The sequence below is a fragment of the Electrophorus electricus genome, chromosome 2 (genome assembly GCF_041902795.1).
Source record: "Electrophorus electricus isolate QZ-2024a chromosome 2, ASM4190279v1, whole genome shotgun sequence".
Taxonomy (NCBI): Eukaryota; Metazoa; Chordata; class Actinopteri; order Gymnotiformes; family Gymnotidae; genus Electrophorus; species Electrophorus electricus.
Genome location: NC_137498.1, coordinates 36,037,359 through 36,107,914, shown reverse-complemented (window position 1 = coordinate 36,107,914; position 70,556 = coordinate 36,037,359). Strand labels below are relative to the sequence as shown.

At 39.4% G+C, this 70,556-nt stretch overlaps 5 protein-coding genes and 2 long non-coding RNA genes across 8 annotated transcripts in view; 3 read left to right on the top strand and 4 right to left on the bottom strand.

Annotated features, from left to right (window-relative positions):
• The window catches only part of clxn (calaxin), a 2,138-nt gene extending 1,224 nt beyond the window's left edge, over positions 1–914 (bottom strand). Inside the window, exons 1-2 of the mRNA XM_027012101.3 lie at positions 766–914; positions 1–132 (exon numbers count right to left, since the gene is read on the bottom strand). The exon at positions 1–132 is cut by the window's left edge and continues 24 nt beyond it. Coding sequence (XP_026867902.1) covers positions 1–132; positions 766–832 — 199 coding nt within the window. The 5' untranslated portion in view covers positions 833–914. The remainder of the gene's footprint in view (positions 133–765) is intronic.
• A 672-nt stretch (positions 915–1,586) lies between these two features.
• Positions 1,587–4,275, bottom strand: grna.1 (granulin a, tandem duplicate 1). Its single transcript, XM_027012102.3, has 5 exons — positions 3,982–4,275; positions 3,540–3,674; positions 3,140–3,298; positions 1,956–2,195; positions 1,587–1,812 (listed from the first exon to the last, which is right to left on the bottom strand). The coding sequence occupies exons 2-5, from the start codon at positions 3,672–3,674 to the stop codon at positions 1,681–1,683; spliced, it is 666 nt and encodes a 221-aa protein (XP_026867903.2). The 5' UTR covers positions 3,982–4,275; the 3' UTR covers positions 1,587–1,680.
• Positions 4,276–11,830: 7,555 nt separating this feature from the next.
• Positions 11,831–20,630, bottom strand: LOC113578684 (uncharacterized). Its single transcript, XR_014118350.1, has 3 exons — positions 20,503–20,630; positions 13,661–13,925; positions 11,831–12,382 (listed from the first exon to the last, which is right to left on the bottom strand). It is a non-coding gene; the product is annotated as an uncharacterized LOC113578684 (long non-coding RNA).
• Positions 20,631–20,643: 13 nt separating this feature from the next.
• cdk6 (cyclin dependent kinase 6) lies at positions 20,644–54,676 on the top strand. The gene is made up of 7 exons (XM_027012100.3): positions 20,644–20,867; positions 23,397–23,532; positions 26,780–26,947; positions 45,032–45,141; positions 49,716–49,766; positions 49,946–50,081; positions 50,231–54,676. Exons 1-7 carry the CDS (start codon positions 20,644–20,646, stop codon positions 50,378–50,380), a joined length of 975 nt encoding a protein of 324 aa, XP_026867901.1. The 3' UTR covers positions 50,381–54,676.
• LOC145652135 (uncharacterized) lies at positions 34,551–44,950 on the bottom strand. The gene is made up of 2 exons (XR_014118351.1): positions 37,522–44,950; positions 34,551–37,330 (listed from the first exon to the last, which is right to left on the bottom strand). It is a non-coding gene; the product is annotated as an uncharacterized LOC145652135 (long non-coding RNA).
• Positions 54,677–54,920: 244 nt separating the features above from the next.
• Positions 54,921–59,561, top strand: fam133b (family with sequence similarity 133 member B). The gene is made up of 11 exons (XM_081701677.1): positions 54,921–55,068; positions 56,196–56,293; positions 57,090–57,168; positions 57,335–57,499; positions 57,604–57,636; positions 57,866–57,940; positions 58,085–58,183; positions 58,448–58,501; positions 58,619–58,699; positions 58,841–58,891; positions 59,166–59,561. The coding sequence occupies exons 1-11, from the start codon at positions 55,045–55,047 to the stop codon at positions 59,250–59,252; spliced, it is 846 nt and encodes a 281-aa protein (XP_081557803.1). The 5' UTR covers positions 54,921–55,044; the 3' UTR covers positions 59,253–59,561.
• A 135-nt stretch (positions 59,562–59,696) lies between these two features.
• hepacam2 (HEPACAM family member 2) lies at positions 59,697–69,759 on the top strand. 2 transcript variants are annotated; one of them, XM_027012128.3, is made up of 9 exons: positions 59,697–60,444; positions 63,254–63,601; positions 63,975–64,259; positions 64,730–65,026; positions 66,047–66,169; positions 66,410–66,431; positions 66,527–66,561; positions 67,738–67,811; positions 67,905–69,756. In XM_027012128.3, the coding sequence occupies exons 1-9, from the start codon at positions 60,387–60,389 to the stop codon at positions 68,013–68,015; spliced, it is 1,353 nt and encodes a 450-aa protein (XP_026867929.1). In that variant the 5' UTR covers positions 59,697–60,386; the 3' UTR covers positions 68,016–69,756. The 2 variants fall into 2 exon arrangements, with proteins under 2 accessions (XP_026867929.1, XP_081557794.1); XM_081701668.1 differs by lacking the exon at positions 66,047–66,169 and having other exon boundaries at positions 67,905–69,759.
• The last annotated feature ends 797 nt before the right edge of the window (positions 69,760–70,556 follow it).

The window sequence follows — 70,556 nt, the reverse complement described above, 5'->3', positions numbered from 1 at the left end:
TCAGTCCAAACGTATTATGCAATATATTTCTGAATTTCCCGCGGTCCAGACCATGCCCAACCTTTCTCTCGGTCTGGTCTCCCAGTAGTGCGTTGTACAACCGAATGAGACATTGTGTCTCTGTTTTATTAACTGTAGAATAAGAAGTCTTCGTGTTCAGTTTATATTTACATACAACTCGAACGTTATAATAAGGAAAGGCAAGATAGAAGGAAACGCTTCTGACACGGATATAATTAAAATAAAAGATTATGAAAACTCATACACTGCAGAATATGGCGATGGAACCTAAAGCCGGACATAGTCTGTGCAATTTCCGAAATTTTAAGTGTATCGGTTAGGATGACTCATAAATTGGTACTCGAGACCGCTGAACATACAACGGCACCTGATCACTCAGTCGCTGCTAGTTTGGGTAGTTAATCAGACCTCATTTCTTCTTCCCTCACACTGCATGTCAAACGACGGCAAATGAAGCTTCTGCCTGATCCTATAGTTTTACGCTGGGACTACTAAATTGGGGTTAAATCACACAGTGTTATGCCCGTCTTAACGCAAACTAAACCTAGTAGCGTTAACTAGTTAGCTATCTTAACTAACCTAACTAATGTAGTCAAAAAAGCTAACCGCTAAATTTGATAGGTTAACCTTTAAAAAACCTATAGGCTAATAAAGAATGCCAGACTACTTCTGTTGTGTTCCTCTATCTGCCCTAGCTATTATGTGACATCCAGACAAGCACTCTGTAATAATTTCAATACTTACAATGTTTCACTTGTTTAGACAGAGTTTCAGCCAAGTTTTGAATCATCTTCTTGCTCATTGCTGACATCGTTCACGTTTGAAAACGTACGCTCACCGCCTCTGCGGCGTGTATACTGTTGTCATAGAAACCACTTAGCTACCCGTAGGTTCCGAGAAAGTGTCAGGGACCTCTGTTTGAAACTCATTGTGTACTTGAATTTTCCACTGAAGGGCTGCCTATCCATTGTATTTGCATACTGGTGGACTAATTAAGGACCATAGAGACTTCATTTATTGAGCAAATAATTAGGTTCATTTACAATATGTTTGATTCATGTGACAAAATGTACAATATGTTAAGAAAATTAAATGTTAGCAGGTTAAGCCCAAATATTAGTGCAACAAAAGAGCTTTATTACAAATCCCCAGGGAGCCAAACTTCATGTATGGGTTGATTAATCTGGATTGAAACTCTGGTTGCAGGCATAATACCCATGATGGGTAGCAACACCACCCATTTTGTGAATCTACATACACCACTCCTTCTGGAGGTGTGAAAGAAGAATACATCAGCAATGTAAGGTGTTTACTAATGATGAACATTTACAGCATTTAGCTGACACTTTTATCCAAAGCAACTTACAATTATGACTGAGTACAACTTGAACAATTGAGGGTTAAGGGTCTTGCTCAGTGGCCCAAACGTAGCAACTTGGCAGTTGTGGGGCTTGAACTAGCAATCATTTAAAAGTCAAGCACCTTAACCACTGAGCTACCATTTCCATACAGCACATCTGTTGACAAGCATATAGTATTTTTAGGATTTAAATGAAGTACAAGGATAAATGCAATTTTTTATTCATTCGTGAATTAATGCTCACTGTATTCTTATTGCTTATTATTTTGTTGTCCAAAGACATGCATCAGCACATGGATTCACAGGAGCAAAGCCTTCCTCTTGAGTTGAGCAGGAATGCTTAAGAAGCCTTTTTTCTTGCAACTGGAAAATGTTACATCACATTCATAGCCACGTTCACAGCAGTGTTTCCCATCTTTACAGCACTGACCCTTCAAAAGAGAAAACAGTACATTAAAAGAAAATACAAATCACAAACTATATAACTCCAAATTAGTGAGGTAAATAGTATATACCATGATTATTTTTATATTGATCAGTTTATAGAGTATATGCATATTAGTCAGTAGTTTACCAGGATATATGGACAACATCCCCATTGGCCAGTTAATGTCTTGCAGCAGGTGTTTGCAGCTGGGCAGTAGAAGTAACTGCTGCAGCGTATGTTGCCAGTGTGCATTTGGCTAGCTGAAGCCTGTTTCAAGGACATCACCGGGGTGAACTGATCCATGTCACTCACACAAGCCACTGTGCTACCCTCATCACAGTGAAATCCAAAGGGACAGCAGCCTGTCTCTCTCAGACAGCACAAATCCTGCACAGATCAGCATAGGTTATTAGCATTATTGCTTGACAGTCTGATTTAGTCAGAATATCTGACTAAGTCTTATTTTGAACATTGTTTCATAATCTAAATCTGGTGGAGTGATGACTTGGTGATACTACAATCACTTATAGTTCAGTACATACAATATTTACATGTCAGCTACGTAATGCATAGTATGTAAGAAACATTCAAAGTCTCCTCATAAATATAGACATTTACTGAAATGTTGCAACTTGGGCTCTTCTGGCCATCACTAAATCAAGTTTTGTAATCTGTAATACCCAGTTTTACCTCTTTTTTTGTTGGTTTTACAGATGAAATTCTTTGGCTATATTGTAAAGCTGAAAGCAGTTTTATTAGAATGTGCAATATAATTTCCTTCCTTCAAGGCAAGGAGTTATGCCACTGGCTTTCAAAAGATCAAGTAACCACCACCTACTGGCAGTTGGGATTGAGTTAGAGTTGGCACAACTACCACCAAATGCTAGCATGGCTATGGATGCAGAGATACCAGATTCTGACACACAAAATGTAAATCATGCAAATGAAATTACTTTGTAAAAACAAGAAAATTACATGAACTGGATCACGGGGGTCGGTAGCACAGGAAAGTCTTAGACATCCTTTTGATAATATATCAGGTGTTTTAGAAGAAATTTCTTATTGATCATCTTCCTCTCTTTAGTGTATAAGTACTTATGTTATTATATGAAAAACATCCTCAGCAGTTTGATTCATGCAACATTTTCTGCTCTGCTTACACCCACTTTTTAGGGCATGTACTTTGGTAACATTTAACTGTTTTTATTACACTACAGCCATTCAACAAATTAGTCCTAAAGCATTATGTGATCTGATTTGTGTACTATGTCAGGGCAAGTATAGTTGTTGTCACAGTGCACAATAGGGGCAGAAGAGCTGCCAGACTTCACCTGATGTGAGCGAGAAATTTTGTCCAGCTTATCTGCTGATATTTGTGGGGACCATGGGAATATGAACCATTGCAGTCCCTCTTTCACACATCTCTGTGTTGGCTGGTCACAGTAGTAGTCTTGTGGACAGCAGTGGGCCTTATCCATACAACAGACAGCCTATAAGAAGATATATATTGCATTCACTTTAAAAGATATTGAAACAGTTTCAAACAGAATTTTAATTATTCATATGCCACAATATTGCAGCGTCATTGTAAAATAATGGTGTGGTTTAAACAAAGTGCTATTAATATTTTCTCTTGCAAGCAGATCTTCTCACACATTTCTGAGCATCAATTTGTTTTAAGTGATTTACTACAAACAAGAGTACTCATGAAACAGTGTAATTTCCCCTTACAGAGGGATATGGGCAGCACGCATATCCCATATTAGTTGAACAGCAGGTATTTCTGTCTTGACATTGTGTTCCATCAGGGCAGTGTACAGCACTGGTGACCAGCCCCGCCATGAGCAACACTAACACAGCAGTCATCTGGGGGAGATAAAAAATGATAATAAAAACATATATAGTCTTTATATAGTCTCTGAAGCCCTTAAAGTACTACAGAAAGTCACAGCAGTCATGTACTGTGAATCTCATTTTGATTTTAAACAGTTATACCATCAAAGACATGGGAACTGCTGATTTAGAAAACAGGACTCTGAGTGTGTAATCAAATGTTTTTAATGGTACAGTTGTATTTATATTTATATTTGCATTTATTTTCTTTGGTTCTACCTGCTTGCTATAAGACAAAGATTACTTTCTAAGATAGAATAACATTCCAAACAACACTTGCCTCGATTCTGTGGAAGATTCTTCTGGTATCAAGAGCCTTGGTGATTCAGTCCTGACTTCTCATGTGATTGTAGCTACCCATAGCTAAGAACACCCCCAAAAAAGATGTGAAACTAACATGCAAAAAAGGAGAACCTGATCCTTTCATTTCCCTGTTACTGTTAAAGAGAGAGCTAGCATAAAAGAAGGCAAACAAGTAAATTATGAGTAAAAAGAAGTACAGGACATTACATCTCATTTGAATTACACTGAGGCAAATGAAAAATACATGTTAATAAACAATCTTTAATAAACCCACAGACACTATACAGTTGAGAGGGGGAAGAAAAGCCCACTGTCATGGTGCTGCCCCCCTGGTGACACTCAGCGGCAGTTATGCACGTGGACATGTGTTTGTTATTTTTATGTTAACTGTCACTTGTTATTGTATGTTAGTCTATGCCTCCCTCGGGTGGTGTGAGTTGTCTATCAATAGTGCAATTTTATTTTTAGTTTTGTTACTTTCATTAATCGCTTCCGCTGGAGACTCACGTTTGCTTCCCTTTCTTTCTTTTTGTTGGCATTTTTTCTGCCTGTGACACCCACAACACTAGGATGTGGAGAGAGAACGTTATATAATAAAGAGGACAGTTTTAAATTTTGAAGGAACATAAGGTAGAAGTAGAGCAACTTCAGGAGACATCTAGATATTTTGCTGAAATAATAATAATAATAATAATAATAATAATAATAATAATAATAATAATACTTTACAAGTGATTTAAAGAGTAGAAATGAAATGGTTCATATTAAGATAAAAATAGAAGATAAAATTTAAAGCAAAAAACCAAAATACATCTGCAATACAGTATTCCAGTTGAGTTGACACAAAAACAATGTGTAAAAAAAAAGCGTGTGATTTTTACGCTGTAGGCTATTGCGAGAATATCATGGACATTGTGTAGGTTTCTAAGGTGACAAAATGCATTTTTGCAAATGTTGCTCATAAGGCATAAAGTTAAGGTTACTGTATAAAGTAACATTCCTGGTTTTGACATAGCCTTTAGCCTTCACAGATGGGGAATCTAACTGCACCACTGCTGCCTTGCCATTCCCAAGACATTTTTTTTTAACTTTGTATAGCTGCAGAAAATTGCAACACTTCCAGGATCTGATATCCTCTAGACAATTAATCAAGGGGCTGATAGAACTCCAAAGGCCAATAACTAGGGACATATACAGCTGTGTATTTTCTGCATACTGATGGAAGAAAAAGCTGCATTTATTAATTATCTTGGCTAATGGGATGACATGCATAGGTTAAAGAATTCTGATCTCAGGATCAAACCTTGAAGGACTTCACAAGACAAAGTAAGATGCTTGGATGAATGATTTCCAAGTGCTACATATAGACAGCCACTCAGGTAGGACTGGAACCAAGTTAGAACTGACCAGGAGAGACTAATCCAATTTTGTAGGCAATGAAGTAGTATCTTGTGGTTGACTGTACCAAAAGCAACAATAAAGATCTAAGCATTCAGTGTAGGTAGGTTACTTGCTCCTTGATTCCCTATGAATTTAAGATCATAAAGAATTTTAAGATGTGCTCTTTCTGTGATGGTGACACAATTATTATCACTACTAGACTTGGTGCCTCATAGATCCTGGGTTTGCTTTTCAGCCTGGCTGCAGCCTCTGTGGAGTTTGCACATTCACCTAGTACCTATGCGTTTCCTTTTGGTAATCTAGTTTCCTCCCAGTGTACATGCTAAGTACATTGGTGTCTTTAAATTAGCTGGGTGTGGGTGTGGGTATGCATGTGCCCTATAGACTGGACTGGATACATGTCCAGGGTTGGCTTCTGCCTGGTGCTCTGTACTACTAGAATAGACTCTGCCCCCCTGTGACCCTGAATTGAATTGGACTGAGAAAATGAATGAATAGATGCTTCTGTGCAATGAGGAGCCTGAATTCCCGATTGAAATAGCTCATTTAAACTCCTGAGACAACATTGACATAATCACATAAATTAATAAAAACCAACTTATCAGTGAGTTTTCTTAGGAATGGAGTATTTGAAAGTGGACTAAAGTTGCTGAGAATAGAGGGGTTGACATCATTTATCTTCAGGATAGACCTGATAACAGCAGTTTTAATACTCTTAAGTTCCTTGGTTAGGTGACTTACTGATTTTGCACATAATGTCTCTTGAGAGTAATCCAAACACTTGTTTTAAAAAATTGGTAAGTAGACGATGGAGAGGGAAGCTTATAGTGAAATGTTTCATGATTAATTGTTGAAAATGCTGACATTGTACTTCTGGCCTTTTAGTGGTCTAAGAGAGGGTGATCATTGTTAGCAGTCTTAAATTTTACTACTAAGGAATTGGCAAATTCATCCCATTTGACACTTAAGCGTTCTGATGGGAAAATATTTTTATTCTTTAAAAAAGGACAGGCTCATATCCCTTTTATATGGTCAGTAATATCAACCTTTATAGATTGCATATAAATTAATCTGTACTTTTATACTTTGACCTATTGAAAAACATCATTTATGTGGCTATTTAAAAATGATTGCTACCTCTGCACACCAATCTAAAACCTTTAAATTGATTCGCTGCCTCTCATTTATTTTATTTTAGGGATCGTATTTTAGGGATAATATCACCTGAAGAATCACAGCTATGAAATCAGCCTAGCCATGTGACGACTGGGAGTGAGATTCAAATATAAGAGAGATGTTCCTCCAGCAGTGAGGTGAGATTTACTGCTTTCTTTCTTCATGCACAGAGCATTCAAACAATCACTTTTTGATTTGTTTTGACGTTTTGGTTAAGTTATTTGTTCTAATAGGGAGAATCTTTGTTACTCAATTAAAGGTAAATATTTTATTATGAGTATTATGAGTAATATTCTTCAATAAGTAACTCACTAATATCTGAAAGAGTACTTTCCTGCCAAGGTCTCCTCATAATGAGATCCTTTAATGCAAAGTTCTTCATTTTTGCTCTCCAACCACAAATTGAAAACACTGTACAGTGGGTAGAAGTGCTTTAATACTAAATGTACACTGACTTTATCTTGTAGGTGCACATTGCAGGCATACCCTCTCAGTATGACACTGGCGTGAATAAAAATTACAGCAACACTGCTGTGCTTGATAAACTTACACAAGCTTAACCACCATAACCGTCCCCTACCATGACGGTGTTGATTCTGGGGCTCTATCCAAATAGTGGTCTTGTGGTTAGAAACAGAAGAGTTTTCAAATGGATAGAGGCTGTCTGATGTAACCAGATGGGCTACAGTCTGTAATTGTACACTTATAAAGTTAACCTACAAGTGTGCCTCATAAACCAGACAATGAATACTTATTATAAGGCTGGTGAGTGTATGTCATTTCCATTGTTTACAAATATGTTGGTGTAAAGCTAGTAGCTGCAGTTAAAAATTTGTTTCATATTGGTTGTATGAACAGCTGTAGTGTAAAATTCAGTGCTTTTCCCTTTCAATTCACATCCACACAGGATTTCTGCTTTATTGTAATTCCACCCTTTATGGATATCCACCATCTGTCAGGAAGAGACATTACCTTATATCAACATCATCTGTTTAAACTCTCTAGGGACCCATTTCTTACCTATCCATGACACCAATCCTAACCATAACCGTAACCCTGACCCTGACCTGTATAAAGGGTGAGGATGTTAGAGGATGGTAGGGGGTACTTCACAATTTCCTGATTTTTTTTTTTTGTCACTCTTTGTGTCTATTAACCAATAAAACTTGCACATTAACTATTTCTCTCCATTAATAAATGTGTTCCTGGTTTTTCCAAGACATTTCTAGGATAACAGAACTACAAGTGGTGGCTTGTTCACCACTTTGCTTATCTAAAATGACTGCCTACGTGTTTTCAAAATATTAATGTATTTGACTTTCATTACTTTCCACCACTGGTTATTTAATAACATGAATAACATGAATTACTTTCTTCCTATTAAAAGAGAAAAAACATTAATTTTACCAGCACCATGCTGTCTATCCCACCAGCAACTACACTATTATCCTCTAGATGGTGATATTAGATCATACTCCCTATGAACACTTTCAAACAGTGGTGTACTGTATACTGAAAAGTCAATAAGGGAAACTTAACTGGGAAAAAAACGGGTATGGGTTGAAATCATGTTCAGAACACAGGAGTGCCGTATCAAACAGGACTAATCCAATATTGTGTGTGTTTGCATGTTTGCTTGGTTGAATGTGTATGTGCTGTTCCCACACCTCCCCTGTGGTGCAGTGCACCCTGTGACACTGGCTGGGCTGCCTGTGTGGAGCAAGTCTCCTCTGGGCTGACACTGAGCAGGATGGAAAGATGTGGCCAAAGCCAGGGAAGGCTGGAAAGAATCCATGGTGACACTGCAGCAGCCAGTCCCTTAGAGCTAGCTGCAGCCCTGGCTCACTCCCCCAGTTCATCCAGGGCCATTTAGCAGAGGTTCTATATGACATTCAAAACCTTATTTCTATTTTTTAGAGGGAAGCCATATCAAACAGAATATGCTGTGCATACTTAGGCATTGATCATTTATTTTCAATAACCAAATGATTCTGTAATGAAATAAATGTTATTACTTGGCTTTCAATAAACGGCTCATGTGTCAAATTGTGAGACATAAGATATATTTATCCAGATTTACAGAATGGTCAACATTTTTGCAGGATAAGACTTGTCAGAGGAACTGCATATTTGGACCGCATGGCACTAGGAGACTTAGTGATCCCCTGCTGTTCCAACGACAACTCCTTCCCCAAACATGTGACCCTCAGATAATCTGCCTACGCATCCTCTCATCATGACACACAAGCACATATTGATTATCAGTTGTGAATTTTATGAATACTGCAACACTGTAATAAGGTTTACAATTACACTTTTTCTGATAACAAAATTTCCCACAATCAGATAGAGACTCTGTGTGTGTTTGTATGAAAAGCAACTTCCACCCAAGTTAAGGGTAGAATCCCCGATTTGCAGTGCAACTTGTTGCACTGCACTAATCTGCTCCTGTCGTGCCATGTGCAGACCACACCATTTCTCAGTCTCAAGGTGATTTCTTGCACATTTGTATAAGCATTCTCTACCTCACTACTATAAGGGCAGTCATAACAGAAGTCTGTGTGTGTGTGTGTGTGTGTGTGTGTGTGAGTGAGAGAGAGAGAGAGAGAGAGAGAGAGAGAGAGAGAGCGAGAATGTTAAGGTGCATCGCCCCTTTATCGCATTTCACTTTCACTCAGCTATCTCGCCCACGCACTCAACATGTGACCACTGTCAATGAAAGGAAATTAAGGATGTCAAATCCTGCTCAGCTCACTTTGCTATACTCTCTCCAACACAAATAGCCAGGAATAGATGTCTCTGTCACTGAGCATTAACGTGTGCATGTCTACGCATGTTCTCAAGTCAAAATATGTGTGCCTGCTTCTTCCAACTTACCCTAAAAGCTTCCATATACATTAATGGATCTAACATTTTCTACTAAATTAATTAATGTCTTCAATCCTCAACACAATTCAGAATAGTCACTACTGCTGTAAAGCCCTTTCCTCTGCAGAGTGGGTTGTTAAACCGTGGATGTGCATGATGTAAGTGCTGTGTGATTTACTGTTCTCACCCTACTGAGACTGGGAGGTGAGGCAGGATGCCCCCCAGACAGCCCCCTTCTCCCCGACTTACCTGTGCCATACTGTACCTCCCTTAACCTAAACAATGCAATGACCTTCATGGTGTAGGTGTGACATATGTAGTGACATGTTGTGAATGTCATAAGACATGCAGCAACCCAGCAATAATAATGAACAGTTTCTAATAATGAGCACAAATACTACTAGGTTCAGTATGTGGTTTGCTAATACACCCATGTGGCAAATGAACATCATAGTTAACATTTCACAGTTTAGTGCAGGTCATGTCTGAAATGAGGTGTGTGGTTGATGAACTGTGCTTCCCATGCTGGTATTGTAATAAATCAATTAACCAAGACAAGTTATTTTGCTCAGTTGGGGTGCACTCTCCTCATGCACACACCCACGCATGCTCTGTGTTGTGGGTCCCCTCACGTGTTGCCCTCCCTGTCTTCTGGCAGGCCAAGCTTAAACTCAGATGATGTAATTTAAAGAAATGTTTTTTCCAAATATGCGGTGAGCTACACAGACTCAAGCTTTAGTCGCCAGACAGACAGAGCCTGAAGTATGCTGGCTTAGGCACATTGCTCTGTCACCAAATTATTCGCTAAGACAAGTCAGATGGGATTTCTTATTACAGACACACACACACACACACACACACACACACACACACACACACACACACACACACACACACACACACACACACAAAGTAACAGTGGTGAAAAGAGCACTGAAAATCTATGCCAAATAAAAAAATACTTAAAAGAGAACTTATTTGAAATAAAAATATCCAAGACTCACTAGGCGCATAATTCTGCAATGTACTAAACTGGACTTTAGTCCAAAGGTGTCAGGGATGTTCCACAGGAAGTGATCATTGTATGGGTGTAAGCAGAGGGTGTAACCCCAACCCTTGGTAGAATGCAACTGCTATACAATATAGTTTGGAGAACAGGGAAATGCTCAATATTGTTTTTAAATAATTTCTCAAGCAAAAGTAGCAGTTTTGCTTTTTATATGTCCAAAATGCTACACTAACTTCACTAAGGTTATGGTGAGGGTTATGGTTAGTAACTGGTTTATGTAATCTGGTACTTTCTACTGCTGCTTTATGTAGACTGTTTCTTTCTACCACAAGCTAAAAGGTATAGCACCATAACTCCATAAGTGGGTTTACTTTTCTTTTGACTTCTAATGAGCAGTAAGACTTATTTTTCAAATATTATTTAATTCTCTGGTAGAACACTGGAGAGATCATTTCAGAGCAATCATTTCTGTGATCAGCTAAGTCTTTTACAAAGAAAGTGCTTGCCTGAGAACTATTGCTGTATAATAATTTCCAGATGGTCTGGAGACAGTTTCTTGATGACTGGCCAATTAAAGCGCAGATCCAAAGTGAAGGTGGCGGCTATTTAAAAGACTAAATCAAAGTCCTTGTCTTGTAAAGATAAAATGGCCCCTTAATTCCCTTAGGAGCTACAGCAAAACAAGATTTAGATATAGATTAGTGGCTGCAATATTAAGGAAGTGTGATTGAAAGACATTAAGCACACAAAGTTTCACATTATGGTCAATGAGGGTGGAACATGACAAGGTAAGTGAAACAATGAGCTGAACCAAAACAAGCAATAACAAAATGGGTTGCCAGGCAATGAAGTCAGATATATCGCAAGTTATTAAAAAATGACACCATCACATTTCCTGCTTAGCAACTTCAGAACAGACACTAGCTGCCACAGTGTCAAGGAAACCAGAAAGCTGAAAAAAAAAACTGCATCCCAAACAATGAGAAGTACTAATAAATATTCCTGCAATGAAGGGGTTGAAATATTCATCATGAAGTACAGAACTATTCTTTTGGATAGTATTATAGTGACCCCCATGAACTCCTCTGCACTAATTCCCAAAGCACAGTAAATGAAGGATGCAGTAGTTCACTTGAATGTGAGAGGCAGCTGTCAGTTGAGTGTATTAAAAGGGAGCTCTGTGCGAGCCATGGAACATGAAGGGTTCAGAGTTGGATAAACAGCAGACAGCTGGCCTGAGACAATTGCACCTCAGTTAATCATTAATACTGTTAATGAACAGAGCACAAGACCTTGTGTTGCTTTTCAGAACCCTCTGCTCTGCTCTGGTTGTGGGCAGACTCTTTGTTGGCACTTGCAGCAAGTCTGTGGGGAGGTATGGACAGAGAGAGAGAGGGAAGAATCATCAAAAATATATGGCATATTTCCTTTAGATCATCACATTATGCATTGGAGCATGTTTATACACATATACAACTATTCATTTCCACTGCACAATATGCAAAGAATCTGACTAATTATTAATATTCTGATAAACTGTCAGTAGATAACTGATCTGATTGTTCCACCATGATAGACAGTAAGAGCAAAGACATCTTCTCTTAGAGAGCTCAAGTCATGGCATTACAACTATGTGAATCCTAACAGTATATCAAATCACCAATAACTGGCAGGTAATGTAAGGAATAACAGATGTGTGAGGTCTCCTTGGGAGTGAAAGTGTGTTCTGTATGATCTGTTAATACACAGTGTGTTCTTGAGCGTCCATTTGCAGAGGTGGCAGGTGTTCCTCCTTTCTCCACAGAGCAGGTTTTTATGTCCCTCCTCAAGTTAGTTGCTTGGTTTCCATGGAAATTCCTAACAGAAAGAGTCTTGTCTTAAGGGGCCTGTTCTGGGAAAGGCTTTACTAGCTGCCTGACCTGGACTTTAGTGAAGACAGAGTGGGGGAAAAAAGAAAAGAAAAAAGAAAAATCAAGCCAGCACAGAAAACAACCTGGTATTGTCTCTTGCTTGATGCACAGACACACTGGAGAGATCTTCAGGGCAGCTGTTTCAAATGAGTTAGCTCTGCTCTTCAGTGGGTCAGCACATACAATACTCTGCTTCATTGAGTCAAAAACATTCCAATATTAATAGAAAACATACATTGAATTTTCAATGTGATGGTGATGGTAGGCAGTTATAAAGAGTTTTGAATGGTGAGCATGACAAATAAAAAATTATTTTTAAAAATTTTACCAAATATCTGTGGTAATTAAATCTGTTTTAGAATTTGATTATACCACTGAGCCAGCAAAAAAGAACATTCTCCAATAAAAACAAGAAAACAACGACATAGAAATAGCAAAATAAAAAAACAAACAAAATAATAACAATAGCAACAGTAAAATATGACATTAATAATAAATACTGTACTTAGGCAGACAAATATTAATGGTGGTACTTTGCGGCTATTTCCCATACTATTTATATTTAATGTAATTTATTTTCTATTTGAGTTTAATATATACATTATAATTATATTTCTTATGTAGCATAACAAATATAAAGATTTTTAAAAAATATTATTGTCAGTCTTAGGGTGATCTCTTCAAATTTGCTAGAAAAAGACATAACCAACAAGAAAAGAACATTTTGGGACAGAACGAAATATTTATCTTAAAAATACTATGAAAATTCATGTCCAATTTCTAATAACACAGGTTTCATAAAACTTAAATAACTGTAAACATAGCTATTATCAGGAAGACCAATATATATATATTGGTCTTCCTGATAATAGCTATGTTTACAGTGATTGGTTTTGTCCCAATATTGCTTTATTACTTTGAAAATGATACACTGATATATACATGCATCTTATTTAAAAAAACAAAACTTATATATACTTATATATATATTGTTTGTCCATTTCAAAGTATCAAAATAATTGGTCAGATAAACTTTTATTTTCTGTAAAGAAGTCATGTTTAAGTTTTTTTTTGTAACATATCCCTTGCAATACTGGTTATTCACTTAGATTTCATTTAAATTAATTAAATTTCTAGCTGTTAACAATAAAGTGTCATAAAGCCATTACAGAAATCCATGTTACTTTCCACGATGATACCACGGAGAAGCTGAACTGCAGCCACCATTACTCTTCCAGGTATGAAACATACTGTTAACTTGGTCTGTCAAAAATTTGCCATGTTTTGCTTACCAGAGACAGCAGGATATGGTTCATTGTCCATCACTGTGGTAAATAATCCAATGAATATTACTTTGAAGATTTTCCTTAACAATGTAAAGGATTGTTTGCTGTAGGTAAGCTTATCAGTACTTAGCATCATATAAAGTATGGACCAGCATTAACTGTCTCATTGATTTTGTTATCGACATTTCTTTCCTGATTTTTTATTCTCATGACAGCATCCTCGTGACAATATTTCTTGAATTGTTATCCTCTTCCATGACTTCCACTGACACTAGAAGAGAGAAGAGAGCATGAGAGCAAGAGTGATACTGAGTAATATTCTCTCATCTAATTTAGATGAGCAATAAAGTGTTTTATATAAAATTGACCACTAACGACTTTTAGTGATAAAACATGATAAAAGCACAATTTCTCAAATTTTAGCATCAGTTTGAGCCAAATAGTGATCATATAGATAGTAGAGGAAATGTCTGAGACACCTATTACATTTTGGTGCTGACTATTCTTTTTGTCTTCCAAGGTTACTTTAAAAAGCCAGAATTTCTGTAAATACTACTGAAATGTGAACTCAGCTCACACAAGCTAATAAATATCCATGGATATTTTTGCCAGTCATACAATATTTATTTACCTACATATCATACCACTAATACCAGTACAGTTTTACTTACATATCATACCCCATACAATTATTTCTCACTCACAAGAAATTGGAGCTCACTGTTTTATTTTGTCCAAGATAATCATCATTAACAAATCGTGTCAGGTGTCCTGATTCAAGATAGCCTCACTATAGCTTTCCTATTAGCTGTTGCTTTGTCTTTAATTATTGATTGCTTTTCAGTTGCATGAAGGATACCTGAAAAAAAAGCCTTTAGTATTAATATTGGCATTAATATTATCTCTGATCTCTCAGTCAGTGCATAATGAAAAACAATATTAGATCCTTCTTTAATCTACAAGAGTTAATAAATACACTAACATGGTAGAGGGGAACTATATCATCCCCTTGGCCTAATGTTGGAACAGTGTAATGCTTTCATGTTTGGATATTCCAGTATATGGATATTAAAAATATCTTCATATTAAAAATCTATGCAGCAGCCAGAGTTTTAATAAAACCATAAAGTATTAGCCACATTTTATGAATGCTGCATTAGCTGCCACTGACTACCACTGCAGATTCAAAAGGATCTGAATGATATACCCATTAAATTCATCGACTATTATAATTCACCATGCCTGCTTCACAATGTACAGGCTTATTTATCAGTACCTAGGATAAACTGCAGCATTTTCCAAGGAATTGGCCAACCCCCTCAAATAACCTGCTTCTCTGATGTTCTAACACTGTCAGGATCTCATATCTGTTTTCCTGTATATGTCAAAATAGATTCTCAATAGGAGCTCACATCATTATTCTCCTGTATATGACAATAATATATCCTTTAAAATAGGTTCCTGGATTGTCATGAGTCTCTGTATGGTCCAAGTGTTTTTGCTTTTTAATCATACTTATACAAACGTCATCCCTGATTATAATCCAGCCACTAGCTGCTACCTACATGAGGAGCTTTTATTTTAGCTCTGGCACTTTAGGAACTTTTTCCTACCCGCTTTTATGCCCCTTTAAATGCCTGAACACAGATTTCTGTAGTTACTTTGTGAAAACAGATATTGTAAAAAAAAAAAGTGCTATACAAATAATACAAATAAAATTATAATACAAAATAAAATGAAAATGATTAGAATTACACCTTATGTCCACAATTGCAAATTGGTCTTAGGCACATCTATGTGGCAGTCCAATGTTTGTTATCATTGTGCTGTTTATGTCATTATAGGAGTCTCCACACCAGCACCTCCAATCTTGATTTACGCATACCATCTGCAAATCCACCCTGCCTCCTCTTGTTCATGACATCATTAAAACAGACAAGTATACTTCTTGGTTATCTTGCCTGTATTCTCTGCATCAATACATTTTCCTAGTTTTCTGTGTTCTGACCTTGTTATCCTCTTATTAAAAATATTATGAACTTGACTGTCTCTCATAGGAATGTCACATGAAAAGAAACAAAAAATAAATAAGCCTTTGCCATGCACTTGGAAATGTTTTAATTACAATGACAAACTGCATAGTACAGAAACTGAAAAGTTAGATACCAGGTTAACAGTAATATGCCATTGATTTCATAAGCCACGTTGGGCTCCTAGATATAATAATTGATCACTTCTGCACGTTCTGATCCTTGAATGCTCCATTTAAAGATGCCTGAATATATACATAGAGCTAGGCCACCTGGGAAAAGTGTTTTGCATAAAACAGCTTTAAGATCTATCATTTAGCTAATACAGACTAACATTTTTTGTATATTACTTCATTTCCATGAGAAATGTTGAGCACAAAAAGTGCCTTTATAACAAATCTTTTGAGAAGACAATTACCTTGATTATTTTACTTATACACCACTAAAATGTATAACCATTTATATTTTTAAACTATATTCTTTTTCTTATACAAGAAATTACCAAAAGACACTTCTGGTTACCAAAGAGTGTTAAATACATTATGAATAGTTTATTCATAATGGCTCCCCTCCCTCATCCCTGATCAAATTGGTTCTCCTACCAATATATATAAATTATACTGAAAGTAATCAGCACATAAATGGAGTAGGTAACATGAGGCAATTTGCATCCCTTTTACACCTGTTGCCTTTCTGTGGGGCTGGGTCTGATTTGGGTAAGGTGATCTGAGAGGCGGCTGTGCCGCAGAGTGAAGCTCTGGCTTGATGTGTCTGGAGTTGAAAGGGAATCTGGCACTATGTCACCTGTTTTGCACTGGCACAGGACTGCAGAGAGTTTCTTTTACATGGACAGACAGAGGCCCATCTGTGACTCAAGCTTCTCAAGTAACCATGGTGTTTGTCTTTTAAAAGACTCTGACAATCTATGATTAAAGCTTTTCACTCAGACAACAACATATGTAGCTGCACATTGTGCTATTTATGGATAACACATACAAATGAAATGTCACATGTAAAAAATTATTTTCCATTTAACGCATTCTGTGATAATACTGGACTGAGAATGTCTACATTCTATTGTCTGAATAATAACTTAATGATATCACTTTAACCACACAGAGCCAGGCAGCAAGAACACATTGTTTTATCACCCACATAACAGAATCTAGCACATTGAGCAGACTGTTTAGTCTTATACCTTATCAATAACTGCCAAAGTGTCTTGCTACTATCCTGGTAAACAGAGCAATCAGTGTAGTAGTATATTCAACTCATGAAGCACAGACCAAGCTAGGAGAACATAAGTGTGCTTTATTCTGACACTTTCCAAATAAACTGTTTTTCCTGTTGTTGTTGTTATTGTTTTCCTTTTTCTTTATTGTGTATATGCAGTTCCATGCATTTATTTACATAAATTGTTAAAGTCTTTGTTGAAATGTTTTGAATGTTGGGGTATATGATTTGCCACAAAATTCACTTTTATCATTACACAGAAATAATCATGAAAATAAGAAAATACAATATTACACTGTGTGGTACAGGGGATATTCATTAATGACTCAATTCACCAGTTCACTAGGATAACATTAATTCTGTATTCAACAATGTTTGGATACATACTTTTCTTGATCATTTCTGTCTTTACTTTATGATAGATTGTATACAACTTTTCATCTTTTAAACTCCAGTGAACATATTTGAGATGGTTTCTCATGTTTCAGATTGACTATTCGAGATGCAGGCGAGAAGATTGTAGACAGTGTCACACCTACAGTTTAATTGCATTGCTTTTTGATGTTATTTCAGGAGTATGCATGCTAATGTATTCAAACTGAGCAATGGCTCTCACAGTTCATTTAAAATGAACAAAGATGATACATATATGTAAAGCAAGCCATTTACAGTTAATGGTTGAAAAGCCATTGTGTGAAAAGTGTGCTTTGTGATGCAAATGATGCATTTTGGGTTGTCCAAAAAGGCAGGGGGTGGGAAGGTGGGTAGCCATATGGCCACACAAACCCATCGTCTAACACTATACTTTCAGTGAAATTAATACCCTTCAGTTTCTCAGGGTCTTTAAGAATGTACATACACCTCACAGAACCCCAAATAAACTAACTGAGGAAGCATCTGCAGAGATAGACTTTGCCAAATCTTCACATTTTACGTTACTCTGTATAACACAGTTATGCTAATTTGCCATGGAGATGTTACTGTAACTGGGCCTTTATTAGGGTAACTTGACAACAAACATTGTCATTTTAACTCATGTTTGAACAAGGCACATAAAGAGAACAGAGCTAAAAAAAAAACAAAAAAAAAACTTAAACACGTAAATTATATTGTAACCACTAACATTAGACTAGGTTCTGAAATGGCTTCTCAGTAGAACAAAGTAACTTTTGGGAGGTTTTATTCAGAATTATTCAATGTTATCTTAAAAAATACCCTAAGATTTTAATCACCATTTTATGGCACTTCAGCTGTCTCATATGCTGTTCCAAATCTTTTAAATAGTATGAAGAAAAACAGAAAAAAACTCTTCAAACCAATGTGCTTCAAACCGATCTTTATTGTCCTAACGACTGTTAAAATGCCCATATATAGTGGCTAAAGCCATAATCAGGGCTTGATACAAATGAACTAAATAAAGGTATACATGCCCAGTTAATTGACTGGGCACAAACACAAGTGTTTTGACAGACCAAAAAGATGCACCAACTTATCCCCATCTCCAAAGCAATACAATTGGCTAGATATTGAAACCAAATTATTTGCCCACATGTCCTTTTAAATGGTCTCTTGCTAATGTTCAGTTCTTTGTGCAGAAATCATGGATTTATTACATCATGATGGAATTTTGTTTATCCATGTTTTGTATTCACCTTTCAACAGCTAAAATATTTCTCTATCCCCCACAAAAAGAGCCAATGAGAAGTACACAAAAATGGAATTACTTTTAATCCTTTAATATAATATTCTGCAGCAATTACTGAAATGCATTTATAACAAATATAATATATTAATTGTAATAATCTGCAATAATTTGAATATTTTATAATAGTTACAATTTATCATTGTTGTAATTATTGTTATAAAGGCAATATGATATTAACTTTTAATTGTATCATAAAATGGCACGTGTAACATCCTGTTATAAAGCAGAAATAGACTGCAAGTTAACAGATTTTCTACTGCAAACGCCATCAGTATTTATGAAGATACTTACTCAAACCGTTCAGTTTAAGTATATGTATTATCTACGATGTTTTTTATTAATCTAGGCCTACATAAATGGGTCACTTGCAACGAGAGAGGCCAGGCGAACGCCAATTACAAGCACGATTGATCCAATTATCAATAAGTATTAGTAATAAATGTGCCAGAACTTAGTCAGCGGTGCGTGAAATATTGTTTAACACCGAAATACTGACTACGGGCCTTGAACACGGCCCTACGTAAGGAAGCTTGTCACTCTCGATTCCGAGTGTTATATTGTTAACTGAGCAGTTTTCAATAGCCCTGATAGATCGGCTGCAGCATTCTCTGCCGCTCAGCATTCCCCCTGCGGTGATCCCGTTTTTGACACTGAGACAAAACAGGGAGAGAACTATGAATGGTAAAGAAGCAGAGAGGCAGGGAGAAAGCAAGAGAAAGCGGTTAGCCTTTGTAGTCAGCGAGGAATGCGGAAACGTCCCTGCTCTGTGTCAAACTTCTCTGAAGGGGGTCAACGCACATTGAGCCAGCGTGGGAAAGCGAGGAGGAGACGGCGCTCACCGACAAGCACTGCGTATTCTTGGATAGATGGGAAAAACATAGAGGGAAGGACGGACATAAACTAGTGGACCAGAGAATCTACAACTGAGCTTTCTTTAAAAAGCGACTCGTTGTACCCGCAACCAGGAACCCTTGAACTGCTTGAGTTGCTGGTGCAGTGGTAGTGGTGCCGGAGGATGGGGGTTAAAGCATGCACCATCCGACTACCTGTGTGGCCCGCCAGGACAGTGGGTGATCTGTGATGTAGGTGAAGAGATCAGAAAAACGAGCGCTGCTTATTCTTCGCAGTTTGCGACGCGACACTCATAGCGGGATTAACATTTCAGGTGAATTAAATGGGTAAATACTTTTGCGGAATCATTTTTTTTTCAAATTAAAATCCTAGTTGCTAATATGGTTTGCAGTTATCACTTAATGCTCTGTATTGCACAAAATTGAATTAGTCCGCAGTTAACATATAATAATTAATAAACGTTGCGTAAAAGACTTATATAGAGCTAGATTTCTCATCAGACTACTCGTGCTGAATTGAAGTAGTATGAAAACAGACTTTAATAATTTGATTACGGATGCCAACTTTTATTGATACGTTTAAACGATGAAATCAGTAGACAACCACGTGCTCGACGTTCTTGATGGCACAAACCACAGAACAAGCATCTTTGCTAGCCCTGTCAGAAGTAAACATCGAAAACTTTCCACCACGGTGTATCATTTTTATTATAGTTGATTATTGTGGTCCTATATATTTGTTGTGCTCTGAGCGCAAAAGCATAGTTATAAGCTTGTTCTTGAACATCTACTTTAATTACAGCCCTTAGAAACCCCATTTAATCGAGAGGTTCTGTAAAATATGCTTAATTGAATTAGATTCCAGATGTTTGTTTGCTAAAGGGCTTAACTTTTCGGCTTTGCATAAAGACGTAAAATGTTTTTTTGTTAGATAAACTTATGCTGGTAGGTACATATTTTAAATACCATATATTCTTTTCTTACACCGTAGACTGGATTTGACCGAACTCTTATTACATTTGTGTTTACCTTCGCTTCCTTTGTGCTCGCGCTCTACAGGCAGTACACGTGCCAGTACCGCTCTCCCAATGATGCCTTTGTGAAATATCCTCGGTCGTCACATTTCGGGATTCCCCGCAGTAGGCTGCAGCTAAGAATAAAACGTGGAAAATGGATAAAGAAAGCCTGACCCAACAATATGAGCCGGTGGCGGAGATTGGCGAAGGTGCTTACGGAAAGGTGTACAAAGCAAGGGACTTGAAGAATGGGGGACGATTTGTCGCCCTTAAAAGAGTGCGAGTGCAGACCGAAGAAGAGGGAATGCCCCTTTCAACTATCCGCGAGGTGGCAGTACTGAGGCAGCTGGAGTCATTTGAGCACCCCAATGTTGTCAGGTAAAAAGGGGAAAGATGTTTCAATGAGTGTAGGGTGCAAAACATCAGTGGAGGTTATGATTGATGATTACCAAGTACAGTCAGAAATGTAGTGTTTAATGTATTTCTTTTTAAAATCAATTTATGAATATCATTTAGGTCTTTGATGGAGGGAACTGTTTTAATGCATTAAAGATACTTGCAGCAATGTCACCTGTAATTTATGCTGTGTTTACATAAGTAGGAACAGCCACAAATTTAAGTGAAACTAGGCATGCAGTGCTGTGCAGTTGTGCACATCAGTTCCCCAATCACTGAAACTGTTCTGGGCATCACTTTTCACTGATAACCTGTGGGGATTTTAATCAACAGTGGTCTGTGGTTTTCAGCTAACATTTATGTAAGAGTCTTGCATCTGAATGATAGCAGAAAGTTAGCTTCTTCTTTTAATAATAATAGAATCCCTGTTATTCAGAGTATTTTTTTCTATTGGCTTTAGCAGCAGATGGAGAGAGATGGATAATTATGCTTCAGTACCAATTAATTTGTTCGACAATGCATTCTCTCTCATTTTAGGAAGGGCATAATATTAAACTCTAGTTGTATTTCAAGTATGTATTCTCATTAAAATGCTCTGTTGAACATTAGAATGATGATACTTTTTGCAAGGAAAAGGTGTTACCAAAGAAAGAAATTCTAAATTGCACACTAAGTACACTAACATACATGTTCTCTGATGTTAAGTGGTATGGAGGCCCAGGACATGTAGAGTGCAGTATATTCAGAGCCATGTTTAACTACAGGCCACCCTTGAGTGCTTCTCATGAGAGCATTATTCATTCCATATGTTTTATGTCTGTTAAGAGGCTCTATTGTGAAGGAACAGTTTGGGTTTCTGGAGAAAGGTTTCTTAGAGAAACTCAACCAATGATGTCATGAGAAGCAGAGAATCTGCCATCAAAGTGTCACTCTACAAGATATATAATACCACCTCATAATATATGGGGCTTGGCTTGGCAAGGTGCTTGTAATCAACATCCTAGAAATCCATGTCCTGGAAATCCATGTCCTGGAAATCCACCATCACAAATATGTCTCATTGAGTTATTTGTCTCTCTGTAGCCAAAAAGACAGATATGTACTTTTACACAGAACAGATGATGAACAATGATATATTTTCTCTTATCACCTTTTGATACATAAAAATTTCACCACCTTGTACTTTTACATGCCTGTCTCTTGACAGCATGGGTACAATCCAGTTCTCTCATATTTAGCTGTTGCTGTGATAAGAGATTCTGGTCACCACCGGTCTCTGCTTGAGTTACCATGGCACATCACAGGTTTCTATGGTGCTGAGGGAGGAATGTTTTCTGTGGTTCTTGGATCTTGACTGGGGACACTAGATGTTTGTTCTTCCTAATTCTTACCAAGCTTGTCCAATTTACAGAAGCATGCATTGTCTTGGTTGGCTCTTGTATTAACTGTCCTCCATTAACTGTATGGATTTTAATAGCACCATATGCAGTGTGCTGGTTTTACTAATAATTATTAAGTAATTTGATAGTTTTCTGAGCTCAAGTACTTTGCTGCAGATATTACCATTTTAATACCTGAAAAACAAATAGAAAAACAAATAAACCTGTTTTTTATTCGGGGACCAATCCTTGTTCATTTCTGTTAAAACTGTCACCTTTGAAACTATGGTCCACTCCAACATCACATTAATTATTGTAATGGTATAATATGGCATTTCATTGTAATAGTGAAGACTTCATTATATAACTTAGATAACTTAATCTTTCTCCATAGCATCAAGCAAATACCATATGGCTAATAAATCAGTGTTTGGCATACATATTTATAAGAGCTTTTTACAAATATATCCCAAAAATATTTTGTGGGTTAAAAGGTAGGGAATGCACGATGAAATAAGGCCAAATTTCTTTTTCACCATAGTGGAGCTAGTGAAGATGATACAAAATAATCTGACTCTGCGTGGTTCAGAATTACAGGATGAAATAGATTACCTTTAAAAGAATCAACTGGTTTTAAAATATGCAGTTTTATGATATATTGGTTCACTTAAATAATTTTCCATGTTAAAAAGAGAAGGGAACAGTATTAAACAGTATTAACTAAAGTATCATCCCACTTTTTTAAAGCCTCTTGACTTTACATTGCTGGGGGATGAATGAGGATGACTTGTAGGCGTATAGTCACTCAGTCATGAGTTTCAAGATGAATGGTCTGATTGGTTCTCTTCACTTTGCCAGCAAGGCTATGGTATTCTATGCATAGCAAGCATTCTTTCAGAGAGTCAATGGAGCTAGTCTGAAAATTTAGCTAACCTTTTAGAATTTCCCCCTGTCAGCTGACTTCTTTGGTTTGTTTAATATCTGAAAATCAGGAAACTATTGCTAGAAAGAGATGTCATTGATTCTAGAAGTTGCTAGAAAGAGATGTCATTGATTCTTTCGTAATAGGTTTAAGAGGGTGTTGATGCAGTGTTGGTGCACATGTTCATAATAACATATTTTCTTCCTTTAGGCTGTTTGATGTCTGTACAGTTTCTAGAACTGATCGCGAGACCAAACTGACCCTGGTCTTTGAGCATGTGGACCAAGACTTGACCACATACTTGGAGAAAGCACCAGAACCAGGAGTACCTCCAGAAACTATAAAGGTACTTTAAGAGTATCAAGATTTCATAGCTGGGATCATAATCTCTTTATTTTATTTTATTTTAGGTTTGCCATCAGCGACTAAAGTCAAACGTGATTGTTTTATTGTTTCCCTGATTGGTCAAAATGTCTCATACCCTTTCACCTATATCTATATTGCATAAATAAACTATATGTTCTGGATTTGCAATTTGAGACCCATGAACAAGAATATAAATGGAGGTTTTTAGCCTGCTTTATGGAAGCAGATGGAGGATGAACTCCCTAAGATCAGGGTGAGGCCTGGCCTTTTGATGGGCAGTGCATGTGGTAGATGGGCTTCTAATTAAAGAGCCAGGCCCTTGTGTGTGCCTCTATTTTCATTCAGCTCTGGCTTTCACTGAAGACTGGCCAGAGGAATGTTGGTTCAGAGTGAGTATGTGTGGTTCTGTCTGCAGTGGCCCTCTCAGTTGCTCCGTTTTCTCTGTGAATAGAGAAACACAATGTAAGAGGCTACCTTAAGGGGGAGTAGGTAAGTGATCCTTATTTAGCATAGATATAGTTTTCATTAGTCCATAGATCACCCTTCAGGGCTTGCAGTGTCAGTGTTCTTTTACCTCCATCCAAAACCACACAGTGGAAATGCTGGATGTTTGTCCTGATCAGCGACTCTCAGGCTGATCTATTCAGATACGTTCCCACACACTAGTCTTTCAAATCCATTTATCTCATTTCCCTGCCTTTTGCCCAAAGGATACGATACATTAAGTTCTGAAAAGAGTCATATCTCCTGTTGTCAATTGTGCTGAATTGAACTGAAAACAGAGACTTTTCTACACTGCTTATTAATACCTTAGGGATTTCCTTTGCTAGTTTTGTGTAACAACATGTAGATAATCTTTAGAGATGCAAGATGTTCTAACTTACTTATTTGTGATACATCATCTTGTGGGCATCAGTTGATCATCTGTTCACAGGTCCTTATAAGCAGAGCCCATGATCTGTTCAACAGAAAAAAATATTTTTTTTTTCTTCTGAATCTAATTCAGAAAATGACAAGTGTCTTCCTTTTATATTTACTGAAAACTGTCTACAGTTTATAGTGACCAATAGAGATTTTCTATGAGATTTGTTTATGACAAGAATAAGAATATTAGCAAATGCCACATGTAGAACCTAGTCAGTTTTCATTGTCCTGGACTAAGCAGATTAGATTTCTCCAATCTAATGGATATCTGAGACAGATGATGGGCTATATTGCTCTAAAGATCCGAAAGACCCCCAACAACTTTATTAACTCCCCCACAGAAGGACACCAGATTGCAGTGGTCCCAGCTCCCCCCACTGCCCCAGCCCCCGTTCTGTCCAGTTCTGTCCCATTTTGGACCCACCACATGCTAATTGATGAAAGAGGCCCCAGGAATCAAACAAGCTGGAAGAACATCAAGCGGCTGGCGATGCGTGGAGGAGTGCGGCTGGCTTCTCCAGCCCTACACTTCTCTGAGGCCAGTCTCCGCCCCATAAAGGAGAGCCTAATGAAGCATGGGGAGAGAATTACACTAACGCTAACTGGCAGATGTCCTGCATTGTACCCGGCTACAATAAACAATATGGCCATCTCTCATGAATTTGCATGAGAATGGAGAGTGCCTTCTGGAGGCTGTGTTTTGACCGCTGTGTTTCAGTGTTTTTTCTCCTTTTTACTCTTAACTCTTTGTCCTCTCTGTCTTTTGCGGAAGATGTGCTGTTGAGGACAGGTGCTGTGGGACCAGATTCTTAATCTGGGTTGTGCATAGTATTAAGACTGAGTGTTTGAGGTTAATGCTGTTGTTTTAGTCAGCTGTTTAAGCTATAATCAGGTTTTCTCAGTAAGAAGGGGATATTAAGTAATACCATAGGCTACACTAAATTGTGCTTACAAAGCTTTTAAATTCAGCCTCTGGAGGCTATTCGTTGCTCCTAAATACTAATTAAATACACAGGTCACTCTTATTAACCCTTTAATGAAACGCTCTCAATAGAAACTGCACAGCCTTGTCTGTGTGTTTGTCCATGGGTCATTATGCTATAATCATGTCTCTTTTTTTTTGGGAGGAAACGTGGCAAATAAGGCTTGAAGCCAAAGCAGGGGCCCTGCAGGGGGGCTATGCTGTTGTGCCAGACTGCCTGTACCACTGTGGGTTGGTGGGTCTGGTAGGTCATGGCTGGATGGGTGTTCAGAAAAGGCCTTTGTTTATACTGACTGCCAGGCACCCAGGCCTCACTCTCGCACACACGTTTCCTGGGCTCTAGCCCCCTTTATACACATTGTCAAAGCCCCCGTCCCCTTCCCCGGCACGGCCAGATCCGAGCCGCTTGCAAATGCTTTCTGCCTGAGTGTGTGCTCCCCATTGTTTCAATGCTTTTAATCATTCACCAGCTGGTTGGGCAGTGAATGGAGTGGTGGGCCCCGATCCATGTCACTTGTGAGGTCTCGGAGGCAGGTTTTTCGAGGGCCAGGCTGCCACTGCTTGATGCCTCTAATTTGGATCAATTCGTGCAGCAACTGTGCACAAACACCTCTCTCTCTCTCTCTCTCTCTCTCTCTCTCTCTCTCTCTCTCTCTCTCTCTCTCTCTCTCTCTCTTTCTCCCCCCCACCTCTCTTTCTCTCACTTATTTTCCTCTGTCTGCCCCCATTTTTTCTTATCATTCAGGCAGCTCCCTACGCCTCTATGACCGTGACTTTTGTCTGCTTTTGTGGAAGTTTTACCAGAGGAAATGGCAGTTAAGCCACTCTCTCTCTCTCTCTCTCTCTCTCTCTCTCTCTCTCTCTCTCTCTCTCTCTCTCTCTCTCTCTCTCTCTCTCTCTCTCTCTCTCTCTCTCTCTCTCTCTCTCTTCCCTCCCTCCCCTTTTCTGTCCCAAAGTCTGTGGCATTAGGGGCTGCTCTCTGCCTGGCCCACAGACTGAGCAAATGATTGTTAGACAGCTGCAGGGAAGTAGAGGCCTAGCAGAACAGGACCTTAAAGTGTCTTTCCGGCACCACATTCATGTCAGTTATCAACATCTGCCGTGTTCCAGATTTAAAGGGGACATGCTCAATTTTTCCACTCCCAAGCCACAAAATCTCTGACTTGTGTTTGCTATTCAACTGTTCATGAAGTCTGGCTCTGTTCCATTAGAATGACTCTCTTGTCTTCTCGTTTGCTTACTACTGTTTCATAAAATTATTTTGAGATGTCTGGGTTCAAAGTGTTAGGGATAGTCAGGATTTCTGTGTTTGTTTTTGCAGGACATGATGTACCAGTTGCTACAGGGTCTGGACTTCCTTCACTCTCACCGTGTGGTTCACCGAGACCTGAAGCCTCAGAACATTCTGGTCACCAGTGGAGGACAGATTAAACTGGCTGACTTTGGCCTGGCACGCATATACAGCTTTCAAATGGCGCTTACTTCAGTGGTGAGTCAACTGGCACAGCCATTTTTTAATGGCCTACTTTCACAGATCTTTTCAACATTATGATTTTGTACAAATTTCAACTATATAGCAAATTTTCTATTCCAAATAATAATAATGTTTATGTAATGGTAATAATGTTTATATTGTGCCTTTTACAAACCCAAGGTTGCTTTATAATGTAATAACATTAATCAATAACCATTCCAGTGTTAAGTGCATATATTTATCCAATTTTTAAAAATAAAGATATCCAAACTGATCTTTCATATAAATTTAAAAAGAACCAGCTTCACGTTACAAACAACAAGGCTGTTTGTTTCTGAGCTTAGACTGAAGTCTACTTTCGAAATATCAGGTTTCTCTTATATCTTATGTTTTAAATACATACTTTCATTATGTCTGGTTCATTACACCCATGGTAGTGAAACATAACAAACATTTATAAACAGGGGTGGGCTATATAACAAAGACATCACAATACAGTCATGAAAATTATGATATATTTTGTTGCTTTTCTGAGGTTTGCAAACTGGAGTGACATTTTTAACAGGTTATGAAAAAGTATGAAAAAATACAAACATTGTGGTCATTATTCATTTAATTTATCATTAAAAAAATGTAAATATGAAGGAACAGCAGTAAAATTTAAGGAACTGACAAAATGTAAATAATATAATAGCATAACTTGCCATCTAGTTAGGTACTTGATACAAGACAGTATGACAACTGATTGGTGTGCACTGGCTCTCTATTCTGGTCTGTCTCTCATTCTCATTAAAATATTTGATGTCGCCCTGGTGAGTTCAGGGGTTTAAGATCCAGGGAAAGTGAAAAGAGCAGTTATTCTCTTGAAATGAACAGCTCCATGTCAGGATTCTACTTCTATCAGCTGCTGGTTTAAAAACAGGTGCGTAATGTGTAACACTGGCTGGGCCATGTCACTGGGCCCCACAAAGTGGTCTGGGGATGAAATGGATCATCTGATAAGAGTCAGTGAATTCTTCTCTGTCATCCTTTGAAGTCATACTCTCTTGAAGGGGGCTCTAATGTCAAGAGATAACATATAGCCTCTGAATGGACATTTAATCTTTTCTGCAATTAAAAGGGGAAATTCTTAATGTTATGTCACCTGTAGAGAGCTTTTAATATAGAAGTTACATAGAGATGAGATTTTATGGTAACGAAGGAATGAAATTTAAAATGAAGCTACATATATTATCACAACAACAAGGCTACTTGTTAACTTTGTCCCTCTCACCAATAATTTGGTTTGCAAAATTTGAAAGACTGCTGATACATAACATGCCAGTTTTGTGGTTTGTGTGGTTTGGCAGTTAAGCTTCCGTAAATTCACCTGGGAATCCACCAGAGGTCTTAGAAATTCCTACTCCACCCCTACCGTCCTTCAGTTCTGCTGTTAAGCAGAGTAAGTGAGAGAGTCATATAGAGAGAGAGACAGAGAGTGAGCATCAGTGGAAGAGTGTCAGTGACGAACTGTTAATAAAATAGAGAGAGAAAGAGAGATAATGTGTGAGAGAGAGAGAGAAAGACTGAATGAGAGAAAAAGAGAAAGGACAGAGAGGGAGACAGAAATAGAGAGAGTAAAGTACAGGGGCTCTAGGTCTCCGATTAATTTTCCTGTGTTTGGAATCCCCCTCATGACCCGCCTTCCTCTCTTACTCTCTGTTCCACCAGATAAAGAAATGCCGTTATTGTATATGCAAAACAGGCACTGAGAGTCAAAGTGTGATTTCTTTTGCTTTTTTCCTCTCATAAACAATAATTGTTAGGTAACTGCTTGCCAAGTAACTAGTAACTTTATTAAACCACTGAACCTGTGCAGAGGGTCACTCTGAAGAACCCATAGAAGGTGATTCAGTTAGAACCATCTTCAAGGACATGCAGAGACGTAGAAGAGTTTCAAAAAAGGAAACCATGGGCTCATGTCTGATACCCAAGATGAATCATTAAATGAGAGCCCTTTTTAACTGTAATTGTTGTCTCATTTACATGAAGTATCCCCATTGGGGTTTTTGAAAGGGACATATTTAGCCAGTCTTCACTTTACAAGAAATGTACCTTTCTAACCTATCTGTAGCCACGAGAAAGACACCTAAAGTGCTTATGTGGAAGGCACCTAAAGTACTTAAGTGAAAGATAGCTAATATGTATAAATATATATAAAATCCCCCACTCGCTCTCCTCCTGGCAGACTTTTTCCTTAAAACTTGTGTCCTCTAGCAGAGGCCTGGGAGCTTGAGGGTCCTGCATATTATCTTAGCTGTTCCCAGGATTGCACTATTATGGACGGAGATCTCGGATGTTGTTCCTGCTGGAGCCATACTCCTAGTTTGGAGGTCAGAGCCTCCTAGTGTGTGTGTGTGTGTGTGTGTGTGTGTGTGTGTGTGTGTGTGTGTGTGTGTGTGTGTGTGTGTGTGTGTGTGTGTGTGTGTGTGTGTACAGATATATAGATATAAGACATAACATATAAGACTGTTGGTTCATGCTCATGAAAGTCTAATCTCAGACTAAATTGCACTGTTAGTGGAGATGATTCTGTGAAAATCAAGTAGGTTTACTGCGTCTGCGGAAATCCTTTACATCTTAATGAACTATTTTAAACCTTAGCTACAGCTTCTATAAGGAAATGAACTCCCAAGATGTTGTAATGAAGGAGCTTCACTCTATGGCTGAACACTGCCATTTTGCAGCCCATAGACTGGAGAGCTGGGGAGGCTAAAGAAGCCCAGGATCGGCAGACCACCCATTGGGTTCTACGGATGTAGAGATTAGCCTGACCCTACAAATCTCATGGGACCACTGCATTGTTGATCATTATAATGACTGCCCTCTCCCAGTAGCTATTGTCCACCTCTGATTGACAGCGGTAAGCTGCCGGGCGAGGGCTCAAAATGCAGCAAAGTTTTTTTTTTCTTTTCCTGCCTTTTTGGGTACATTAGCTGGCCTTTATCCTGGGTCATGTACAGATAGAAGAGAGGGGAAGTTTCTGTTGTTACTAGGCTACAGCACTGTGAGGCATTCAGGCTTCCTGTGATATTGTACCTGGTGCTGCTTTCTCCTGGTCCACATGATTTGCTCTCTGAGAGCAGAATTAGGGAATTCTAATTTCTGGGATGCCAGTGAGAGTCTTGATTAAAAAAGCCAAACTGGTTTTTGTCACATGAAAGTGATTAGAACAGTACTCAAACAAATATCATGTGCATCGCATTGCTCATAAAATTAGATTTGTTTAACAGAAGACATTTTTCCTGACTTGTTTATACAACTGGATTGTCATAGCATCATAACATGCTTGCTGGACAGCCTGAAGAAGCATTTTCACTCACTGCCTGACTGACTGACTGATCAATTGAGTCCCAATGTCAAATTGCTCCTGTGTAAACAGTCTAACTAGCAACATTTCAACCCACCTACTGTTAGCTAGCAAGTAACGAGCAATTCCAGGGCTCATACGCACTAATCTGCTGTGTTTGGTACTGTTATTGTATGTCAGTGCATGTCTATGCATTAAATATTTATGTCATAATTTGAATTAAATGGTGGGGTGCTGGGATGTACTATGTACTATCGTTCTGTTTTTAGCTAGTCAGCTAGCTATATAGCTACTGGACAAATTTATGTCATTTGCTAAGCTAGCTATATAATGTTAGTTACATTTTAATGTAGGTAATGATAGCTAATAAGCTGTAAGTGACATGTATGTATCTGCTGCATTTGTTCACAAGTAATTTACATCCATGGTTATTGAATAATGCAGGTTAACAAGAAAAATTGTGTTGTTTCCTTTTGGTGTATGGCCTTGCTTGAATCATTATTCTGGTACTCTTAAATTATAGGAAAGGATAGAAAGTATGTATCTCAATTATTATTCCATTTACATACATGAGTAAATAAAATGCATGTTCAATGCTTAGTCATATACACTCATGGGCCACTTTATTAGATACACCTTGCTAATACTGTGTTGGACCCCGTTTTGCCTTCAGAACATGCCTCTTTATGGCATAGGCTGGTGATGGAAGGTGATGGAAACAATCCTTAGATTTTGGTCCATATTGACAAGATAGTATGCAATTACTCAGATTGGTTACCTGCACATCCATGATGTAAATCCCCCGTTCCATCACATCCCAAAAGTGCTCTATTGGATTGGGATCTGGTGGATGTGGAGGCCATTTGATTACAGTTAACTCATTATCGTGGTCAGTAAACCAGCTTGAAATGAGCTTTGTGGTGTGTTATCCTGCTGGAAGTAACCATCAGAAATTGGGTATACTGTGAGCATAATGGGATGGACATCATCAGCAAAAATGCTCACGTAGGCTGGTGCATTTAAATTATACTTATTTGGTATTAAGTGTGCCAGAAACATATCCCCTTCATAGCAACTCACAATTCAGACAGAACACAACTTGAGCAATCAAGAGTTAACGGGCCTTGCTCAGGGGCAAACAGTGGCTAACTGGGTGTGGTGGGACTTGAACTGGCAACTGCCTAATTACTAGTCAGGTACTTTAACCACTGAGCTACCACTGCTTGGGGATTGTGTAATTGGTGGTCATTACACCATGACCACCAGTCAGAACCATTGATACAAGGTAGGATAGATTCATACTTTCTTGTTATTTACACCATATTTCTAAATGTTGCAGCAGAAATCAAGACTCACCAGGCCAGGGATATTTTGCAACATTTTTCCAATCTTCTATTGTCCAATAGAGCCTGTGGAATTGTAGCCTCAGTTGCCTGTTCTTAGCTGTCAGGAGTGGCACCCATTGTGGCCTTCTGCTGCTGCAGCCCATCTGCTTCAAGGTTCAAGGTGTTGTACATTCAGAGATGCTCTTCTTCATATCTCATTTGTAACTTGTGGTTGTTTGGCTTAATGTTGCCTTTCTATCAGCTTGAACCAGTCTGGCCATTGTGGTTGTGCATGAAAATCGCAGTAGATCCGCAGTTTTAAAAATACTCAACCATTTACATGATTTAGCTGACACTTTTATCCAAAGCGACTTGCCTTGCTATGCCAATGTCACTTAAATCACCTTTCTTCCACATTCTGATTCTTGGTTTGAACTTCAGCAGGTCATCTTACCTAAATGCATTTAGTTGCTGGCATGTGATTGGCTGATAAGATATTTGCGTTAATAAGCAATTGAACAGGTTTATCTACTAGTGTTCAGTGAGTATAGTCACATTTCAAACTAGTTAACAGTAGCTAGCAAGCAGTGAGTGATACCAGCAACAACTTGTGCTTGTAAACTAGCTATTGTTCATTTGCAGAAATGAGAGGTGGTTTGGCAAAGAGTGTGTTGTTTCATGTGGATGTGAATGTTTGCTTAAGATATTATTGCAGTAAATGTAAGGGTTTGAAAATGTACCGTATTTGTAGCTAGCTATATGGTTACTGATTGTAGGCATATTTATCCCTATCTGATTGCGCTTCGCTAGCTAGCTGGATGTTTAATGTTAGTCACATTTCAATGTAGGTAATGTTAGCTATTAAGCAGTGGGTGATTATGTATTTGCTTGGTTTGTTCATAAGTAACCCATATCTGTGTCATTACTGATAGTTTCAGAGGTGGATGGGAAGTTAACTAACACTCCCACTCTAGCTGTCTAACTTTAGTCACATTTCATTGTAGCTAATATTAGCTTGTAACTAGTGAGTGATTATGTATCTGCTTGGTTTGTTTGCAGTAACCCACATCTGTGTCATTACCGATAATTGCAGAGATGAGTGGGAGGCTAGCTGGCACTTGTACCATTTCATGTGGATGTGCTTGAAGTATAATAGTAATCTCTATCTTAGTTATGTGAACAACAATGAGAGTAAAATGTATTGGGGCAATGGATATGTTTGCTTTACTGGCCTTATTTACTACAATTATTATGTCAGTTCCTAGTTATTTTGTCACATTTCTGGTTAATGTTAAGTAGCCTTCTTGATCACCATTTTCTTCTTTGAAACATCTTACACAATAAATTCAGCACAAATTCTGCTTTAGTTTTTCTGCAACGTTATTTCAGATACCATTATCCACATGTTAAAAGTGACTTTAAAAAATGAAACAGAATTACAACATCTTTGTGTAGTTTTTACATTTTAAACCACAGCACCTCTTTCGTAACGCCAAGCACAGACTCTTGCCCAAGAGTTTAGATTATGTTTAAAGGACTTTTAATATGAAGTATATATCTTTGGGACCCTACATGAATGACTGCATTCCCATTCTTAAACATCAGTGATGCTTGTGTGGCAAAGGCTATGCAACTGTTGGCAGCCCTGCAAAACAAGGCCTGATTTTACACATTTGTAAAGTCAATGTAATAAAGTAAACTGGCATGTATGTGGCTGCGGCTACCTCAACAATCTAATGATGTGGAAGTTGAATTCCCCACACAGTCTAGCTCATGATGACTCAAGTGACCTAAATGCCATTATCTGAGGCAATACATTTTGTGGTAAAGTAACAGTACTTTTGAACCCTCTTAATAGTTTGTGTCTCAACCATAATTTTGGCCTTTCAGAAACAGACCCAGCTCACATCACTGGCCACTAGCCTTTGAAACACCATCTGCTTTAGTTTATGTTTGTGATTTGCCCTTCACACAGCTCAAGTAGCCTGATGCAGCTCATTTTGTGCTGTGTCAAAAAAAGAGTTCTCTTTCCAATGGCTGATTTTTCTGCATACCACAGACTCCATAGCAGCCTTTGCTGTGGGTCCTCTGGGCCCTGATGCTTCCTTTCCAACTTCCAGTGGAATGAATTCCTTATGTAGGCAACACCTAGCAACCATCTATCCAATCAACATGCCTCTCCCCACCCTCCACCTCAGTGTTCACCACAATCCTTGCTCCTGTAAACCGAACTGTCCCGCCCGTCAAATGTGATAGCTCTCATTGGCAGAATGGTGAAAACTATAAATTCAAGGATGGCCATAGTTCACCTGGTATAACAGGCAAATGAAGGTGATAGGAACACCAAGGTGAAGGGTTTGATTAACAGGATTACATTTTGAGACTGGAAATTAATTTTATTCTTGATCTGATTTTTGGCTTAATCTATGCCCAACATGGCCTTATAAAACAAAGCATCAAGGTGTGCAATGGCTGTACTGTCCTAGAAATGTTCAATAGTCTGTCAGTGCTTGATATTCCATCTGCTCACTTAATGACTATGACCAGCTGGCTTTCCAGTTAGCACAGTGAACTCCAGAGATAGTCTTTAAAGTCATTAGTTTTCAATGCAACACCAAATGGAGGCTTAGATACTTAGGGATATGAAATGAGTAATTGAGAATTGTTCCACTTGATAACCTTTAGAATTTTAAGTCCCTGAACTGAAAATGAAAGCGTAATTTGAATGTCCCTAAATGAGCATGCTTATTGTTTTAACCTTCATGGCTGTGGGAAATGAGTCATCAAACCTGTAATCTTTCAGCTCCCCTCGAGCAAAGTTTTGCTCTTAGAGGTTTATGGTGACTGTGTCACTGTGTAGTGAGGAGCTTCAATCCACTAGTCATAGCATTTCATATACAAGCAGCATGCCCCCAAAACTACAACAGAGTACAAGGGGATTAAATGAGGATTAAGTAAGTAAGTAAAATTTATTTATATAGCATATATAAACAACTTGCATTGACCAAAGTGATGTATACAACACAACATAAGCAGATAAAATAAAGGACACCAATACAATTACAAGTAACAAACAGTAATTACATATAACATTCGTATTCATAATCTATTCAAAAAGAAGTTTGTACAAGTAAGCTTTTAGACTTGATTTAAAAGCAGAAATAGAAGAGGCTTAGCAAATAGCAGATGGTAACGTGTTCCACAATCTTGAAGTGTACATAGTGAATGCACAGTCACCTCTAAGTTTCAAATGTACCTTCAGAACAGCCAACCAGTTCTGTGAAGAAAACCTCAGTGATTGCTCCATGGTTTAGTGTGTAAGTAAATTGGTGTTGTAAGAGGCAACTGATCCATTAAGAGCTTTAAAAACAAATAAAAGCACTTTATCTGAATCCTGAAATGAACCGGTAGTTAGTGGAGTGAAGCTAGGACTGGTATAATTAGATCTATATTCTTAGTGCTAGTAAGTAACCTTGCAGTGGCATTCTGTACTAACTGTACAGAATTGTCTATGGGCAGGCTAATCCCAGTATATAATGAATTATAGTACTCAGTTTATGAACAAATAAATATGAGTGATTTTCTCAAGGTCAGAGAAGGAAAGAAATGGCTTAAGCTTTGCAATGGTTCTAAATTGGAAGAAACTGCTTTTCACCAAAAATATGATTTGACTCTCAAGAGAGATCAAAATCAAAGAACTAGGATTTTCCTTTTTCACACAGGAAGTCGAGTGTCCAAGATTAATGGATACACTATTTATAAGTAGAAGAGATCCAAATAGAGGAAAACTCTGGCTTGCTTTCATTTGACTGAAGTAAACTGGCAGTCATCGAACTTTTGATGTTCTCGACACAATTGTTGAGAAACACTAAGGAACAGTTATCATTAGGTTTCATAGGAAGTTTAGAACTGTATGTCGTCTGTATAACAGTGGAAACTAACATTATGCTTCCTAAAGGGAAGGATGCCCTAGAGGGAACATATGTAGTGAGAAAATGACAGGCCTGGAAATGGACCCTTATGGAAAGCCACTTGAGATAAGGAGGAAAAAGATCTACAAATGTTTACTGAAATATGCTGTGCTCAAGATATGAATTAAACTACCATATCTCCCACCAACTGTTCTAAGCAATCTATTAATATATTGTGGTCAACAATTTCATGAATCAGTTGAAAGCAACAGATCGTTTGTTGCTTTGAGAAGGATAGGTCCAAAACTCTGTATAGCCCTAAAACCTGACTGAAAAGATGACCTAACTAAGATAATATTATTACAGAAAAATGGTAAAAGATGAGAGAAGACCTCTTTCCAAAATTTTGGCAAGAAATGGCAATTTTGAAATAGATCAGTAGTTGCTGAGATTTGTAGCTTCAGGGTTAGTTTTTTAAGAACAGGTTTAACCACAGCATGTTTAAAACTACCAGAAACAATACTAGTGGACAGAGAAGTATGGATAGTGGCAAGGATTGTAGGTTCTATGATAATAAATGTCTTTTACCATCTTTGGGGGATTAACATCCAACAAACTTAGTGCTCAGTACTAGATTGGTTAAATCCAAAAGACAGTTTCAGTCTCACGTATCACATCTGGACATGGTAGAGGAATTGGGAAAACCTCGCCAAGAGAAGTAAGAAGTTCCTATAGTCTCAGTATTCATTATAAATAAATTCAAGAAATCCTCACATAAATTAGGAGAAGAATTGTGTCTAAAAACCATAGTGTTAATTAAAACATTAATGGTGTTAAAACCTTTAGTCTGTGACAGTTTTTGTTTGAAAAGTATTCTTCCCTTGCAAATTTGACAGCTAACTGACACCTAATCATTTAGGCTACTTTTCAAGATATCAAGATTTACTTGAGGTCTATCTTTTTCCATTACCTTACCACTATTCTACATTCTTGTCTAATAGTTTGAATGGTAGTATTTAACCAAGGCTGGATAATAGGCAGATTCAAGGTGTGTAAATAAAAACTAGAGAAATCACTAGCCATGGATGAGTCAATATAACGGGAAAACCGACCAAAAACAGGAACCGAAAGGTGATATGCCAAACACAATAGGCCTATGATTAAGCAGTATGCTAAGAATGGGAAAGAGATGTCATCTCATTTACATTTATGGCATTTAGCAGACACTCTTATCCAGAGCGACTTACAAAAGTGCTTTGTCATTTACTCATAGAATACATCCTAGTACAGTACAGTAGGTTAGAATCAAACATACCAATGAACTAGAACACTGTAGAATACAGAAATTAATGCTGATACCTAGAAGTGCAAAATACATAAGGTCTATCTTAAACAATGATAAGTGCTATAAACAATAAATGCTAGAGTTTGTTAAACATAAACAACATAAACAATACCCTACAATAAGTACTAATTTAGTCAGTCAATATGGGAGCAGGGTCCGTTGTCCTTTAAATATTCTGCAAATAGATGGGTCTTTAGTCTGCGTTTGAAGACTGCAAGGGACTCTGTTGTCCAGAGAGCAAGTGGGAGTTCATTCCACCATCTTGGAGCCAGGACAGAAAATAGTCTCAGTGCTTGTCTTCCATGAGGCCTGAAGCATGGTATTTCAAGCTGAGCCATACTTGAGGTTCGAAGTACTCAAGGTACGTTGCAGAGGTTTGATGACTCTTAGAGGAAGACCAGCAAGTAGCAAGTTGCAGTAGTCTAGCTGTGAGATCACAAGAGACTGCACAAGCACCTGGGTAGCTTCCTGTGAGAGAAAGGGTCGAATCCTTTTATGTTACAAAGGAGAAATCTGCAAGACCGGGTCAGATTAGAAAACACGAGTTGAGAACGACAACTGGTTGTTTAAAGTTATGCCCAGGCTACAGGCAACTTCGGATGGTGATACCAGGGAGTTCTCGAAGGAAACTGTGAGGTCATGGTAAGGGATGGGAGTACCTGGGATGAACAGAAGCTCTGTTTTACTGGGGTTGAGCTTCAAGTGGTGGGCTCTCATCCATGGCGCGATGTCAGTCAAGCATGCTGAGATATGTCTCGAGACCTGCGTGTCAGAGGGTGGAAAAGACTGTCATCAGCATAGCAGTTGTAGGAAAAACCATGAGAGGATATTATATCACCAAGAGAACGAGTATTCAAAGAGAAGAGAAGGGGGCCTAATATTGAGCCCTGTGGAACACCAGTGGAGAGTCTACACTGTTTGGATGTGGATCCTCTCTATGTCACTTGATAGGACCGTCCCTCCAGATAGGACTGAAACCATCTCTAAGCAGAGCTAGTCACACCAAGCCTGGCGAGAACAGAGAGAAGAATGTTGTGGTTCACTGTGTCAAAGGCTGCTGAAAGGTCTAGAAGAATCAAAACAGATGACAGTTTGGCAGCTATAGCAGCGTGAAGTTTCTTAGTCAATGCTATGAGGGCCGTTTCTGTAGAATGTGCCGATTTGTAGCCAGACTGTTTGGGATCATGCAGCTGGTTCTGGTTGAGAAAATGAGACAATTGATTATAAACTGCTTGTTTGAGGGCTTTTGAGAGGATAGAGAGAAGTGATACTGGTCTGTAGTTGGTAACACTGTGGCCTTCAAGAGGACTGGTACCACCCTGGCAGTTTTGAATGCAGTAGGCACGTATACAGAAGATAAGGAGTGGTTGATGATGACAGAGATGAAAGGAAGCAGATTTCTTGCAATTGTCTGGAACAGAGTGGAAGGAACTGGATCCAGTGGACATGTAGTTGGATTGCTGGAAGTCAGGAGTTGAAAAATTTCATATGAGGAGAGAGGAGAAAAAGAAGTCAGAGAGTTGGATGTTGGGGAATGCACATTGATTGGAGGAGTGGGAACAGAAGAAAAGGATTGCTGCATTGCTGCAACCTTCTCCTCAAAGAAGGTGATGAAATCCTCTAGAGTAAGAGATGAGGAAGGAGGGGGAGGGGGTGGATTAAGGAGAGAAGAAAAAATAGTGAAGGGCTTGCGTGGATCAGATGCTGATGATTCAATTTTTGCTCTGTAGTAGGATGACTTTGCAGATGTTACTTCCAGTAAGAACTTGGAAAGGAGAGACTTGTATGAGCTGAGGTCCGAATCTAGGTGAGATTTCCTCCACCGTCACTCTGCAGTGCTTAGTTCTCTCCTGTGGCAGCGAAGTGTTTTTGTTAGCCAGAGGGCAGGAGGGGAGGACTTTGCAGGTCTAGAGGAGAGAGGACACAAAAGATTCATTGATGAGGAGAGTGTAGAAATGAAAGAATTTGTAACTATATCCAAAGAGAGAGAAGATAGAGAGGATGAGGAAGGGTGGACAAAATAGTAGAAGTAAGGGAAGAAGGAGTTATGGAGTACAGATTGCGATGGAAGGAGGAGGAACATGTTGGAGAGGACTGGATGGAAAGAGATGGAAGAGAGAGAAGGATAGAAAGTGATGGTCCGAGAGGTGGAGGGGGGCGACTGCGATGTCCGATGTTGTGGTGGTACGGGTGAAGATCAGGTCCAGAACATTGCCTGCTTTGTGAGTCAGAGGAGCGTGGTTGAGGGTGAGGTCGAATGCTGTCAACAGCGGAAGGATGCAGGAGGAATGCAGCTTGTCTGATGGAAGGTTGAAGTCACCAAGGAGAATGAGTGGATTTCCTTCAATGGGGAATTGACTCAGAAGGATGTCGAGCTCATCAATGAAGTGATCTAGGAAACCTGGAGGGCGGTAGATGACAATGATAAGAAGTTTGGTGGGGAAAGACACTGTAACGGCATGAAATTCAAAAGAGGAGATGGAAAGTGTGGAGAAGGAAAGTGGAGTGAAACGCCACTCTCGAGACATTAGTAAACCTGAGCCACCACCCCTGCCAAGACGCCTCAGAGAATGGGTGAATGAAAAGGCAGAGGACAGGGCAGCTGGAGTCGCCGAGTTCTCAGGGGTGAGCCATCTTTCTGTTAGAGTCAGGAAGTGTAGGAAGTGCAGGGATGCTAGTGCTGAGATGAAGTCAGCCTTCTGGACAGCAGATTAGCAGTTCCAGAGCCCTCCTGCCACCATGATATGTGATGGTACCGAGCATTGTGGGTCAGTGAGGTTGCTGAGATTGCGACGTCTATGATAGCGTCGAGGAGATCTGTGAGATATGTGAACAGGAATTGTGAAACACATTTCAGATGCTTGATTTGTGGATGTATGAGATAAGAGATTAAGATAATATGAGAAGATACTTAGCTGAGTTTGTGAAGTCCGGTAGGTGAGATGTAGATGAACATATATGTCTGTAGCAAAGTCATCCTAATTTAACTCAGTTCAATAAGTGCTGAGCCCGCCCCTTAATCTCAACGCCTGTAGGAACTTTGATTAAATGAAGAGGTAAGATGACAGTTAAAGTGATGGTACAGTAGTACTTGAACGTAAACATGAACTAGGCCTTAGGAAGAGTGTGCCTTGACTTACATACTGTTTCACCTTCCACCACATTGTTATATGTGATGCCATGTTATATGTGATGCTTTTACTTTTCATTGCTTGAATATGCTGCACAATATAAAGAATACATACAAATATGTTTTGGATCTTCTGAAAATGTCTGTTCAGACCAGACATCTGGAGGTAGCATGTGAAGAGCTGGTTAAAGGTTTAGAGGTTGGTATGAAATAGTTGAGGAGTAATTTGAGTTTATGATGCCCCTGGTGTTACACCTGGAATATTAGGTGAGACATTGTCTCATATAAATAAGCTTGTCAAATATCTCTTGACCTAGAACACAAGTGTTGTGCAAGTAGTTACCATAAAAAGTGTCCTATGTTTTTATACCACCCATGAAACTGGGAATTCTTGGAATGGGGTTACTGCTCCAAAGCATTTTTTCCCATAATTTTTTTTATGTGGTGATGTGTCTAAATGCAAAAGCAATCTAAAATAAGCATGGTTGATCTGTTTATCAGTCACTCTCACCAGACTCGTACTGTAAAAGAAGCTCAATCTCACCATACTCAGATTTACAGAAGGCTTATAGTGAGGTAAGCACAGGCTGAGCTTTGCCAGACAATGTGCTTCCACTCTAGGCAGACAGAGGCAGCAGCATGGCTGGGATGGGAAAAAAAAAGGAAAACATGGCACGCAGGAGAGCACGTGCGGCACACTCTGGGAATGTTTAGATATCTCCCCCGGTATTCCAAAAGGAAGGAGGAGGAAGGGAAAAATGACCCTGCATGCTCTAACTGTAACTGTGGGGGGGGCTGTTCTCAGACTGCAGCAGACAGAGGCACAGCATGATGCACAGAGCACTTCTTATTTGGTATTTCCTGCATGACCCTCGCTGCTGGCCGTCTATGGGGAGAGGTGCGCCCCCGTTCTCAGACCCCGTCTTTATTAATTGTTGAAGGGGTCTTGGCTGCAGTCCAGCCCAAGAGGAAGACTGACGGGGGCTGGGGGGGGCGGTCAGTGGCATCTGGATATTAAAGCTTTGCCTGTACCCCAAAAAAATTACAGCATATATCAGGAATTTTCCAACTAATGATGTGCGGATGTGGTAGCACAGGGGAAAGAGAGGCTGACTGTGCTCTCTTTGTTCACTCATAGAGGCCCCATGCAACATTCCTGTAAGCTCTGCATACTTTGGCAGCAGTTGCGGAGCGCCTTTTTTTCTCAGCTCACTTGTGACTTCATATATCTTTCGCTGCTCTTGGCTGGACCTGACAGTATTGTTGCCATTGTAAATGGGCTTTTAAAAGAGCAGGGGAAAATCCCCAAATGACTCTGATGCTTCACAACAATGGTTTTTACAGCCTGTTTGCCTGGGAGCTGAAGAATGGCTCATCTCAAGACAAAACATGGCAGGAGAGTCAGTGTGAAGTCATCCCATCCTCATGCGTTTGCTCATCAGACCTCAGTATTCATGTGTAAGTGAGGCAGGGTACTTCATTGCTATGGGATTGGGAGGACTATGATTTCTATTCCCATCATCATTCAAGAGGTGCTATAAGAAAAGGCCAATAGTCAGCAAAAGTGATAAAGCTCTAATGTATAACACTTTCTTTTGTAAAGACCCTTTACAAACTCCTCATCCTTCACTCTTTATTGAAAGTTACTATGATTGAATGAGGTAAGTTTTCTATACCACAAAATAAAGACATAACTGATTTGCAGTAAATATTGTACAAAGGTGTGAGCAAGATACCAGGACCAGGAATCTTCCATGCATTGGCTAATGATATCACAGTTCAGGTCTCTTATTAACTGAATAACTGATGAACAGTCAAGACTCATGTTTTTTAGCAAAGAGTTTTGTCCTCTGTCAAGTTAGTAGGCTTGTGCCTTTAAAAGCGTCCAGGCGCGGTCTGAAAGAATGCGGACAGAGGACTTGTGCTGAAGGGGTCTTTCATCCTTTGCTTCCTTTGAGAGAGAGAATGTAAACACAGGCTTTCAGCCAAGCCTCGTCGGCCACTCTTATTCTCAGTCACATTGTGATTCTATTGTTTTATATCCAGTGAGGAGTGGTGAGGGGGTGAAAGTGGGGAGCTCAACAACTGGATGGGCTCGAGTGCTCCAGGCAGACGCATACAGCCCAGCGGCTAGCGCCCAGTCAAGTGAGGGCTGGGCAGCCGTGCTGAGAGGAACTGAAGGGCTAACCCCCCTAACCGTGCTGAGTGGGCCTGCTCTGTCTCAGCAGATAGGAATGCCCAGAATGCTGTCCTTTTGATCTGAAGGCAGTCAGGACTGCCATATTTGAGCCTTCTGTTAGCATACAGTGCAAGACACAACTCAGTAGCACAAGCTTGAGAGAGAGTGAAAAAACAAGATCGATGATGAGGATTACCTCATGCGAATAAGCATTGCTGAGGAATTTCAAATAAGTCCAAACTGGTACTTAGGTGCTGCCTATTAAGAGTAAATAAAAATGATATTTGTTTCACCTCGTGGACGTGGAATGAAGGAGGTGGGGTTTAGCGGACTGCAAACCTGCTCTGAGAGGGGCCTGTTTGTGCTGTAATGAAAATATGGAAAACAAGCCTGCGGGTGTGGGCGGCTGGCATGGAGAGAGAAGGCGTTTCATGGCCCTGAGCCAGCAGCCGTGCCCTTGTCTCAGCTAAGACGCTGCTCCTGCTACCTCCCAGCACGCCCTCTTAGGTAAGCAGAAACGTCTGGCAGCCACTGTCAGTTGTCATTACACAGACAGTGGCTTGTGCTATTTGACAGAGGAACACTTCTGTGGGTAAGTGTCACGTGATGCACTCTGACAGTTTTACCGACAAGTGAGAAACTGAAAAGAACTTTGAGAATGTTAATATCTTGCGGGGCACAATGTGTTGGCAGGTCCCTTTAGAGCTAAGCCAGTGCTCAGTATGTTGCAAAAGATTTGTCCCCAGCCATAATCAACCACAACACATTCGGAGTGTCATCAAAATAATGTCAAGCAGCTTTTTAATCTGTGCAGGTTTGTTTCTCAATTCTACTTGACTAACTGCATGCAGGTTCTGCACAGCCATAGAATGCGTGCGTGTGCATTTATGTGCCTTTGAGTTAATAGAAGGCCACACCACAAACATGCAGCGCTGAGTAAAGCGGATATACTTTTGCTGTTCTTCCTAGAAGTCATGCAGCATCCACCAAACAGTGCTCAGAGTTCACTTTAGGTTGCATCTTTTTCAATAAAATGTGTAGCAACCATTCATAGTCAGAACGGATTCTGATACAACCTAGATAGAGTAATATTCATTGATCATTCTTTCATGCACTAAAGTTTAGTTCTGAAAGCAAGCACAGGTGCTAACCCACAGATCCTTTTCATCATGGTTTCTAAAGCATGTCAGTTTCCATTGCTGAAGGCCTCCTTATGAAATGAGTCAGTAAAGTGCAGAGCCATGTACTCTGTGCCTCACTGATGGTAAACTCCACTGCCTGACTGGCCATGGTCAAACAAGCTCAATGAAGTGTAATTTTGAATGATAAGGTTCAGAGTGAGCAAGGGCAGAGCTATTTTAGGATGAATCATATGGCCTGCTAAAGTCACATGACAGTAGAGAGACTAAACTGTTTCATCCTTTTGACTTCCTCTCTAGTTCCCCCGAATCAGGAAGACTAAGATGAGAAAGTGTCAACATAGCACATGCTGTCCACCACTAAAAATAACTGCATAAAAACTCACTGATCTTGCATTAGGTCTTTTGTTATACAATTGTACCATTCAAGACTTTGATCAGTGGTTGATATGAGATTATAAAGGTGATTTCATATCTTAGCCTCCTGTTGTCAAAATGACTACACATCCCCCTGGAACTAAGCAATGCCACATAACAGTGCATTGCAAACAGCATGGGTCCTGTTTGTCCTGCTGTACACTACAGGAAATTTCTCTAATTAGGCCTTAATCGATGTTGTGAGGTCTTTCTACTTATTACCTTCATCATTCATACCCAAGCTCTTGTCAAAGAAGTCATAGAAGATGCTCTCTTTCTCTCACTTTCTTCTTCTTCCCTTAACTCTCTCTCTCTCTTCCTCTTCCTCTCTCACACTCTCTTCATCTCTCCCTGTTTCTTCCTCTTTCTCTCTCTTCCTGTCTTTTTCTCTTTCTCTTCATCTCCTCTCTTCCTCTCTATCACACTCTTCTTCATCCTCTCTTTCCTGTTCTTTTCCTCTCTCTCTCTCTGTCTCTCGCTCTCTCTCTCTCTCTTTCTCTCTGTCTCTCTGTGCTGTGTTTCCTGGCCGTGTGCGCCAAAGTGCCTCGCGTTTTATGATGCGCGCCCCTCATACATGCCCCAGGATTTGCTTACAAACACAAGGGCGGTCGTTTTGGCCGGCGAGCCACAGGGTTTCTGGGCGGTGAGCCCATGGCAGCACAGAGTGCTGGAGAGGGAAAGCACCTGGAAGTCGTCCACTTTCTGTAGAGGGGTCACTGAGTTTTGCCTGGACGCCCTCCCTCTTGTAGCTGCTAGTGGCGCTGGTCTTCTCTGGGCCTAGTCTGACATGGACCAGGTCTGCCATGGCTCCTGCAGGACTCCCAGACACATATGCCTCTGGCTGAGTCTTGCATGGTTTTAGCGCCTAAACATATCTTTAAGAGGACTGGAAGACTAGAGAAGATTCTGTGAAGGGGAATGAGAGCAATGGGATGTAGAAGCTATATGGCTTCTTTGGCGATATCCTATTGATGTGCAGTGGCCCTGGATGGCGTAGAGGCACACAGAGACCATGTGAGACCATTGCCCCAATGACTTACATTGCCAGATCTGATTTCATATCTTACATGACCTGATCACAGGGGCACAGGAACGTTTTGATGCATTCAGCTATGAGATTCTGGACTGCCAGAGAGCAGCATGTGTCTGCCACTATCTGCACTGTGCACTAATGAAACCTGTGAGGGACAGACACCAGGGAAATTTTCCCTCCATGCTCTCGCACAGCAAATCTTGGACACTTGTCTTTCTCTCTTTGCTTCTTTGCATTTTACTAGTTCTTCTCTTGTGCATGTGTCTTTTAGGTGGTCACACTGTGGTACCGGGCTCCAGAAGTGCTCCTGCAGTCCAGCTACGCTACCCCAGTGGACCTGTGGAGTGTGGGCTGCATCTTTGCTGAGATGTTCAGGAGAAGGTGAGATGGCACACAGAGCAATGCTCCTCTGAGCACTCCTCACCCACATATGCCTTTTTACCCCTATACTTACAAATGCTGCAACTCACACAGATCTGAAGGTGATTAACTGATATAGTTATGACTCTCAAAGCAGAAGGTGTCATGTTCATTTCGAGGTTAAGGAACAAGTCAGGCCTGGGCAACCTGATTGCTCGGTCGTGTCCCTGCTGCTGGAAGTTTCACACTGCTTATGCATCACTTTCAGTTGTTTCAGAAAATGACACAAAAGTGATCAGAGCATAGACGCGGGGTTAATGCATCTGAGAGGGAGCCAATCTGAGCTTCAGAACATGCTCAGTGGGGAGCCCTGATGCTATGGTCTCTAAGTTGATAGGTTAGCTGTTGTGGTCTTAGTCACTGTAACTACAGATTTAGACACTTTCACTGTATACAGTACACAGTTCCGACTGAAGAACTGAAGTGGATCCTTTCACATGAGAGTTCAGTGACATTTATCACGCTTATTTTGAAGGATTTGGGTCAGCCTGTGTTAGCAGAACAACGCAACATGTGCTGTCCCAGGCATTTTTATTAGTAACTGTTCCTCTGTTTCACAATGTGTGGCGAGCATATGAAATCTAGAGGAGTGTTTTTTCTTTTCTTTTTTTTAAAATGCCCTTTCCTTCATTGTGACCACATTTTTGCAGTCAGTTGGGGCTGTTAAACTGTCGGAAAATGTTCTTGCTGTTTGCTGTGGTTGCAGAAGGCAGCCGAGGACTCCACAAGGCATGTTCCTGTGTCAGCTGCAGCAGGCCTCTCTGTCCCGCTGCTGTCCTACAGGCCTCTCTGTCCCACTTCCATCCTGCCCTGTTCTGCTGCTCAGCTAACTGGCAGACATTTGTGATAGCACTTATAACTGGCTGTTTACTATAGCATGCCCCCTGATTTGCATCAGTTTGCCTGCTGCATGTGGATAGATGTTGTGAGCATATACCTGCTGTATGTAGATGTGCATTATGAGCACATAAAATATATTCTGTATGTAGATGAACTTCTTGAGCACATACAGTACATTCTGTATGTACATTATGAGCACATTTGTGTTCCAACAAAGAGGGAAAACTGTGAAAGATAAGCAGCTTTTCATGACAAGGTAAGGGTACTAGTAAGATCAGTTTGCAATCTGAATTTCCTTCCCCTAACCACCACCAATAAGACACATGCCCCCACTGTATAACGGCAAAAAACCACAGGTGGGTTTCACGCGATAATGTGTGTGTGTTATTGTGTGCGCGTGTGTGTGTGTGATGCAATTAACGTATGCCGTTTGTGTTTCTGCACGCGTGTTTCATACTTGTCAGTAGCATCACTGATGGCATGCTGATTGTCCCACATTGTGCTGGGGAGGAAGTGTGGGCAGCTGCCTTCCTCTCTACGCTTGTGTGGCCAGACTCTCTGATAGCAAGGGGAGGGAGAGGTGTGCGGCGTCCACAGATCCACAGATCCGTGCACACACATCCTGTGTTTCACATCCTTACAAGCCCACCTGTGTGTTTACTCAAGTGGACTTCCGTCCAGTATCCTGAGCTTCAGGCGAAACAGCAAACATGTCTGATTAAAAAAATGCATATACATGAATTTCATGTTGCGTTGTTCCATTGGTAATTTTACTGTACTTCCTGCTCTTATAGCAGGCCTGAGGCATGATCTCTGACTGTTAATGATGTATCTGTGTGGTCAGAATAACCCTAATACAGCTGAGGCCTTGACTGGTCTGTGCGTGTGTGTGTGAGAGAGAGAGAGAGAGAGAGAGAGAGAGTGTGTGAGAGAGAGAGTCCCTTTGTATGGGCTTGTCTAAGGTGAGGTGCTGCTGTAGCAAGCCTTTTTCCCTTTGACACAATGGCCTGTAGAGTGTAGAGAGCCACTGTGCTTAGCTGCTGGCTCTGCTCCAGGAGTGCCTAGGGCGGAAGGGAGGTGCTTCCATCCCTGCTAACAGTGCACCTCCTTTTCTCTCTCTCCTGGAGATGATTAAGAGTATACTTTAAAAGGCCACCTGTTGCAGATTAAAGGGCACCTGGGAACAGTCTTTCCGAGGCTTCCATTGGGATCTGTGAGAAGTGCATGGCACCACAAGAATGATGGAGTAGTGGAAGGAAGACACATACCACCTGCGCACGGTGGGGGTGCTTGTGCTGACCACAGGTTATTGGGTATTGTGTTGCCTTTTCCTGCGGTTTTAGTTTTCTTCAATGTTTAAGCAGCACATGTCACCTTAGTGGAGTTAGTTCTGTGGAATGCTGCAGGGAGTGCACTGGAACACACCATTAAGGCTCACTAGGAATTCTGAAGTTTCGTGCAAGTCTGTATTTGCATATCTCAGATGGCGGAAACATTAGTCACTGTGTTTTATGAATGACATTGCAAGTGCTGTTGACATTTCAACAGTCCAAAGGTCATACATGTCACATTAGCATAGCCCACTTAAGACGACATTCACATCTTTGTTTACTTTCTCACAATACACATATGCATATGTATACATATAGGGAGTGTGTTCTCTCTCTATGTCTCTGTCTCCCTTTCTCTTTCTGTTCCTCTCCGGCATACATAAACACACACTCACACACACACACACACACACACACACACACACACACACACACACACACACACACACACACACACACACACACACACACACACACACACACGTGCACACACGCTGAGGCATTCCAGAGGCTATCAGGGTGGAATGTGGATGGAGGAACTGGCACTTGGAGTGACTCAGCTGCATGTGCTGGCCTGGTGCACTGGCTGTGCCCACTCCCTCAGGAAGCCTGCATGCAGCATAATATCAGCCTTGTGCAAAAAGCCCCTACTTCATTCAGACTAACAAGTAACCCTAGGGCAAGAGAGAATCCAGCTCCGGAGAATTTCAGCCATACTTGTTTTGGCATGACCTAGCATTAGGTGTTTTTTCCCACTGTAAGAAAATAGAACTGGTTTTGTCCATTTTGCCCAGTTAGACCGTGAAGTCTCTAAAGGTTTCTCATTTCAAACCTGCGGATCTCTGTATGCCAGATGAATGGCGTGTCAGTTGCACTTCTCAAATGACAGGCAGTTTGAAAACAAGAAAGGAACAATTTAATTTTGGTTTTCATGTGTAAAGAATGCTTAGCATCTGAACCACACTGTGACATAAGGGGGTTTTGTCCAATAAGCCAATATCTATGGTTGACAGGCGCTGAGACATGCTGACAACATAGTTTACCCTGCTACACAACCAATGGGCAAAGTGAAACATATGTCTGTTTTAGCCTAATTTTCTCTGTCAGAAAGGCCTTTTTGAGGTGATGGGGTAAGTCAAAGGAGAGAGCTAGCACGTGGTCTGAGCTGCTCTTTGTCTCATTACAGTCGAGAGTCACTTGGGTTCCGTGTGAGCCTAAAGTGTGCGGCCTTGTGCTGATCCCTGTTGTTCTGCAGTAGGGCACCCTCTAGTGGTGAGATGGAGTACAGCCGACATGCATTCTATTACAGCACAGTGTATAAGTATAGGTCGTTCTTGAAACGGTGAATTCTTTCGCCTGCTCGATGCTCAATGCACAAAGCTTGCACTGAATAGTCTGTTTAAGGACTATGGCTAAAAGAGTTAATTCATTTAAGCAATTGGCCACTGAGAGTAAGCTTGGTTTTATTAGAGGTTAAAATTTTCTTTCTGCTCCATTTTGTAACTCATTCAGTAGGATGGCTTTGTCTGTCTGTGAGCAGGGAAGACAGAAGACCTAAAGGCTGCTCTCAGCCTCTTTCTCACATTCAGATAAATCAAGCTGTTCACACAGCTCATGGTTTTTTCCCCACACGGGGGCTTATAGACAGCCAAAAGCAGGCGCCAGAGTGAAATAGCTCCCCATCCTTCACCCCTCATTTCTCTGATGGTGGATGCGGTTTGGAGACGGCGGCCTTGCACTGGTGTCTGCTGGAATTTGTGCGCATGCCAGGGGAGGTGTGCCCACCCACGGGCATCCAGACGGGGCGCAAAGCCGCAGCCGCCCAGGCAAGACGTCTTCTGCATGTGGGCCTCTCCCTCTCAGCATGTGCTGAGGAAGCCCTTGGTTTCGTTGCCTCTCTTTGTAGGCTCTCCTCGCTCTTGCCCCTGCCAGGAAACTGCTGTGCTTACAGTAGCGCTGCTCATTACATCAGTGCTGCTATATGACCTGGCTGACCCACTACACAGTGAGGGTATTTTTCCTCTTTATATCAATCTTTCTTCTTTTCTTTTTTATAGTCACTCTCTCTTATTCTCTCCTGTAGAAAATGATGACTTATTTTTTGTATGAAAACTAATTTCAGCATTAACAAATGCACAACAGTAAATGGATGGAAGTGTTTACAGACAAGTGTCTGTGTTACAAGTGTGGAAGTGCTACTACCAAGTGCAGTTTATATGCTTGCATGCTCTGATGTGGTCCACAGACTGTGCTCTGTTATTAGGCTTATTCAAAATGATTGTGTGATATCAATCATAATGCATGTGCATTCTAGTGTTATGAGTCACAACACCACCGGTCTTGTTTGTTCTTCCTTTCTTTAAGACCCCTTTTCCGTGGGAATTCTGATGTTGACCAGCTGGGCAAGATTTTTGAGTGAGTACTGTTTTACCAAAGAAAAGCTGAAAAGGCTTCTTTGAATATTTTTAACCAGGATCCCATGATTTGCAACCATGTCATTATTATTATGAGCAAGAGACATCACTAACAAGTGATAATGTTAGTGAGGTTGACAATGACAATGACAACGATGATGATGATTGTGGTGATTCCAGTGTGGTTGGTGTTCCTTCTGCTGAAGACTGGCCCCAGGAGGTGGGCTTGCCCCAGAGTGCCTTCTCCCCTCGCCCTCCCCAGCCCATAGAAGAACTTGTGCCAGACATGGATGATCTTGGCAAATCCCTTTTACTTGTGAGTCCTCAGCACCATAATATTTTAGTAGTTTAAGAAGCTTTGTAATTCTATCCACTGCCTAAATCAAGTTGCTGAGCACAGTCTTTACTGAAGAACTTTGAGCATATTAACCATTTTCTCTCCTTTTTTTCCTTCCATCCACACAGCAATTTCTGTCATTCAATCCAGCCAGAAGGATATCAGCTTATGATGCGCTGTCTCACCCATACTTCCAGAGTCTGAACAGCAGCAGCAAGAGCCTGTATGCCCAACCCTTGCCCAGCAAGAAGCCCTCCCTGGAGGAGAGAGCTGCATGAAAGTCCTCCAAACCCTTTTTACAGACTTGCTGTGCCCAAGGCTCTGACTCCAGAACCACGATGCCCCCCCACCCTCCGAACTTGTCTTCCGTCACAACTCCACATGCTGCTTTTAGGTCTCTTTAAAGTATTACAGCAACTCATGGTTGATCCTTGTCTGCTGTCAGGCAGAGTGGCCCAGTGGCAGGTAAACTTACTCACTGCCAGGGGGGATTTACAGAAAAAGTCAGAAGCTGCTTTCCTGCCTGCCTGTCTTCCCCAAAAATAAGTCCCTCTGCTCAGAGGAAACTGCTGCCAGCTATGCGATATTGAGGCTGCTACATCACAACGCCAGGGATCACTCTGTGCTTAAGGGTGCCAATAAACTGCCAGAACGCAAGCAAGGCTCATTGGCCTGTCACTGCCCTAAACCTGCAAGCTTGGGCCCCACTGCCTGGGACTGACCTGGCCTCACATTTTTACTCTACAAAACACAAGAACTGTCACTGCCAGGGTAGATCTGTTGAACAGAACCCCACTAAAGAAGATATAACCCCTTATGCTACTAAAGTACCAAGAATTATGGGCCAAATTATTTCCTTTAGTTACTTGTCACCTTGTGGCCATGGCCTCCAGGCTAAGGCTGGCCTTTGTGAATCTTCACAACAATGAGTGCACATTTTGGTTCCCATTGGTTTGGTGCATTATAGAAGATGCCGTAAAATGCTGTAAATGTAAGATGAGGAGGCATAAAGCTTTTATCTTTCTCCTCACCACTGACAAGGCATTTGGAGCACTGCTCACTGCTATATTCTACCCCAGAGACACCAAACACTTCTGGGCCGATTTTCTGGACCCAGACTAAGCCTAGTCCTTTTTGGCAGAGTACTTAAATTTACCATTCATGTCTGGTAAATTGGCCCTCTAAACTTCTAGTAATATGTAACAACACTCCCTGGCTTAATGCTAAATCAGATGTTCCATTCTACTTTCCACACTGTTCAATTATTTTTTTAAAATATCAGTGTTGATCGTTGATTACTTATTGTTGTTTTTTTTAATGTTGGTTTTTTTTTGGTTTTTTTTTGAAGGTGTAGGGCCTTTTTCAAGAATACTATATCCCATGTATGATGTCATACAGTGTGGCCCTGTTACTGGGCAAATGGTATAGTAACTCATTTATGTAGTTATTAAAGGGATGCCCCTTCTTGGGTAGCATGTTGCTATTAGAATGAATCAGTATCAAAGTAAGTGGATATGTATACAGCATGTGGTTTTGGTATATAGCTGTAGTGCAGTAAAGTATGAAAAACCTAGTTTTAGAGATGGCGATTGAGGTTTAAAATTTCAAAAGTCAGGTCATGAGAGCGTTCGCAAAGGATGAGGAGGATAATGTGAGAATTGCGTGACTGCTGGAATTCAGGACTTTGTATATATAGTTAAAACTCAATAATTTCCTTCAGAATTTTATATCTGTTAGATGTTTGGTTAGAGAGTAGCTGGATGGGTCTCCTCTTCTTTCATACTACAGATGAGTTTGAAAGGAGGGAGATAAGGAAGAAGAGAAGGATGCTGCTTTAGAAACGTAGGACATGGCTGAGGTGGGACTAATCTGAGGAGAAGATACACACAGGCACTGTAACACAGACCTAAACCCACAGGTTCATCCAGATAAGCACTGGTGCTTCGTTCATACACTCAGGATCTCAGTAGACTCATTGGTTTGTATTTACCAGACAGCTTGAAGTATACCCACTAATGCAGTTTGGAGCTTCGCCTTGCATAGTGAAGAATATGAGGTCTGATAAATACAACTCACTCTCTTCAACTTTCCCCTCTCAGGACTATTTATGATTGTGGTTTTAGATTCAACATGTTTCAGGTCTAAATCAACTTAATCATTGTTATAGCATATTAAATTAAGTCAGCAAACTATTCACTGTATTAATTCTAAATTAATTTAATTTCATTCATCATCATCCGTTTTAACACTGTTTGTAACATGGCATTCTGGACTCATATTTGAAATGAGAATAAAACATGGAGGTAGTTATCGGTCTCTTTTTTTCTGTTGTGAAACAACCCGTCACTCTTTTATACTGCTAACATACCTTCACTTTTTTGTGTGATGGTAAAATGCTTCTTCTCTCTTGGCTGGATTTACATTTTTGTACTGCTTGACTGATTTACAGTTATCTACTGAACAGTAATCAAAGCATAACTTTTCCATCAGACAGCAAAAAAGAGTGGGTTGATTAGTTTTCGTTGGGCATTAGATGTCAGAAAATATGGATGTTTTCATGGTAAAATATGTGATTGTGGCTTTCACTCTGTTTTTTTTTGTATTCAACTTCAATAGGCTTAAATGGTCTGAAAATAATTTCATGGTGACTTAGAATTAGCTGAGTTGCAGGTTAAAGCTCTGAAATGTAACATTATAAGATAATTAAATTTCTATGTTGACATAATATAGCTCCGTCAACAACAACAGCACCTTGAAATCGCCCATCTCAATGTCTTTCCCTCTGAAACACAAAAAGCTTTTCAGTTATTATATTTTTAATTTTCTTCCCATTAAAATGCATGAGGGTGATATAAACAATAAACTGAAATATTTCCCATTGTTCATACTCCTTTGGTTTAGTTAAAAATTGAAATATAATCAGCTGAGGTTTTTTTTTTTAAATTTAATCAGTTATTATTTTTCAAACTTGTATCATGTTGCTGGGTAGTGGTTCTTTGCATTGACATATTTTATAAAGCTCCTTAAACTTTGCCTCCACTTTAACTGTATTCATTTTGTTTTATTTATTGGCATTTAAATGGTAATACTTAAAAAAACAAATTGTGTGACAAGAAACAAACCTGTCTAATTGGGTGATGGTGTATTGATGGTGCTATTCTATAACTATTGCTTGAACTTGAAAAGTTATTTTCTTTGGGGCAAAAATTTTTATCAAAAGTACAGTAAAGGTAATTTGTGTCTTTCAAGGTTAAATTTCCATTAATGACCAGAGAACATATTTAATTAGATATTTAAAACTGCTATTAAATATAGCCAATGAACAGACTTGTATCTGCACAAAGTAGTGTGCATAGTTTCTAATGTTACAATAAACATCTTCTTAAAGCCTCAAAACTATATACAGATTTGATTATATTTGGTAATTATTCTTTTATGACTCACTGATAACTTTTTTTTTTTTTTTTGTAAAATGTTACTGTGCACCACACATATGGGCTTTAATGTATTTCTTTGTATTTCACTGGAAAAATAAGCAAACCATCAAGTTGTTTTGTTAGGCATTTTGTTTCCTTGACTTTCCACTTGTTAACATAGTAACCAGAATGTTACAGGCTGTTTATGCATTAATAATAATTTGTTGTTCTGTTCTATGGATTTAATTAATTGATCATTCTCTTATTTACTGGTGTATTTTATTGTTTTTTTCCCCCCTAGATAGCAGTCTTTTAAGCATACAGAAGTTAGTTTTGGTCAGCTCCTCATTTCTTTATTAGGTTTTAGAATATTTGTTCTGGATTTTGTCTGTTCTTTCAGAATTTATTTCAGAATGTGGTTGGCACTTACCAAATGCTGAACTGTTATTTAAAATAGGGGTTCATGACACAAGCATAGCATAATCTGCATTCTTTTTTCATAACTTCATATTCTTGTTCAGTTATATGATATGGTGACCTAAAAGTATTTTCTTTTCTAATAAGCAATTACTTTCCACTTTTATGTTTTTGAGCAAGGAAGGCATGTAACGGATTGGTAAAACAACTAGTATGATAAATATAACAGATATAAAAATCATTTAATTAATTAGCTATAAGCTACAATCAAATGACAAATTCAAATGGCAGTATCTTACCATTATCAGCACCACTGAAGACCAATTCTATAACTGTATACAGCATAAAATATCAAGCTAATTTCAGTGGTTTTAGACTTGGTACGGTCTGTGCTTTTATTTGTACACTATACCATTTTTCAGAACAAAATGCTTTATTGCTTTATCCCATTTTTGATCATGCTCAGTTTAAAGCTTTGATTGCAGAATGTTTCCAAGTTTTACATGAACCAAATTAGAGAGTATCAACACTGGTCAAAGTACCAGCATTTTTAAGGCTAAAAAGGTGAGCAAAGTGTGGATAGGTTTTTTTTTAATTATTATTGTTGTTGGTTTTTTCCTTTAAACTGGTTTGCTGCTAAAATTTACATAGGCTTGGCTCAAATTTATGAAAAAAGAAAAAGGCCCATAGAGTTCCAATTTAATGCCATTATATAAATAAAGCTGCTTGTGCTATGTGTTGCATACTGTTTGACTCTTTTTTTATTTGAATAAATATTTTAGTATATACAATTATTTTGTTTAACCTTTTGTGTAATTTCAAATAATTGTGTGTTATTGCAACATATTTTGAGTAGCTATCGACAAAATCAAAATCAAAATAAGTCAGTAATGGATTAAACACGTCCGTGTGACCATTACAAAAGTAGCCCCATTTTTGCCTGTGACTTTGTGTGGTCCGCTGAGGGTTTTCGTGAATGGCGTTCACTCTCCGCTAGGTGGCAGAATTTTCCAATTTGATAGATGGGATGGCGCTTACACATGTAGCTAGCTAGTTAGTTAGCTAGAGTCTAACTTTTGATTTGCAGGTTAAATGGTTTTTTTTCCATAATGGGGAAGCGGGATAATAGAGTGGTAAGTTAAAAACGTCGTCAAATATATTAGAGTTTATATTCTGGAACTGGAGCAAGTATAGAGGATAAACCCCAGCTCATCTGGAGGAGAAACTAGTGTGAGGCCTAGGTAACGTTAGCTAGCTCGCTTGTATTTTGTTTTGATGAGAATTTCAGACCCTGTGTATGCTGTGTGATGTATTTAACCTAGCTATACAACATACGCAGGCAGGAATAATTACCGAGAAACAGTGTTTTCACTTTTCTTGATGCGCTTTGAACTGAAAAGCACTCTTTAAGTTTATCGACGTTAGCAAACTAGCTACGCAACGCTGACATAATCGCAAACTAGCCATCTTGAAAAACGTATTCCTACACATATCTTAGCTCATCTCTCTGCAGATGCGGTCACTAGCTAACTAACCTATTTTTTTCAGTGTTGACCACCTGCCCCGTTGTTTTGTTGATCAAAACATTTTCTTTCGACTGACTAGCTGGCTGTAGTTCTATACCTGAAGAATAGGTTAACTACCGCTAGCTTAACTTAATATCAAAAGGTGAGGAAGCTTACCACATCCCCCTGGTAGCCTCAAACTTGTGTTATCTAGACACTGCTTGACTGGAAGTTTGTCATAGCTTAGCTAGCTAGCTAAATAGCTATTATGGGTGCAAGTGTTGTCGTGTATCTGTCTAAATGATTATTTTTGGTATATGCTATGTGAAAAACGTTAAAGCTCACATTCGATTTAGTGATTATGCTCAGTAGCGTATCACAAACGGTGAATTCTGACCGAGCATCGGTAGCAATTTCACACAGATAGCTACACAGATCGCTAGCTAACCTAAATGTTCCTGGTCAGTGCTGCTTGAGGCCTATGACAAAGCGTTTTGGTGTTCAAATGTGGTTAGCTAACCTAGCTTCAAACTGTACGTAGTTTAAACATTGCTGATAACTGATAGAAACATCTCGCAGATCCTTTAACTTGCGCCCTCTAATTATATTTCATGATTGCGCTACTGCTGGCCATCACCAAAATTTGTCATATCGTGGGTGTTATAGTCCGCTGAAAGTTTTGTAGTCTATTTTGTTTCTTAGATGTGTGTTCTTAAACTGATGTTACTGATGTTATCGAATGTGCTGCGTTACAGCCATACTTGAATCCAATTGCTGCAGCCAGAGCCAGAGGACCTGCACCCGTCACAGGTCCAACCATACAGGATTATCTCAGCAGGCCTCGACCAACATGGTATAAAATCTTGGCTCAAGAGGAAGTAAATGCTGAAACATGTGCAAGGGTTGTTCAAGATATTTATCGCTATCTATAATAACACTAAAATGTGATAATGATTGTAATGTCACTGGAACACAGGCTAACATAGGCTCTTGCCTCCAAAATAGAAGATTTCACTGGAAGGAGATGAGAAACCTATTGAAAGGGTCTAAATGGAGGTTGCATAAGTAATGATCCAGCTTTCGGCCTAGTATGGTATGATGGCAGCACAAAGGGTGGCATTACTTAACATCGTTTACATAATACTTTAAGAATATAATTATGGTTTTGATAGACTTGGAGGCTAAATGTTGAACTATGTATGTTTACCAATGAAATGTATTGTAATGCAGCCAAATAAAACACGACATTTTGTAGAAATATACAGTCAGAAATGGGTGCAAAACTGGTTATGTGAAACACAATGTGTAGTATATTAAGCATCTGGTTTTGTGTATCAAAATTCTTTTAATGTTTTTCACTCTTTTAGGTTTGAAATGTTCAGATCATTATAGTAATAGTCTGAAAGCTGGTTTGTCATGTAATAGAAGGCTCTAATATGTGCAAATTTCTGCTGAATGTGAAAAAATTCTCTTATGAACAAGGCAGTTATGATATGGTGGCTTTACATTCCATAAGTAAAATGTTAAAGAAATACGATGCTTGGAAATTATAGCCAGTGCCACCAAGTCCAGTTAAGTTCCATCAGTGTCATGTGTTGACACTGCTGACAGTGTGCTTGTAACACTGCTCTCCCATCATACCACTGTAGGGAGGAGGTGAAGGAGCAGCTGGAGAAGAAGAAGAAAGGCTCAAGAGCCTTGGCTGACTTTGAGGAGAAAATGAATGAGGTACGTTTGCACGGATTGTGCAAGTAGTTTACTATTACTATTATACTCTGTAGGCTATTAATATTATTTGTTAAATTTGTTGAAGGTCCTTTCAAACTGTTCCCTTTGCTTATTTATTGCATAGGCTACTTGGCTTTAAGGTTGAACTTGAATTTTTACTTCACAGCGATGGAGGAAGGAATTGGAAAAAAACAGAGAGAAGTTACTTGGTGGAACTGAAAAGAAGGAAAAAGAGAAAGATAAGGAGAAGAAGGAGAAGAAAGAGAGAGAAAAAGAGAAGGAAAAAGAAAAGGAGAAGAAAGAGAGAGAAAAGGAGAAAGACAAGAAAGAGGTAACATCTCACAAAGAAAAAAATCATAACAGCACTAATAACTTGCTGTATGGTAGGGCCTGTGGCAGTATTGTAGTGCTAACTGAGCTCTCTGTCTTTTGCAGAAAAAGAAGAAGGAAAAGAAAAAATTGAGTAGGGTGAGAAGAGCTCTCCATTTCTCACATCTTGTATGCTAGGCTCACATACTGCTCCTAAGAGTGTGGGTTAGTTTTGCTCTCTTCAGCTGTGAGATCTGCATTGCAAATAATGTACCCAATTGAAAGAAGGAATTCTTCTCCAATGCCTTTGGCACTCTATTTTCTTTCATTCTTCACCTTTTTTTTCCCTGATATCTAATGAGCTCTGCTTTTGTTGTGTGTGGTCAAGCATTCTTCGTCTTCTTCCTCCTCCTCATCGAGTTCTGATTCCTCCAGCAGTTCATCATCCGAATCTGAAGATGAGGTATGGAATATGTGATGTGCAGTTCTTACTTTCGGGTTCATGCGCATGTATTTTTAGCTGTAAAGAGCTCATGGTTATAAGAGACCATGAAGAGGAACCCATAGTTGAATTTGGTGGCGTGTTTTGTGTTGCTGCTGATGTCAGGGTGAAAGGAAGAGTATGAGAAAGAAGCGGAAAAGAAAGCGTTCCTCAGCACGGAGAACATCCGAAGATTCTGCCGCCGAGTCGGAAGCAGACAGCAAAGTAATGCATTTACTGCTCCTTCTGAATAAGACCTAAAGTCAACTCAAGTTTACATTTGCCTTCAATTACATAATTCCTAATCACTAACACGTTTTGTAGTGTTGAAGTAGTCTGTAACTTTGTCCTCTTATTGTGTTCACTTTGTGGAAAAAAATACTGATTACTAAATTTTACAGCAGTCAAGGCTGTTGCTGAATTTAATAGCACTCCAAACAGATGCTAATATTTTGAACTGGGATTGATTTAGCATGCAATTAATTCCAGGAATCATCCAAGAAGAAGATGAAGAAAATAAAGGAAGAGGGAGAGAAGGATAAGGTGATATCAACTACCTGCTTAGGCAAAAACTACTGTGTAGTTTTCCTCGTTCTTGCTGATTCATATTTACAAATCTACAAATACATGCTTCATTCTGTGATCACATTCTCTTCTAAGGATGGAAAAGACAGTCAGAAGAAAAAGAAGTCTGAGAAAAGCCCTTCTGAGTCTTCAGACCAGGTCGAATTAGATGGTGATGTAAGCACATTTCACTACTGCTTTCTTTCATGTGTTTGATGACATGAGCCTGGCTTTGGTTTAATGCTTTGTATATTTTGTGTGTTTTATACATTTCGAACACCTAGGCACTAATCAATGAACGTTTTCTCCTTGTAAAAGGTTGAATCCAAAAAGAAAAAAAACACTGGTGAAGAGAAGGAGAGGTCCACAGTAAGTTTATGGTTTCATTATAGGAAAGAATATGTGCAAACACAATTCCATGTTTTTCCACACTACTAACTGAGTAAAAGTGGTCAACTACAATTTTCTACCTGAAAATTGTAGTTGACCATCTTTACTCAGTTCTACCTGAAAATTGTACCCATACAATTCATTCGAATGATTGTACCAGGTAGTAATGGAGCCTGCCACTTGTAGCCAAGTCCTGTAACTTACTCTGTACCCTTACTGCCATGCCTCGCTCTGGGAACTGTTCCTTTTCCAGGACAAATCAAAGAAAAAGAAAAAGAAGAGGCATAAGAAGCACAGCAAAAAGAAGAAGAAAAGGACGTCTGGATCAGAGTTAGATTAGAATGTGGCATACAGTATGAAGGGTAACTAGAAGACTGAGTATATTTGGAGCCCTTGTCAGAAAATCCAACAGACATCTGCCAGAGGGACTCTGAGAGCTCGCTGTCGTTGGGAGTGTTTCATCCTGCTTACGTAGGATGATTGGACGATTGGCTGGGTATAAAGATGAATGGTGTTCGATAAAGGATGTGAGGGCTTTGGTTCCCCACCCACACCCCCCACCCCCTCAATTTTTTGTTACTTTTTTTTTGTTTTTGTTTGTGAGTTTTTAAGCAGAATATTCTGTGTGCAAATAAAGCCCATGTATACATTTGGTCATATGTTATTGTGTTTCATGTAATTGCATAACCTTATTTTAAACTCACCAAGAGACTGATATATACTTATAGGGCTATTGAACCTTTTTCATTAATAATTTAGTCATCTTTTTACAGTTCCTCATATATTTTTTAACAGGTACTGCTATGACATTGTGGTACTGAAATTGTCAAGAGGAGAGAGCTAGATTAAAACTTTAGAAGAATCTGTTCTAGATGAATTGATGTCTTTACTGCCTAACCTATTCCTATAATTCCACCATTCACCAGTATCACAAGACATCCCACTGTATGCATGCACATGTCTAATTGCTAGTTAATTAAAACTAATAGATCTGCTACTTGGAGTTCAATTGGAGTAAATCTATATGGTGTTTGAAATGATATGGATCTCAGGTTAAGCGGTGGTTCTTTCAGAGTTTTTCTCTGTTCTTGAGAACTGTGGGTGCAGGTGAAAGTTTGCATATCCTTGTGTACCTTGTGAGTGCATGTCTACGGTTGGCTTAGGCTTAGATGTTTGCACTATTTTCTACCCACTGGCTTTGTCGGTGTTGACTCCGAATTCTTTACAAATGGGTGTATTTTTCTCTGTGATCCAAAATCTCTTTCCTGAGTGGCATACAGTTCTGATGGTCTTTCTTTTGGAGCTGTAGCTGGCCCTTGAGGTGGCAGGGTTTCTGAGCCTCTGCCAGGTGTATGCTGTCATCCTGCTGTCCTGTGGGAGGGGCCTGACGCTCCTCTCATTTCCCTGGCAAATGCTGTCACCAGTTTCCTCTTCTTTTCATAAGTCCTAGAGCTCCTGGAACAGAGCAAGCAGAATGGAATCTGTTAGAGCCGCTGTGTCTCTGCTCCTCTGTGCCATGGTTCTCATCTCAGGTAAGATATTTTCATAACTGTGGCAACAGCAATGTGACACCATCACACACCATGTGATGAATAAGGCTTATTACCAAATATGTTATTATTAATGGATCATAATTAGAGAAAGTGCTATTTTCCATAATGAAAATGCTGAAGTTCATTAGTACAGTATTGGTTGTGTCTGTCTCACTGTACATAAGGGTCTCGGTGTTTATGGGAAAATGTTTATGCAAATTAAGGCCTGCCATGCGAATTGTCTAAGGTCACTTTTGTCGTTTTCAGGTTTTAATTGAGTATTAATCTGGCTTTTGACATTTGTTTTGATTGTTGAATTTAATTATTTCAGCCCAGAAATTCAAATTATTCTTGTGTACTTACCAAATTGTTTTTAATTTTTTTTATTTGTAACTTTAAAGAACAGTACTTTCCATTATCCCATAATTATAGCATGTATACCTCTGAAAAGTAGCTTTCACACAATGAAGAATTATGTTTGTGATATACCACTCCCCCACACTAAATATTCATAAATTTCTCACTTAGACAGTGTTCTGATAACTTGACAACTTCAAGTTTCCATATCTTATGAGCTATCACATGCTGCTCCAAATCAACACAAGGCTGACTCAGTGGCTTATTTCACAGACGGGCTTTTGCTGTATTTGCAGTTTTCCAAAGTGCCATGTACTGTAGTTCTAAATGGAGTTTAACGTAACTAAAGATCTGCATTGCCATAGTGAAAATCATCTAGTGAGTGGTTTTGTTGGGAGATTTAAATGTTTAAGTGTTTAAATGGTGCTTTTACTTCATGACCATTGTCTTGTTGATCTCCTAGCCACCACTGCTATCACCAAAACAATCTGTGGTTTGTTTGGAGACAACAGGAGCAGAGAGGGCCAAGCACACTCCACAATGTTGGACAGGGCTGATTAGGTCAGTGTGCAGTAAACAGTGGCACACTTCAGACTTCCAGGATGCCTCACCTGTCAGCTTGTCGCCTGCCATAGGGGTGTCCTTATTTATTATTTAGGACACAACATGAGCAACACTGCCTGTCAGCAGAGCTAATACAGCAGTGCAGGGAGGCAGGGAGCGGAGCTAGCTGGGTCCGGGAAGGGCTCTGTTTGTGTGTATGCGCGTGTGTGTGTGCACAGCTATTCACTACCTACCTGCCTGCTGCCACACAGCCTTTCCTAGCAACATAATACAGGCCAACAGCTGTCAGTTTTACATGGCTAACTGAACTGCTGCTTTTTATACTTTCCCCATGACTGTCACCAGTGTGTTCCTCAGAGCACTAGACAAAATGTGCCATGCGCTGTGACTTGTTCCTCGTGAGGATGAAGCAATATCATTAGGTTCACTTTACAATGGAAAATTGCTTTCCCGCTGCTTTTTCTCTGACATGTATGTTCAGATGATGAGGAGCTGGTCACTCCTCTGTGCTAGAGCAACTTTACAGTTTCTTTATGCAGCGTTAGTGTTTGCTCAATGACCAGTTTGAACGATTAAAAAGGATTTTGTGTTGGACTATGATCATTTTGCATTGCTTGTCAATATTTGCACTTAGCATTTACAGGACAGGTTAAGTGAATTACAGATGACTTCACAAGTGATTAAACGGAAGAATGTATAAAACATGGATTTTAACGTGTGGACAGATACAGTAAAGTGAAGTTTGTCTTTGGTTTTAAGGTCTTGTCAGGAAACAGTTGTGAACTTTTTTCATATAAAAATCGTTTTTATATGAAATGTTTTAAGTGACAAAATAAAAACAATGGTGTATTCAATCTGAAATATTGCATCCTGCAGGAGTGTCCATGCTGTAAAGAATAAATCATCTTGACCTCACTGTTTCTTTTGAGAAACATCCAAAGCTGCCCGTAGCCTGGGTGTAACTTTGGACAACCAGTTGTCGTTCTCAACTCATGTTTCTAATCTAACCTGGTCTTGCAGATTCCTCCTTTGTACTATATGAAGGATTTGACCCTTTCTCTCGCAGGAAGCTACCCAGGTGCTTGTGTAGTCTCTTGTGATCTCAAAGCTAGACTACTGCAACTCGCTACTTGCTGGTCTTCCTCTAAGAGCCATCAAACCTCTACAACTTGTCCAGAATGCAGCAGCACGACTGGTCTTCAATCTTCCAAAGTTCACACGTTACTCTGCTGCTGCGCTCCCTTCATTGGCTCCCAGTAGCTGCACGCATCAGATCTAAAACCTTGATGCTTGCCTACAAAGCCAAAAATGGACCAGCCCCTTCATACATGAGGTCAACGGTCAAAGCCCAATCCGTACCTCGAGTACTTTAAACCTCAAGTACGGCTTGGCTTGAAATACCTTGCTTTCCCACTTGCTGTCCGGACAGCAGAGTCCCTTGCATTCTTCAAACGCAGACTAAAGACCCATCTATTTGCATAATATTTAAAGGACAGCTGACACTGCTCCCATATTGACTGACTAATTTAGTACTTATTGTAGGGCATTGTTTATGTTGTTTAACAAACTCTAGCACTTATTGTTTATAGCACTTCTCATTGTTTGATAGACCATATGTATTTTGCACTTCTAGGCATCAGCATTCATCCCTGTATTCTTGTTCATTGGTATGTTTAAATTCTACTGTACTGTACTTGGATATATTCTATGAGTAAATGACAAAGCACTTTTGTAAGTCGCTCTGGATAAGAGCGTCTGCTAAATACCGTAAATGTAAATCTTGGCTTAAGTTGACAGTCACACATGCAAAATACAGACTGCCTGACTACCATTCTTGACCCATTCTGAATGTGACATTAGGACTTTCCATTTTTTTTCTGTCTCAAAGGCACCAACACAGAACTGATTAGAGTGAAACCCATCGTTCATGGGACAAAAGGCGAACCACTCCATCTACCAGTAGAGATTGATTTTGGGGTGACTGGTGTCCAGTTCCAGGGCACCTGGTACCAGACCAGCCCTAGACTAACTCACCTGGTCACCTTCGACAACAACAGATCCATCCCTAACCTGCTATTGAAGGATACTCTAGTCCTCAGCCTTCCGAACATCTCCCTGTCCTTTAAACGCTTGGACGAGTCAGCTGAAGGGGACTACCAGCTAAGCATCAACATCTTTTTCCCTGGCCAGAACAAATCTGTGACAGTTACCAAGACCATCAGCATTACAGTAAACGGTGAGAATTACTATCAGTGCTGGGGTGGTTTCAGTTCTTCAGCGGTCAGTTCTAGCTGTCCTGATGGGGCACTGGAACTTTAGCACTGGCATTGTTTATAGCAGTGTCTGCAAAGCCCTTTAAAATGACAGCGTTTGAATAAATGTTCACATAGTGGTTAAGGTACTTGACTCGTAATCGGAAGGTTGCTGGTTCAAGCCCCACTACCAATTTGCCATTGTTGGGTCCCTGAGCAAGACCCTTAACCCTCAATTGCTCAAGTTGTACTCAGTCATAATTGTAAGTTGCTTTGCATAAAAGCATCAGCAAAAATGCCATAAATGTAATGTCATATTCCTTTAGATTTAGAATCTTTCATTGTGTGTGCCTCTAGTGCCTCTCTCCACCCCTATTATTGAGAAGAGCTCAGAGGCCCCGCTTGTGGAAGACAATGACAACGTCACTCTAACGTGCACTGTGGAGGATGGATCTAAGGCTAAATACCAGTGGTTAAAAAATGGCCAGCCAGTCAGGCCGAGCGAGCGTCATCTTTTCTTGCAGAACAACAGTACACTGCTCATCCATCCAGTCAAAAAGGAGGACATGGGGAGGTACAGCTGTGTGGTCAAAAACCCCATCAGTCTCTCACATAGCAGAGCCATGGACCTCAGTGTGTTCTGTGAGTGCTTATCTTTGCTCAGGTCACTTCATTCTCTCATTGTGTAATAAATCAAGCAGACTCCTGATATCTCTTATTTGTGTATGTAGCTCCACCAGTCAAATCTTGTCTCTTAAATTGTGTTTTTTGTAGACTAGTAAATTCCTCCTAGTAATTCAGAACCAGCTAATATTTACATGTGAAAAAAGTCCTGTTGATAACACCACTATATACTGGGAAACACTTTATGCTGTTTAAAGGTTTTAGCTGTATGTGGACTAAGAGTAACATGATACTACCATAAATTACACACACAGATACACATTGTCAACAGACATTCTCGTTAAAATTAAAATAGGCCTGTACTGTTACTTAAATTGCTTCAAAGACACCACCTGTAAATTAAACAAATTACAAAATCTAAATTAATGTGAGACATTTTTTTTTCCGCTCTCTCTCTCTTTCTCTCACACACACACACACACGCACAGATGGTCCTTACAATCTGGAAGTGAACTCGAACCAGGGTCAGAAAATTGGAGAAGTGTTCACTGTGGATCCAGGGGAGCTGGTCTTTTTTGATTGCCTGGCGGACTCAAACCCGCCCAACACCTGTGTTTGGATCTCCAGGACCAACAATAGCACAGAGGTGCTCATGACAGGCCCACGCTTCGAGGTGCCTTCACACAAGTTGGCCCAGCCTACAAAGTTCCTGTGCCGGGCATTCAACAATGTGACACAGAAGCAGGATGAAACGCACTTCACCCTGGTGGTGGCGGCTAGTAGAGGTAACGGTTTAAATTAGATGACTGATCAAAAATTCCTTTGAGGCAAGACTTGCTCTTTACGATTGTGTACAGTGATTGAGTTTGTATATTCAGATGTTTCATAGCTAGGCCAGTTTTAATCGCATTGTGGGCAGCATCTGATAAACACACTGTATGTTTTAAAGACTGCCATGCTTCTGACTCTGAACTTCAGACACATGGAAATTAGGGGCATTTAATGTAATCTAAATCTAAATTATAGACTTGGAGGGGGGAAAAAAAACTGCTTCATGGTTGTTGGTCCTTATCAAATTACATTCAATTCTCTTGTATACAATATACCACTATAGTGGGGGCATGCTATTATTTTCCTTGTGCTCAATAGACCAAAAGCATAGATGCAAGAGATTCTCCAGACTGAAAGACACTGGATGAAACTTTACTATGCAACAGGATAACATTCTACCTTACTTTAGAACTTGGTTATAACTATTTAGACAGGAAAGTATAAAGGTATCTTGTGCAAAAGAGTCTAGCCCTCGCAGTCTTGGGATATTCCACCAGTTAAGCTGCTATGTTTACATATACATTTACGGTATTTAGCAGACGCTCTTATCCAGAGCGACTTACAAAAGTGCTTTGTCATTTACTCATTGAATAGATCCTAGTCAGAATAGGTTATAGTCCAATATACCAATGATCTAGAATACTGTAGAAATACAGGGATCACTGCTGATACCTAGAAGTATAAAATACATAAGGTCTAACTTAAACAATGATAAGTGTAATAAACAATAAGTGCTAGAGTTTGTTAAACAACATAAACAATGCCCTACAATAAGTATTAAATTAGTCAATCAATATAGGAGCAGTGTCAGTTGTCCTTTAAATATTCTGCAAATAGATGGGTCTTCAGTCTGTGTTTGAAGACTGCAAGGGACTCTGCTGTCTGGACAGCAAGTGGGAAATCATTCCACCATCTTGGAGTCAGTTGTATTGTTTATTGTTATTGTGTACTGACTTGTTGACATCTGTTCCCAGGTAGAGAAAAGCATGTCCAGGGAGAAAGTGCAGTGTCTCCTTTAGTGATCATTACCATCACCTCTATGCTCATCATAATGTGCATGTTTGTGTTTGTCAGGAGGACCTGCCATCCTAAAAGAGGTGTGGACATTTAATGCTTTGTGATTTGTTACTAGCTGTGTGCACCTAATTGTTTATATACTTGTATGATAGAAAAAATGCTCAACTGAGAATCCTTGATAATGTTCTGGGAATTGTGATTAATCAAATATATGCATTCATTTGAAGCTGTAGCTACAATCAGGTTTAGGTTTTATAAAAATCATGACATTATCATATTTACATTAACGTATTTCAGTGTATCTATTTTTGCCTCTACAGTGTTGATGAAAATTTATAGCAGGTAAGAAAAATTGGCCTTTCATGAATATTTGCTTAGAGAATATTTACTTTATTTTGGAGGAGTTATTACCATCTGTTGTGGCTCTTCTCCTATAGACCTAACCCAGACCAAAAAGGCCTGCATCGCTCAGGTAAGTGCCCTGCCAGCTTCATATCCTAATGTGACTGTTGTGTGTTGTCAAGCACTGCTGTGTACATAGCCTTTGGTCAAACTTACCAACCACCTATCAGATCCAAACAATTACAATAATTATATCAGTGTGACTTCAGTCACCAAATACCCTGAATGTTTTTTTGTTTTTTTTTTGGTTTCTTGGAGATCTCTGTTTAGTCTAACATTTTAAGTCTATAGTCCTTAATGTGGGTACTAGTTGATTGAATCTAGTGGTTGCAATGTGGGGAGGAAGTAGCAAGCCTGGTTTTCCATGCAGAAAGAGAAAGAACAGACACAAAAACAATTGGGCTGATAACAGCTGCCTTAGAGGTGACTAAAATAGAAACTGGACACATATATCTATATATCTTTTATTATAAAATTTAAGACTGAAGTAGGAGTAGTAATAGTAATAATAATAATAATAATAATAATAATAATAATAATAATAAGAATGAATTGTATTTTAAAAAGAGAAACTAAAATGCTAAAGCAAATAAAAGCAACATTTAGTAAAAGTACTAAAAGATGGTTAAATTCTGACCATAAAATTGTACATACTTTTTTTGTTTATCCTTCTTTATATTAAGGGAGAGTGCTAGACAACTATTCCACAATTTGTGTGGAAACAGTTTGAATTTTGTTGCATATACAAAAGGTTGCTTCACCATTTTTCTTGTATTTTGTGTCATAAAAGAACAAGCAAGTTCTGTTGACTTCAGTTCGACCTAGAGTTCTCTTGAAACTGATTATGCATTTACCATTTTTCAGACCAAATATTTGAAAACCCTTAATACAATGATTCTTAAAAACTAGCCATTAAGCTTATGCATTTATATTTAAATATTCATCAAGCTATCTAGTGCTTTCAGATTTATTTTTATTTTAAAATATTAGCTGAAACATATTCTGTGTGAATTCTAGGGCTAACCTATTAAGAACAGTTGAAACTGTTAAAAGAAACTTTGAAATGAATTCTACATGAAAAAAGTAGCCGGTGTAACATTACTAAAGGAGCTGACCTTTTTTCCTAGTAGTCTTGGTTCTGCATTTTACACAAGTGAGCTGTTATCATTTAACTGGTCCACGGGCTAATGTCTCTCAGGCCGTCATACATTTAGGCCATCAGTTAAGCATTGTTCTGTACTGCTAGGCCATGAGGATGCTACTGAAGACTTTGGAATCTATGAGTTTGTTACCATACCTGGCAAAATGGAATCTGCCCAGGTGAGTCAACTCTTCAAAAGACAGCCCCCAGTGTATTTGCCACAAGTTGTTTTTCCACATGAGCATCTAATGTGCTCTCTTCATGCTCCACAGGCATCGAGCAGGTCTCTGGCACGGCTGGATTCAGTCAGAGATTTGCATACCACCATCTATGATGTCATCAGACATGTTCCTGAAACGCCAACACTGAGTTTGCTGAAGTGATGGTTTCAGTATGCATTTGGTAAAGAACAGAATAGCCATGTTCCTGCAGATGGTTATAAAGTCACAAGATTTTCTTCAGCCATTGCAGGTCTATGCCAATAGTTTGTTTCTTCCTACAGTAACTTGAATTTGATTGTTCTTTACTATTTTTAAAGAAACACTGAGTGAAAAACCTTCATATAAAGATAATCTTAATTATTATTAATTAAGCTGATGCAAAATGTTGATATTTATTTATTGTACAGGGATCCTTATTGTTCTGTATATACGTTTTTGTTTGTTATTCTTCGTCAAAGGCTTTACAAGCTTGGAACACATTACATTTTAATGGCATTAATGAATGTCTAAAAAAAATTATAATGACAAAAATGTTTATGTATAATACATGTATTTATTATATTTTTAGACCTACATGTTTCCAACTTAAAAGACAGGCTCAATGTATTTCAACCCAGCCCTTATCAAAAGAAATGTTGTGTCCCATAATTTATCACCATCCACAGCTGAGCTTTGCATAAAATGGACAACAAAGGAGACAGTGATAATAATTAGGGAAATAACTATTTTATTAAAGTTGACCTAACTAACCCAAGAGTATTTATGAAATCATACAGATATATAGCCTAACCCTTAGTCCATTGCTTTGCATGAAATATGAATGTAAATAGTATGCATTTTTATTTCTAATACTGCATTTTTATACACTGCAATGACATTGTATCCTGTGGTGTTCCATGCCATACAAATCAGATTGTTCTTTGTATTGCATTGCCGCAGTCGAGACACAGATGAACTTCTATTATAAGGCTATGATGCAGTTATTCAGTTTATGAAAATGCTGTATAATTTGAAAATAAAGATTTATATAAATTGCAATTGATTTTCAGTGATTAGACTATATGGATTTACCTTGGTTTAGTTATGATCAAAAATGTTGTGTCAGCAGTTTGGAAAAGGCAAGTGACAATGTTTAGAGCATGGTATTGGCCTCCAGCTGGGCTCACTGTTCCTTGAACTGTGACATTTGTGTGGGTGTGTGTGTGTTTAAGACATTGCTAATCTCTACACATAGTGGCTACTTTATTAAAAATGATGACCTCATACCTAGAATGGCTGGCAACTTCAGAAGTGTGTAAGTAGACTTACGGGTATATTTTGTAAGTGTACAGTTAAAGACTGGCGACCATCTGTCACCATGCAGTGTATCAGCCTTCCTGCCTTTGGTTTATTTTGGTGATAAGTGATCATCAGCAAACATTATAACTGGTGATGGCCTGGATGTGCAGGTACAAACTCAGACACAGCAGCGCTGGGCTGAGAGTGGTCTACCATCCAAATCAAAACAAAGCCAACAAACTACGTCCTCATCATCAGAAACTGAAAGTTGAATGATGTCTAGGATGTCTAACCCAAATTGTGCATGACATAAAATGGGTTATTAACTATAAATAGCACACTTAAATTGTTTCTAATAAAGTATTTGGTAAGTGTATGTCATTGCTAATGGAATATATCAATATATTCTGGATCAAATGTGAATTATAGGTCATGTAGAAACTGTTGGCCCTGAGTTTCTGTTATGCTGCAGAACTCTACAATCTGTAAAACATGTAAAATCTTACATAAAGGATATTTCTGTTTCCTTCATTTATAAGGCTAGTGATCAAGTTGGAACCAATCCTTTGTACTGTCTTTTTTTAAATTGTGATATAATTAGTAATTATCCTCATGGGCAAATGGTACATGAGAATGGTTAGCTGTTTGAAGGTCCTAAGTATGAACTGCATTGTGTTTTTATGTGTGAGCAGTCTTTATGGTGGGCGACCATCTGTTCATTGTGTGCTTTGCAGGAGGAGCAGAATAATTATACTAACAACTCCAACTGCTCCTCCCTTGTTTGGCAGAGAAATCACCAATGACATCACTTTTATTAACCAGGAACATAAGCACATTTGTACTGTCCACACCATCTAGCACATCATCTAGCAAAGAGTCATTTTCAAAGAAGTGCACCAGCATGTCTCTGCTCCTGTAAGTGTGGTTACTATAAACAGCTCCTGGAGTAATGCAGGAGGAAGCACTGTAATAATAATTTTCACATTGATATCTATCTATCTAACAAAATAGTGCCGATCACTGCTGTGTTCATTTGATAGGGTTTCCTGAGGGGATAGAGAGAGATGACATCAGTGGAAGATCCTGAAAATCCAGATTCATACACTTTTAAGAAATGTGTTACATCTACTCTGCTACAGTGACACGCTGCACGAACTCTCCCATCTTATTTATAGACCACCATTTTTAAAAGTTACTTCTTTTTGAAAGGTGCTGCCATCTGTTGGTGCTATAGAGAACAACAGTGTTTTTTTTTTCTCTCTCAAATAGCAAAATCACTAAATATATTTATCTGTGCACTCTCTATCCATCAACAAAGTAAATTCAAATATCAGCCTGAGTGTAACGTACTGAAAGTCAAACCATGATAGGTGAACAATCCAAGAGTAAAAGAGGAACTATGGTTAAGATTAGAACTACTGCAGA

Coding starts and splice junctions, on each gene's coding strand:
- grna.1 (XM_027012102.3), bottom strand. CDS start 3,674: ATGACTGCTGTGTTAGTGTTGCTCATGGCGGGGCTGGTCACCAGTGCT. Junction 3,299..3,539: donor CGTGCTGCCCATATCCCTCT/GTAAGGGGAAAT, acceptor ATCTTCTTATAG/GCTGTCTGTTGTATGGATAA. Junction 1,813..1,955: donor GATGTTGTCCATATATCCTG/GTAAACTACTGA, acceptor TCTCTTTTGAAG/GGTCAGTGCTGTAAAGATGG.
- cdk6 (XM_027012100.3), top strand. CDS start 20,644: ATGGATAAAGAAAGCCTGACCCAACAATATGAGCCGGTGGCGGAGATT. Junction 20,868..23,396: donor GAGCACCCCAATGTTGTCAG/GTAAAAAGGGGA, acceptor TTCTTCCTTTAG/GCTGTTTGATGTCTGTACAG. Junction 50,082..50,230: donor TTGGCAAATCCCTTTTACTT/GTGAGTCCTCAG, acceptor CCATCCACACAG/CAATTTCTGTCATTCAATCC.
- fam133b (XM_081701677.1), top strand. CDS start 55,045: ATGGGGAAGCGGGATAATAGAGTG. Junction 55,069..56,195: donor GGAAGCGGGATAATAGAGTG/GTAAGTTAAAAA, acceptor GCTGCGTTACAG/CCATACTTGAATCCAATTGC. Junction 57,941..58,084: donor CATCCGAATCTGAAGATGAG/GTATGGAATATG, acceptor TGCTGATGTCAG/GGTGAAAGGAAGAGTATGAG.
- hepacam2 (XM_027012128.3), top strand. CDS start 60,387: ATGGAATCTGTTAGAGCCGCTGTGTCTCTGCTCCTCTGTGCCATGGTT. Junction 63,602..63,974: donor CATCAGCATTACAGTAAACG/GTGAGAATTACT, acceptor GTGTGCCTCTAG/TGCCTCTCTCCACCCCTATT. Junction 65,027..66,046: donor GGTGGTGGCGGCTAGTAGAG/GTAACGGTTTAA, acceptor ATCTGTTCCCAG/GTAGAGAAAAGCATGTCCAG.